Here is a 72,089-nt window from a genome sequence, read left to right on the forward strand (position 1 = left end):
TATCCAGAATTAAAATAACTTTGAAGAAGAGATGACTACATTGTCTACCCCTTGCTCTGTTTTCCCTAAAAATAAGCCTGGCTCAGATCACCATCTGACTCCTCATGAGTTGGTGACTGGATGCTGCATGAGAATACCCCTTGCTCGTCCCACTCAAATAGAAACTGGTGCCCATAGTGTAGCAAAACATTAGGGGATGAGATGCATGATTTTTTAACAAATATGACCGCTAATGTTCCCAACCTTTCCATTCCCTTGCCCTGCACTTCTCTTCAATGCACTTGCACAGCCGAATGCCACAAGGCCTAGTAGGACCATGACTGTATATGCATTTAATGTTGTTTTTTTTTGTTTTTGCAACTGTTATTATTTCCCCTGTTCCCTTCCCATCTAGCCTTGTGGTGCTTTGAAACACAATTCTGTTGTATAAAGCACCTTACAAATGCTCGATAAAAAACATATATATAAACTAATAAACAATCAGAGGGAGGGGACGAAGAAGATTGAAGAAGACAGCCAAACAATTGATCCTATTGACTTGCTAAAGCAACCTAGTTTGTACCGAGGGGACCAAGTGCTTGTAAAAAGCTTTGCACGCACTTGGAATAAGCCCTGTTTTGAGTGGCCGTACCTAGTAGAGGGGATCACTCCCCCCGCAGTGAACACTGAAGAAAGAAGAGCTTGGTTACACCTAAATAAAGTAAAACTTTACAAAGGAGAGACCCCAACCCCCCATGCACCTACTGATTGGGAAGCAAGAGAAGAAGCACCATGCATGCAGACTAGATTGGCTACCAAGAGCCAACAAAGAACGAACAGAGAAAAAACAACTTGAACTTTTAGCTATTCCCAAGTTTAAAGGGAAATAGAATGAACTTTGCAAAGTATCATCTAAACAATTCCAGTTATGCTAAAGAGACAATGGCCCTCATTACAACTCAGGCGTTAAGGGTTTAACGGCGCTGTCGGCGCCGTTAACTCTTAACGCCTGATTACAAGTGTCCCTTTGTGGGTTGGTGTTTAACGCCTGCTTTTAGCAGGCGTTAAAAATCCAACCCGCAAAGGGACTTTGGAGCTAATTACGGCACCGTAGTTTACGGTGCCGTAATTAGCGCCTTCCCCATTCCCATTATGCCCTATGGGGGCAAAAATGGGAATGGGGAAGGGCAAATGGTGAATGGGGAATTACCGCCCCACTCACCTTGGAATGGGCGGTAATTCCGCCATCCACCATGGCGGAATCGTAACCTTAGCGCATGGGCCATGGTGCTAATAGCACCATGGTCCTCCGCCAAGGTTATAATGAGGGCCAATGCGTTGAAAATAAAACACAGAGCTTGCACATGACCCTTTATGTTGCCTATAATGTTGCATACATTTTTGTATGCTGCTTTTGTATATATATATTTGTCGGTCTTACCCAGCTTTGGTGAGATGACAGGTTGATATTGTCACCTTTTGTGGAAATCCTAAAAACAGTTTTATAATTATTTGGTTCATCATTGCAATCATTTTACAGTTTCTATTATAAAAAGGTGTGATTTATAAAAGTGACAGCAATTGCACGTTGAATTAAAGAAAATGGGAATCTTTTTATATAAGATACACATTGCTAGCAAGAAGACCATTTAATGCACAGGATATAGTTTGGCACATGGATATTCTTGCAATACTTCTTGTAGTTACATTTTGCACAATGTGTTCTCTTTACTTTCTCATGCTTATAACATTTCGCCAAATTATGTTCAATAATACAGATGGAGTGTTTAGCAATGAGACATCTATTTGTTTCCCAACAAAAACACGAGTGACATTTTCCTTGATATTTTCAAACAAATTATCTGATTTAAGAGGGATACTGGAGAAGATCATGAGGGTAAACATTCATATCCTGATAATTCAGCTCATTTTAAAAATAACATGTGGTACCAGCGCATGAAGGAAGTGGATAAGAGAAAATCCAATGAGAGCTGCTATGTATGTTCTCTCATACCTTATGCCATAAGCGCAACCACAACATTCATTGCATGAGAAATACCTGTACATGATGCAAAGTGCTCAGCCATCTAGCAGCAAACATGACAAGAGGACAATTTGAAGGAAGATGGACAATCCTTTGATGGAGGTCGAGAAAGACATTCCCATATGAAGATGAATACATAAAAATGCAGAAAATGGAAAAAGACTAAGACTGGAAAAGCAGATTGCTTATGTACTCATTCAGTGGAATGACTGGATACCAGATAAGGATTGTTGACCAAAAGAGACTGGGTTGTGCAGATTCATGGGATATGCTAGGATTGCCAGGATGCTGAGATAGACCTCAACTATTAGTTAATGGATGGGTAACCAATAGTACAGGATGGGAAGACGGAATGTTAGCATGCAATGCACGCCTATTGATGTCAGCACCAGTACAGGTAGTGCAACTAGTGAACAATAGATGCCTAAAAGAATGGGCTAAGTATTCAAAATGATTAACATGGGTTGAGAATGAAGCAGGACCTGTATTCATATTGCCCATGAAGAATACAACATTGTGTTTCAGAAATAAGGGCCTGACCAAAGTTGAAGAAAACAAAGAATGCAAGCAAACACTTGTTGTTCCAGGAATTGATGTGGATGAACTGTCGTGCAAATGGACCACTATTTGGCCTCTGGATCCAAAGCTTATATGCAGCTCCTTAACCTCATCTGACAGAAAAGAAAGAGAACTATTTTTCAGCAAAATCAATAGAAGCCTATCACTATATTCCAGCTGAGCATAGATTGTTCAGTAGAACGGCAGCAATATTTACAGCCATATTCATTACAGGAATTCAGACTGCAGTGAATGCCAAGTGGTTACAAATAACCAGGTGGGAGTTATTACAATTATTTATGACAATAAAATGATTCACTGTGATTAGAGAATAATTGAGGGCCATCAGACACATGACCCTCCAGAACAGGTATGTCTTGGACTTGATTACAGCAATGGAAGGTGGTGTATGTGCCAAGATTGGGCCTTCTTGCTGTATGTACAAACCTGCCCATGATGAAGAAAATAGAACCATGACAAAGACAATAATTATGTTGTCAACCCTGCACACGAAAATGGAGGAAGAAGTGGATGAGACTGAAGATGAAGACTGGTTTTTGTTCTTGTTCTTGTGGATACCAACCCAGTCGGTGAATACTTTCAAGCTGCTTGGAACAATACTAGTGTTAGTATTGCTGGGATTCTGTCTTGTAAGAATAATCATAGAGCAGTGCAAGAAGACAGCAAAGAAAGCTTTTGGGATGAAGATAATGATAAATGTGAATACTGTACCTGATGAGCACACACAGACTAAAAGCATCTTTGTGAGCACCTGAAAGAAGGTCCTCTGGCACCCCCAGAGAACAAAGTTATCCCAAGGATCATAAGAACTTTGTGTGACTTTGGGTATTCTGTCAACCGACTGGGGAGTGTTGCCATATGACCTGGAGTGTGGATGAGCACTTAAAGAATGCAAGTGATCTGAGGGGGATGAGAAAGATATAGATTCAGAAGAAACCACAGTGTAACGAGAAAGTGAAGAGGATTGAGGAGGTATTTGAGCACTCAACCAGAGGGGGGAATATAGAGAAGTAGATGTATACATCAACCGTGCACCATTTTGGAAGAACTGCAAGAAAGCACTGTGCATGACACCTGGTATCATCCCAATGCTGCATCGAAGATATGAGGGATGTTATGTACTCGGACAACTGTATCAAATGTACCCTCATACTGAGGTGGTAGAAGGATGCCTGGAGACACCATTGAACATAGAACAGCTATAGGTGAAATTGGATGAGTGTAAAGTGACGTCATGAAGAAAAGAGACAAGGACACACTGAAACGATATGTAAATACTTATAGACTGAAGATGTGACTCAAGTAACAATGTGAACATTTATGCAAATATGAAGAAATCATATATACTGAGAAGATAAGTGAGAAGAGATGCAGTAGATGTACATATGCAGAAACACAAGACAGATGAGATATATAGAAGCTTGCTTCAGTAGAAAATCACAGGCATGATGAGAAGATGGATGTTGGTTTCGTATAATAGTCAGCTAAAAACCCCAATGAAAGAGATCAAAGCTGCAGAGCTGATAGGCACAGAAATACAAATTAATGTAAGAACAAAGAATGTTTGTTTGGTCAAGGATCAAGGATGCCGCAGCAAGAAGCAATTTCAAGGTACAAAAGCAGTCAAAGTGTATAAGCCATGTATATAAGACAAATTCCTTTTAGATTAGGTAACAGAGTAAACATTTGCCAAGTATTGAACAATCAAACATGCCGAAAGCATATGCAAAACAGAACAACCAAGTCTCCAGAGGCCAAGAGGAGTAATAGCACCTAGTATAATTGGTTTAAATAGCACTAAATAGAAGGACAGGGTGGACAGAATAATGGTCTCCTCACACGTGGTGCAACACCAGAAAACAAGGCCTATTCATTAAGCTCAAGACGAAGATAGCAATGTACCTTCACTCCCCTTAAAGTTCAGAGGAAGAGAACAGTCAGCAATCCAAATACAAAGACAAAGCCTTGGCTTAGGGCCTAACTGATGAGCGATAATAGGCTAATTGGCCAAGTGGGAAGTTGTCTGACGTTGTTACCCGCACCTGGGTTTCGTTTTGCTTACATGCTGCTAACGAGCCGAATGTCCAAGGTTGGGAAAGAATGCCAACCAATCTTAAGGGCCCATGCAGGGATGGACCATACATTGTTGCTGAAGCCAATCTGCTGTTGCTATCCTGCTATTATCTGTATTATACGTAGTTAGAGGTAGTTCAAGGCATGGCTTCTAGATAAGGGGAAGCCAATAATGTTAGTAGCACCTAAATAAGCTTTAGGGATTTACGTTCCTTCAACCAATCCCTCCTTTCGATAGGGTTTTACTGTTTGCCATGTATGATGACATCATAGCTGACTCACATTGAGGTATAAAGTTCTTGTGTAACCAAAATGTATTTGAGAGTGTGTGATCTGCAATCTGTTTGTTCACCAGGTTTTCCTACTTTATTGAGCTGATAATAAAGTAGTTTTCTGCCATATTGTTTGAGTCTGTCCGGTTATTCGGGTTTGAGATCGTTTATTGGTAATCCCATCTGGCACTTGGAATGCTCCAAGTGCTACTGCACACCCCTAAGCGAGCAAACACTTTTTTTCCATCAAAAACCTTTGTCAAACTTGAAAAGGGTGACAGATTATAATTTGAAAGCATATAGTAAGATTACTTTAATACTCACAACCAGACCAGGTTTTTTATGTTCCTGTCTAAATATGAAACCCAGCCTCACTAAACCATACAAGTTCCAACCAAATTGACAGAAACTTATGAACCAATAAAAGTGAACCCTCTCTCTGAATCAAAATAAAGTGAAGAATTTGAACGAGCAAGACATAGATCAAACGGGGGAGACTGAAACATATTCAGAGAACGTCACAATTGCCACTTTAGATACTCTATTGGGCAGGTTCATGGAACATCAAATCCAGGTGGAAGCAAGATTTCAGGAAGGATTGAACAGAATAGCTGCTACCTCCCAAAGATCTATAGTACCACAGGGCATATTACAACCCTATAGGGAGAGGGAATATTTGGGGATCTTTTTCTTAATTTAGCCCATCATTTAAACTGCAGCCCAGAACTAAAAGCTTGTTATTTGGCAACTTTGCTGAAAGGAGAAATTCAAAACTCCTATCATCTCTTAAACCCAGAAGGAACAACCCCTTTTGTTGAAATTAAAGAAGCTCTATTAAAGAAGGTAAGGCAGACTGAACATTTTTATAAACAAAAGCTTAGAGCCATTAAGCTGAATCCTGATTAAATTCCCATACAATTATCAGATCAGATTCAAAATATGTTATCTTTATAGTTTGGAAAGAAACCCTTAGAGGAAATCCTAGAAATCTTGACTGTAGCACAATTTATAAATTCAGTTCCCCCATATTTGCAAAGAGCCATATTACAACTGAACACACCTAATTTAGCCTTGGTCGTCGAGACAGCCCAACATTTTATGGAGGCTAATTACCATGTAAGAAATCTTAAAAAGTGCAAAGAGATGAAAAGGGAACCAAAAAGCACATATCACCCTCCTTATATAGTAAATAGGAATAAGAGCCAAGGAAATCCTCCCAAATTAATAATTAAAGAAAATACAGGTTGGGCCAGAAGAACTCATTTCTCTAAAGAAAAGAATGAATCTAAATTTAAGGTTACCTGAGGCCAAACAGCTACCATAGTATGATGCTTCTCCTGTGCTCAATCTGGTAATTTAGCTAGACAGTGTCCTTCAAACAAAAGAGAGGATCCTATGGAAATTGGTATATATGATGGGAGATGAATGGAAAGAAGAGGAGGATAGATGTGAAATGGAAAGCATTAATAATTAGTTTCTTGGTAATGAAAGCTTTAAGATACAAGATCGAGTTAAAGCTTTGATAAATTCAGGGAGTATACAGACCTCTATACGATCTCATTTAATTACTTTTAAAAATCATAGAAAGGTACATCCAATCAAAGTAACATGTGTACATGGGGATCAGGAAGTTTATCATAGAGCCCCAGTCAATATTGGAATTCAAGGAAAGACTACGATAAGAAACGTGGCTATCATTCAAGGTTTACCTTAGGGAATAATTATTGGAGCAGATTTTCCAAGTTTTGAAATATTACAAAAGAACGCAAATAGACCTTTGTTTTTTATCTTATTCCCCCAACATTCTTGAGTACAAGAGGAAAAATGCTCAGAGGATCCAGATTGGAATTGGGAAACACAGGAACCCTCTTGAATGTGGGGAAGGCTGATGGTTTGGAAGTAGGAAGGGAATCTGGACCGGGAGGTCAGATCTTTAGGGGAAGGATATGTGGTGAATCCAGCGGAGCGCCCACAGAATCCCTGCCTAAAGTGGCCTCCCAGGTGGCATGGGGAAGGCAACCGCTACCTGATTCTAACCCTGGCGGTAGTATTAGCCGGGTGGATCACCTTGGAGGAGAAGGCCACCAAGAGAATAGGAGTGCTTTGTTAGAAGATACATAGTATTCATCATCTTCGGAGGGTTAGATTTCCATGATGCCAGAATACCTAATGGCTTGTTATCAGAGTCAGACCCCCTTTCCTGAAGGTATCCAAAATGTTGGTCATTAAATCCTTTATGGTCATTAGAATCAGAACATCAATACCCTGCCTTCTGACAAATGTGCTCTTTCCTTTTGTTTAAACTGTGAAAACAAGAAACAGTCATTAATGTCTTTAAGACCTTTATCTAGAGGTATGTCTTGTAAGACATACCGAAATATATGATAAAAAGAAGTAGGAAAACCATGGCCGACTTCAAGTCCTATAATGTCATAGGTACTGGGACGAGAAAGAGGAGGTCAGAGGCACAAAACTGCAGTAGGTAGTCTAGTGTTCCTGACAACCTACACCTGAACAGGAATTTTGATTATTTAAATCCCCCTCAGGTGCAGGTGAAGGGAAGTTGTAGTAGTAGAGGAAAACATTATCAGTGGCCGTGTATGCAGCAAGGGCAGAGAGCCTAGGACGCTAAGACCATGGCTGTGTCATTGATGGTTAATGGTGCTGGGAGGGTTGTGAGAAGTAGAAGCCTGAGTTGCAGAGGTTGCACAGTTCAAAGCGCTGCTGTTGCAGATTACCCGTGGGAGAGAAGCTCTCTCCGCTTCATGTGCCTGGCTCTGGTGGCTGGTGAGTACCGAAAAGCTAAAGCAGCAATGTAGGCTCCAGTTCAGAGAGGCACGATACATGGGACGGCGACCGGGGCTGCCAAAAACTCGAGAAACCCGAAGAACAGAGAAGAAGTGGCAGTGGCAGCGGGGCACACAGGCATGCAGGCATGCAGGGAAAGACCAGTGAGTTGGCCTCTGAAAGGTGACCCCAGGGCACTCTGCTGTAAACTGCTAACCGCATATAAAGCTTTTGAAAACCAAACTAATGAAAGGAGGTTTTTGTGGTCCAAAACTTATGTAAAGAGGAAACGAGAAGAGAAACTGAATAACTATCATTACCCAAGTAAAGAGAGGACAATATTTAAGAAAGGTAATAATAACTTTTACCCAAGCAAAAAGGGAACAATATTGAATTCAAAGTGTAACCATCATTGACAAAGTAAAAAGGGGGCAATATTAAACCAAAACTGTAACCAACATTGCCAAAGTAAAGAGGAGCCAACATTTGAGTCCAATATAAACCAGCATTGCCCAAGCTAAAGAAAGGCCATTGAAAATAAAAGAGAAAACAGCTTTCTTAGAGAGAGAAACTTGAATGAAAGATATTACCAGACATTACCTGGTGTGATAGTGGAAACACAAAGATAGCAGGAAGGTGGCCCTGCTTGTAGAGAGTGCTATGGAGGAGAGGAACACAACCTGAATTGCATGTGATCAATCAGTGGAACAAACATCATCAATGGGTATTGTATCCTTAAGAAAGTAGCTGTGAATGTTACTATTATTGCAAGTCAAAGACTTTATTGATGTTTGAATACGACCACACTGCAGAATATTTGTATTAGTGTGTGTTTGTCTGTTTGTTTGTTTATTTTATTTGTTAAGCGCTCCAGACCCAGGGGTATATGGGCGCTCAAGAATATGGTTGCAGAATACAGGTAATACATTTAGGATAGTTATAAGGAGTTATACAATTTACAAAATACCGTTTTTATACAGTTACCCTTTTTTTGCATAGGAGATATACATTGGCAATAATATGTGCACAAGAATGATACAGAGGCTAGTGCCCCCAGACACAAGGTGGTGGTGAATGAGAGCTGGGAGGGGTCAGTGTGTAAGGTGTCCTGAGTCACCTGTGGTGGGGTTAGTTTTTATTCAGTAGCCAGGTGATAACCTTGGTTCTGAATGGTTGAAAGGTAGAGATGGATTTGATGTCCAGTGGAAGTGTATTCCACAGTTGGGTGGCTAGAACCAGGAAGCTGGTTCCGCTGGCTCGTTTTAGGGTGTATTTGGGCACCACCAGGCATAGTGTGTTGGTGGATCTGGTGATTCTGGTATTAGGTTTCAAGGTGAATTTATTGGTTAGATAAGGTGGGGCAAGGTGATTCAGGGCTTTGTAGGTGAGACATAAGGTTTTTAAGTCAAATTTGTGTTGGATGGAGAGCCATTTACACGATTTTCTGACAGCAGAAATATGTTCTCTCATGGGAATATTAAGAGCATCTCGGAGTGCGTTGTTTTGGAGGACCTGCAATGTGTTAATTATGGATTTGTTTGCGCCTGCATATAGGCCGTTGCAGTAGTCAAGTTTAGACTGTATGAGTGCTCTGGCTAATATGAGGCAGCTGCTAGTGGATAGTAGAGGTCTGAGGAGATTCTTCCTGGCAGGAGAGTACACCAGGAAAGGGATTGTTAGTGGTAGTCCTGGCAGGTTAGTGAACCAGAAAGAAGCCATTGAAGTACTACATTGTAGTGGAAGGTTGTTGTGCAAAGAAAGTGGAAAGGCCACTAATGTGTTTGATGAACTGTGGTAACACCATCCTGACGAAAATATTATTGTGTCATATTGTAATATTTATTGGAAGAGTGAAGACAAAACTTTATGTTGAAGTGTGTTGAACTTTGTTTGATTTTAAGACACTCACGATGCCAAGTGAAACCCTCCAAAAGTGAAGGAACTTTGTGCTGGAAACAGAACTTGGCTATTGAGAGAAACCTTTGTGTGCTACCTTTTGAAGTGGAACTTGATTATTGGAGTGAACTTTATTCATTGGAACGTTTATTTGGAAATTCTGCTTAGATCGTGGCTAAGGGTATCCGACCCGGGTTACAAGAAAATGTGGTTCTAATAATGATTTTGTTGTGTTTGAACAGCCATATGAATATCGGAAATGCTTTTATTCTATGTATAAGTGTGAGGGACAGATATTGTTGTGTATTAGTGTTTTCCTTTAGTCTTAGTTCCATAGGCAGAGAAACCCATGGTAGGTTAGGGAAGGCAAAGTGTTTATCACACCCTTTTAAGTTAGTAAAATGACTTCTTGGGTAAAACCTTCATCAAGTTGTCTGCCTCACATTTCTGACCCCTCACAGGGCCTTGGAAGCCTTCTCCTGATGCAATGTAGAAAATTGGATGCTGAAAATTGTAGTTGCAGATGGTTGCACAAGTTACTGAATTTTGTCTCATTGTATCTTCCCTCAAGAATCTCTCAAGTTCCAACCTGAAAGTCCCATGCAACAGGCGTGTACCCAGAAGCCGAATTAAGATGGAGGACACAATCTAGAGCATGGTGTGTCAGTTGACTACATCAAGGATTCTGCTAAAGGTACAGTACAGTGCAGCTGTGTACTTCAAAACAATTTATCTGAGGCCAAAAAGAGTTGTGAAAGTGGGTAATGGATACTTCATCTGAGGTTAGGGGATAGTAAAAGTTGGAGTATTCTGATGAGCACACAGATTTATGAGCAGAACGCAATTCACATCACTGTGCTACTATTAAAAGATGCCCATACAAATACTGGCTACCCACACCCTGTAAAGCGCTCCACTGCTCTTGGGCTAGGTCTGTGCTTTAAACAATAAAATAAAAAATAAAATACAGAAAGAATTGTCAGAATTGATGTTGACTGACATTGCGTTATGCAATGTAATTAAGGCAATCTCGATTTGAGGTACTGTATGATGAGCTTGATGGTATGATCAAAGCAAAGGAGAGTGCAGGAAAAGTGTGCACCAATCAGCGGTGCCTGGCAGCAGAAGAAAACAAAAAAGTATCTAGGCGAGTTAATGACACTGATACAAGTGGAAGTGGACAAAGGGTTAGGAAATAGGTGAGTTAGTTGCACATAGAAGAATATTTACACAATACTGGCAATAACATAGACAATATGGATATTTGGAGAATGCAGTTTTGTCTGGAATGTATCCTTGTTCTACATTATGCTTAAATTCTCCTTATCTATGGTTTGTTTCAGAACATCGTAATGGTTAATAGCCCTGCCTTATCTACCTAGGGTATTCCCGTGCCTGTCCCCGACTGACACATGTGGCAGCTGGCTTCAGAGTTGGCAGAGATCAAGAGTAAGTCTGCAATTCCTAGAAGTCAAGGGCACACACTAAAAGACCATCTAGATATGATGGTACAGAGCATGGGGGGCTGCAATCTCCTACACTTGTATTTAGCCCCACAACATGATAGGGGTGATGCTGACTGTAACTCTGTCCCCACATTAAGATCCCCTTCGTACCCTATCTCATCAGCAGACCACAGCTCACCCTTGCCCACCATGGTACCCCCACTTATTCCACAATGATTCCCAGATCAGGCTCGCCCACCTCCATGCCTCCCAAAGGACCTTTGCCTTCATCCACCATGCCATGTCTGATCCTGAAAACTCTCTGCCCCAACCAGCTCCTATGCATGATTTAATGGAAGAAGAATGGTGGTACGGTGTTGCTGGTCTTCCCCCTGAAAGTCATTTCAGTTGAGAATGACTGAATGATTAATGATAAGTTCAACCACTGCCCAGGTAATATGACATGGATACTGCTCAAACATTTGTTAACATTGAAGCATTATCAGCAATGGTACAAGTGGGTCAACTGGTACAAGTGGCTCAACTTTGATGGCATTGACAACAAGTCTGGCCTGCCTCTTCATCTGAGTAGAACTATCCTCACCGTTCTACTCACACGATTTAAAGGTTATCATTTGCAGCTGTGTAAGAACTGAATCATCAGTGGTGGCTCGTCCATTGTGGGCGATGAGGCGCCAACCTGCCAATACCATGGCCCATTACAGAGGAACCGAGCCAGTCCAATGTAAACTCTGAGCACTCACTGAAGGAGCATTGAGATGGAGGTGGTCCAGCTTCACTGCACATATGCGGGAGCCAAGAAGCATTTTATGCTTCCTGGTTCTAGTCGTATGCTGTGCAGGAGCTGGTGGGTCTTCATAGAAAGCAGTGCGAAGCTGAGCAGGGCAGCAGGTAAGTAAATAAAAAAATGTATTTGTGTGTGCGTATATTCAAGAATTTGTGTTTATAAGAGGGTGCAGGAATGAGAGTGTATAGAGCCTATGAATTCTGTACGGGTGTGCAGTATTCGTGAATGTGACAGTGGGCCTCATTACGACCCGGGCGGAAGACCATGGTGCTATTAGCACCATGGTCCATGCCGGTAAATTACCGACTCCGCCATGGAGAAAGGGGGAATTACCACCCCATTACAAGGTTGGCGGGGCGGTAATTCCCCCTTCCTCCATGGCCCTTGCCCATTCCCATTTTTGCCCCATAGGGCTCAATGGGAATGGGGAAGGCGCTAAGTACGGTGCCGCAAATTGCAGCACCGTAATTAGCACCAAGGTCCCTTTGCGGGTCCCTACTTTAACGGCTGGTGTTAAGGTCGGGTCCCGCAAAGGGACCTCGTAATTAGGCGCTAATAGGTTAACGGCGCCGCAGCCTTTTACGGCGCCGTTAACCCATTAACGCCTCGGTCGTAATGAGGCCCAGTGAATGAAGAATGAATGGTTTCTGAATGCTGATGCGTGTTTGTGAATATGGGAGTGAATGAAGAATGAATGTTGGATGGATTCTAGTGTGTGTGTGTGTGTGTGTGTGTGTGAATGTTGATGCGTGTATGCCGTGCCCTGGTAGGAGGATTCTGATTGGGGGAGGGGCTTGTGGCTGGGGAATGGACAACAGTGGTTACTGTGCCATGGCATGTGTTACTGGGCATCAAGTTACTGGGCATCAAGTTGATGCACAGTAAAAAAAAATGCCACGTAGAGGGGAAGGCAGTTTAAGGAGTGTTTCTAAGTGGTACTCAAATGTGTTGGTTCAGTCTGGACATATTGTACTGTGGTATGGCATTTTTCTATTGAGCATAGAGTTTTAAGGTAGCATGATTAATTAATCTATATGGTTTTAGCCCACCTTAGTGGGACCAGTCTTGATATTTTCTTTTGCTGGGACATGGCATTTTTTACTGAGTAGCAAAGGTGATTGCAAAATAATGTGTGTTCCTATATGGTACTGGCCCAATTGGTGGGTTCACCACGGACATGTTTCTTTTCTGTGGCATGGCATTTTTCTTTACTGGGAATCAAGGGGTAGGCCGTATGATGAGTGCTCCTAAATGATACTTCCCCACATTGGTGGTTTCAGTCTGGACAAATCTTCACTGTGGTATGGCATTTTTTACTCAGCATCAAGGGTAAAGCCAGCATGATGAGTATTGCTATGCGGTACTGGTCCACATTCATGGGTCCAGTCTGGACATATTTTATTTTACTATATGGAATTTTTTACTGGGCTTCAAGGTTGAAGTTAGTACACTGAGTATTATTATGAGATATTGGCCCACATTGGTGGGTCCAGTCTGGACATGTTCCTTTAATGGGGCATGCCATTTTACTTTGTGGGCATCAGTAATGAAGGCAACATAATGACTGTTCCTACATGGTAAAAGTCAACATTTGTGATCCACTCTGGAAATATTTATTTACTGTGGCATGGCATTTTTGACTGATCATCAAAGGTGATGAGAGCATGTGTCATCACTTCTGGTTAGTGGCTTCACTTTTGGTCTGTAACATCACTTCCTGTAGCCATCTTAGAAAAGTGACATCACTTTCTGCAGCTATCTTGGATTAATGTCATAAGTTCCTGTGGCCATCTTGGATCAATGACATCACTTCCTGTGCCCATCTTGGATCGGTGACATCGCTTCCTGCGGCCATCTTGGGCCAGCCCACTCCCCAGCTGAAGGCCACAAGAGATTCCTATTGGAAAACCAATCAGGAAGTAATCATCTCATTCCAGCAACAACAGGGACAAAATCAGGGAGACTAACCACTGATGGACTAGGCGATCAGGTGTCGAGAACGTGTGTCATCACTTCTGGTTTGTGGCTTCACTGTTTTATTGTAACATCACTTCCTTTGGCGATCCTGGATCTGTGACTCAAAATGGCCACCGGAAGTGATGTCACTGATCCAGAATTGCCACAGGAAGTGATGGCAATCATCCAAGATTTCCAGAGGAAGTGATGTCATCAATCCAAGATGGCCACAGGAAGTGATGCTACCCATCCAAGATGACCACAGGAAGTAATGTCACAGTCAGGAAGTGATGCCACAAACCAGAAGTTATGTCACACACTCTCGTCACCTGATCATGTAGTCAATCAGTGGTTGGTCTCTCTGATTTTATCATTGATGTTTCTGGGATGAGGCCATTTTATTCTTATTTGGTATTCCCATAGGAGTCTCTTATGGCATTTAGCTGGAGTTGGGCCGAATTAAGATGGAGTGAGTGAGTGGTTGTGTCCATGTACAAAGTTCATCTGATTTCCAAATCACCACCAGCAGCTTACCCCTGTGTGAAAATGCATACAAAATTGAATGATGCATATTTTTTATTAATGCTTTTTGATAGCCATTGTGTGAAAATATATGTCAGGTGCAAGAAGCATGTGAGCATTTTCCACTCTTAGAACCAAGAAATGCCTTTTTCCCCCTCTTCGCTTGTGTGAGAGGCTGACTTTTAGGGGCCATTTACTGTAACTGTATAGAGCAATGCAAAAACTGAACTGTCTTTTGACTCTTAAATTAGCAGCACCTCTATTGAGTCATGGCCCTCTCCCTGGTAAACAGTGAAATGTGAATATTACAATGTATTATTACACTTCATAGGCTATGCGCGATACTCCTTAGGTCATATCTCCAAATAATGTTTTTTTCGTGACTCATTTAAACCTCCCTAGATTTCTGATAAGCTCTGTGTATAATTAGAATCAATGATGTACAGTTTCTTCAGTGATGCACATTTGTTGATGCAGTAACATTTGGAAAATGAGGTATCAATACTATTTATTCATTGCATTTATTTCTTTTATTTGGGGAATCAACAGCAACATGTTAAATGAGATGACAGTGCAGGTACATGTACAGTACTCTAGATTCGCACCACCTGTTCTATAAACCTAAAGCACTAATCCATTGACATGTTTGTTGCTCCACCATTCTTCTCAAGCACGATGGGGAGGACCTTTGTGATGTGGTCTATAGTCCACAGGCTAGTATCAGATGTTGGTAGCATGAACCAAAACTCAGTGATCCTGGCATTTATGTCCACTTTACTCATGGGTTTAGGCACATGCTTCAGATACCCTTTGAGTTGAGGCCATACCATCTTGAGCAGGTTTAATTCCGGAGATTCGGGCAGAGTATTTGTGCAACTGCTGCTAAGTACGTGGGGCAAGGGTTAACCCGAAAGACCCATAGTTTGTATGTCTCTGCAGGGTATTGGCACTGTAAATAAAGCAAGAGTCCTCGCATTACAATGTTTCTTTTAAAAAGGCAGTGCCCACTATCCCCAAAAAATTATACAGGCCCTAGATCCTTCTTGGAGATTCTACCTCAAACATGTATCTTCACAGGATCCTTTGCCAAAGCATTACTGATGTAATGTCGTTTCCTCCTGAACGCCATTCGGTTAAACATTTTGAGGGCAACAGTATTCTTGTCTGTAAAAGGAGGCCCTCAATGACTACCCTGGTCAACACCAAGGCCTTAATGTGGGCAATCCACTTTTATTTGGTAACATCACAGATTATCAGGCAATTTGTGTGGCGAAAAAAACAAGCCCTTCTAGGTTCTGATCAATTTCACACTATTTGTATTTATTTCATTTATATAGCGTTTTAATCCAAAACGCTTTACAAGAGGAACCAACAATATACAGAAAGCATTATATAACAACTGAATTGAACCAGAAAGCAGTACAAAAAACAATTTACATTATGGAATGGGAAGAAGAGAAGGGAGGGGTTAAGGAGAGAGAGGAGATAGTGGGTGGGAAGAAAGGTGAGAGTAGAAGTATGAGAGGAGGCAGAGGGAGTAGGGAGAAGGAAGGAATAGAGGAGGGTGAGAAACATACAGTATATAGGGAAGGGGAGAGTGGAGAGAAAGGAGAGTGAAAGAGGGGGAGGGGAAGTAGGAAAGGAAAAGGAGGGGTTGGATAGAATACTAAAACAAGTAAGAGGAAGCAAAGGGTTTTAAGGAGGTGAATGAAAGAGATAGGATTTTAGGGAGGTACGAAAGTAAGTGAAGGAGGAAGTAGAGCCGATGGAAAGAGGAAGGTGGTTCCAGGTAAGGGGCAAGGAGTTGTAAAGAGCGGAAGCGAGAAGGGGCACAGGGTGGAGGTGGAGAGGAGAGTAGGTAGAGATTGGAAGAGAGGAGAGAACCAGAAGGAGTGTTGAAAGGGAGGAGGGCGGAAAGATGTGGGGGGGCAAGACCATGGAGGGATTTCAATACGTGACAGAGGAAATTGAAATTGAGCTGGGAATGAAATGGGAGCCAACCTAGGGAGGAGAGAGAAGAGGAGATGGAGTCATAGGGAGAGAGAAGGTAGAGGGAGCAAATGGCAGAGTGGTAGATAGACGTGAGTGGGGAGAGGTGAGAGGAGGGGAGTCCAAATAAAAGAGTAGAGCAGTAGAAGAGTCTAGAGAAGATGAGTGAGGAGATTAAAAGTTTGGTAGCGTGAAAGGTTAGGAAGGATCACCTTTTACGGATGTTGTAGAGGTGAAAGCAGCAAGATCTAGCAGTAAGAGAAATATGGTGAGAAAGGGACTGGAGGGGGTCAAGATAAAGAACAAGGTTACGCGCATGGGGAGAGAAGGAGAGGTTGGAGGGAGGAGAAGGAGGAGGGTGAGTGCATGCCGGAAAGAAAAGGACTTCCGTTTTATCGGTATTGAGAGTAAGGAAGTGAGAGGACATCCAAGATTTAATAGCAGAGAGGCAAGAAGAAAGCTTCTCATGGATGTCAGGAGAGAAGGAGGAGAAGGAGAGAAAGAGCTGGGTATTGTCCGCATAGAAATGATGTGAGACTCCGAAGGAGGAAATGATGGGAGCTAAGAAGGGGGTGTAGAGCGAAAAGAGAAAGGGGCCAAGGACAGAACTTTGGGGAACGCCATGGTTGAGGGGAAGGGTGGGAGAGGTGTAGCCGCCCCAGGAGACGGCAAAGGTACGGTTAGAGAGATAAGAAGAGAACCATAGAAGGACAGAGTCTTTGAGGCCAAATGAGGAGAGAAAATTAAGCAGAAGAGTATGATCAACAGTATCAAAAGCAGCAGAGAGGTCGAGAAGAATAGGAATAGAGGAGTGTTTGGTGTGGAAAGAGGAGAGAGTTGAGAACAGAGGTAAGGGCAGTTTCAGTGGAGTGTAGAGGCTGGAAACCAGATTGAGTGGCAGGCAGGAGAGAGTGGTTGGAGATGAAAGAAGAAAGTTGAGATTAGACAATGCGTTCCAGAAGTTTAGAGAGAAAGGGTAGGAGAGAGATGGGATGATAGTTGGAGGCAAGGTGGGGGTTAGCTGAAGGCTTTTTGAGTATAGGAATAATAGTTGCATGCTTGAAAGGAGCTGGAAAAGTAGAAGACATGAGGCAGGTATTGAAGAAAAAGGTGAGATAGGGTATGAGGAGGGGGTAGATTTTAGGAATGAGGGGGGTAGGAATGGGGTCAGAAGGAGAAGCCGTAGGATGAGTTTTGGAGAGTAGTAGGGTAACTACAGATTGAGTGACTGGAAGAAATGAAGACATGGAGGAGGGAGGAGAAGGAGGGGGCGGAGGAGGAGGAGTAGTGTAAGAAGGAGAGGACAGGATAGTTTGGCGAAGATTGAGTGCTTTGTTGGAGAAGAAGGAGGCAAGATCAGAAGCAGTAAGAGGAGAGGCGATAGAGGAATCAGGGGTAGAAGGAGAGAGGAGATGGGATAGGGTTTGAAAGATACCGCGAGGGTGAGAAGATTGATATTGGAGAAGGTCAGAGAAATAGGAGAGTTTGGTGGAGTTGAGGAACGAGTCATAGAGAGTATGATGGGAGAAGTATGCAGATTGGTTAGAGGGGGTGGGGTGTTTGAGCCATAGTCGTTCAAGGCGCCTGAGAAGGTGGCGCATGGAGGAGAGGTGATGAGACAGCCAAGGTTGTGCAGGTCGGCGAGAAGGGCGGATCAGGGAATTAGGGTAGAGAAGATCGAGAGTAGAAGTGAGGGAGGAGGAGAGGGTTGAAGAGGCTTCAGAGGAAGAGAGTGAAGAGAATAGGGAGGGGGGAGGGAAGAAGAGCAGGATGTGAGGAATAAAGAAGGGTTGAAGTTGCAAAGATCACGCTAGAAAAAGAGGATGGAGGATGGAGGGAGGAGGGGGGAGGGGCAGGGGGGAAGAGTGAAAATGAGAGCAGACCATGGTCATATAGATAGTTGGGTAGAGTAGATATAGGAGAAGCAGTAAAGGAGGAGTTAATGATGAAGTTAATAGTTGAGCCAGATTGATGAGTGGAAGGCATTGGGAGGGGGGAGAGAAGGTAGGAGTCAAGGATAGATAGGAGAGGAGAGGTAAGAGAGACAGAGGAGAGGTGGGGTTGAAGTCTCCAAGTACAAGTAAAGGAGCAGGGCTAGGGGTAATGAGGATAAGAAGATGATCAAAATCCTCAAAGAAGGACCCAACAGTTTCAGGGGGCAATAAATGATAAGGAAAGAAATAGAATGATGAGAATTTAAGTTTTATATATAAATTCAAAGGAGAGAAATGTAGGTAGAGAAGCAAGAGAGGGAGAGAAGGTAAAGTGAGGATGAAAAAGAAGGCCTAAGCCACCTCTGCGGCCAGAGGGACGAGGATCATGTTCACACGAGGAGGAGGAAGAGGTAAGAGAAGCAGAGACAGAGGTGTTGTGGGGAGGGATCCAGGTTTCACTGACATAGAGAAATTGGAGGTTGAGATGTAGAAAAAGATCAAAAACTGATGCGGTTTTGTTGCAGATCGATCTGATGTTCCAGAGGGCAACATCAAAGGCATTGGAAGTTTTAGTGATTTGAGGATAGTTGAGGTTGGGACGTAGGTTTGAGGTGTGTGGAGGAAGGGTAGAGTGCGAATGGTGGTGGGTAGGAGGGTGGTAAGAAGAGATGGCCATGATGATGATGAGAGGGATATTGAGAGCTGCCCTTATGGCATTATTTTTGATAGTTTGCAGTTTATTGAGGTTAGACTGGCTAGTTCCCAAGTAGAGGGCATGCAGTAGTCGATTTTGGACATGATAAGTGTTCTTGCAAGGGTAATGCAGTTATGTGGGTTCAGAAAAGGTCTGCAAGCGGTGATAAGTTTGTAAGTATATGCCGATGCCGACCTTACTGCATTTGTTTGTCTGTTCAGGGAGAGGGTAAGTTCCAGATAGACGCCTAGTGTTTTGGTGTCTTTCGAGACCTTGATGTTGTTGCCGTCAATGATGAAAGACTTGTAAGCTTGGTCTAATTTGTTGAGACATTGAGTTGATCCTAGTAGTAGGAGCTCTGTCTTGTCGTCGTTGAGGCATAGTTCGTGTTGCGCCATCCAGGCCTGAATGACCAGGTAGACATCATTCAAGGATTTGGTATCGGCTGTGTAATCACCAGTGATGGGAATGAGTATCTGGGTGTCATCCGCATAGTTGGTATAGGAGACACCCAGATAATAGAGCACATCAAATAGGGGTTTGGTGAACACGTTGTAAAGCGTGGGCGATACACATGAGCCTTGAGGGACACCGCAATGAATAGGAGATGGGTCTGCAAAGGCTATGGGTGAAAAGACCCGCATGGACCTATTGCTGAGGAAGGAGTGAATCCAGGCATTGGCAGAGTCTGAGAATTGAGCCGCTGGTTTAAGATGTTGGCAAAGTATTTGGTATATGACCAGATCGAATGCCGCGGAGAGGTCCAGGAAAAAGGAGTAATGCTAATTTGCCGTTGTCCTTTTGTGTCTCCATCTGAGTTTTCAGATCAAGCAGGGCTGTTTCCGTGCCATGTTTAGGGCGGAAGCCTGATTGTTTTAGCCCCAGGAGATTGTTTGATTCAAGATAGTCTTGGACCTGCAGTTATGCTGCACGATCAAGGATCTTGAGCAGGAACAGGACTGTGGTGATCGGTCTAAAGTTGGTTGGTATGTTGGGGTCGAGAGATGGTTTTTTAAGTAGTGGGATCACCCAGGCGTCCTTGAGGTTGTCAGGGACTATTCCAGTTTTGAAGGAGGCGTTTATGAAGGCAAAGGGGCTAGGTCGTGAGAGGCTTCCTTGATGATAGGCGCCTGGCAAGGGTCACCTTGACAGTTGGAGGGCTTGAGGTTGTTTATAATTCCTTCTACTTCAAGAGTAGTGAGCGGGGAGAAGGCGAACGGTTTATAGGTAGGGTTGGCTTGGCAGGTACTAAATATGGGGGTGGTCAGAGTTTGGTCTGGCTGTAGGGACTTTTGTTTGTCTCTGATTTTGGTTTGGTATCAATACCAGGGTGCAGGAGTGGATGCAGGGAACAGGGGGAAGGAAACCTGAGGTCAGTGTGAGGGGTGGGTAAATAGAGCAAACAAAATAGTCAAGAGTGAGTTGGAAGGAGGTTATATCACTGGCAAGAGCTATTGAGAAGGCAGTGGTCACAGCTTAGGGTCCGCAGTAGTATGACAAGGATGGACCATTATTGCTTTGAAAAAGTGGGAGATCAAGCAAAAAACTCACTGTGGGCACAAATCTGTCACAAACTACACATCCCAGCATGCACTGCATTAAGAGCAAACATTTAAATGTAGCCACATATATTGCAGAGCCTCAATTGATTGTTTTGCATTCTGCCAGGTTCTGAACCCAAAATATCCTTAACTGAAGTGAGATGAATAGAATCTGCCTGAGTGAGCAACTACCATGTGTTCACATCCCACAGAAAGTCCTGGGGAAATGTCCCAGGGTGTTCAGTGCCCCCATCTGCACAGCTTTATGCTGCCCGTGCAAAGTGCTGTCCAGGCTGCAACACGCTTCAAGCTAAAGCTCTATGCAAAAAATCCCAAAGAAAAGGTTCCTACGAACACAAGGGCTGTTCACATTTCCATTTCAGAGGGATGAGAGCAGTAGAAATGCACATTTCCTGCCTAATTCCTTCGACCAACAGAGATGCGACTATTAAATTAAATGAATACATACATACATGTAGCCGCTCGCCTGATTAAAACAGGTGGCATCGAGATGTGTAATTTCGGCTGTTATCCAGCGCCCACCTTGAACTGCAGCTTGGTGTTTGGTCAGCGATTGCCAATATGAACATGACAATCATGATACACTGCATACTGTGCTGTACAATGCAAGGCGAGAAAGAGCTGTGGCCAATACCCTATTGTATGGTGTGTGTAGCACAGTACACTTGTCCAACAAAACGTATGCATCGCGTGTCACGGATGCAAAAGCGTATCCTTATTGCGTGACAAACAAGTGGTCTCATTCAGGGTCAAGGTGGCTGTGAACGATCGGCTGAAATTATAAAGTCTCAATGGCACCAGCTGTAACTCTCCCAATATTCTTTATCCAAATGATAGAACACAGCAGATATTGAGATGCATTTTGGTTTTTCCTCAACACCTCTCAGAGATGAATGCTTCTTTATCGTCCCGTCCGGTCTAGCCCAATAGTGTTTGGATTCTCCCACCCTGTTACCTCACAAAGAGACTGCAGCGGGTACAGAATTCAGCTGCCCGAGTACTTCCGAAGGTCCCCTTCAGAGCTCACATGTCTACGGCTCTTCAGCATCTTCACTGGCTCCTGATCACCAAGCGGCTTCTTTTGAGGTCCTTATCTTTGGACCTACGTGCAGGGACGTCATTTAGGGTTTGCCAGGGGTCGCCACTTCGACCCCTGAGGTCTCCCTTGCGACCCCTGTGGTCTCCCTTGCTACCCCTACAAATGTTTTATTTTTAAACTTCTTTTGTTTTTTATTTAATTGAGGCTCCCGGGCTGTTGCCAGCAACATGTGGCTCTTTGTTTCTGGAGTGGCTGGTTATCTGATAGCTATAGCCGTTAAGGTAGCTCAGTGGGTTGAGCACTCGCTGTTGCAATGTGTGTGTGATCTACAGGTTTCAGGTTCGACTCCCTGCATGTCCAACTCAGCCTTTCATCCTGCTGAGGTTGATAAATGAGTACCAACACAGGTTGGGGGATATTAACGATACATATGGTGATCCTTTCTTGTATGAACTGTATATCACTTTACAGTGATATCGTAACCATATTGTTCCTACTGTAGAAACAATGCTATGTGATGCCACTTCCTGTTTTGTCAAGGAGTGAAAGTACGTGTTCCCCCACTTCCCGTGATGTCACATCGGGGTGGGGTCAAATGACATCACTTCCTGTGATGTCATCAGCGGCCAAGGGCCGTGTGGTTCCACTTCCGCTACCCCTGGCATTTTGGTGAAATTACGTATCTGCCTGCGTGCCAATTCATCCACACAGGTTTGCTTCTCCTTCACTTCCCTTGCAGCCATCTTTTTGCTTCAAGAAATGGGGCGGGTGTCCCTTTATCGTTAAGGCTGTGGTCCAATGAAATGGATCTTCTTTTGGAAATGCGAAAAATGGAATTTCCGAAGAATACTAGTCTAGCTTCCACTGCATTCGCAAGTCTGAGAAGAACACGTGTAAGGAAATATTTTAGACATTTTAAAAAAATGAAATGCGCCAAAAAAGGTTTTCAAACTGCCTCTTAAATATCGGAATGTTAGCCAATTAATTTAAAAATTATTGCTAAAACACACATGTCCTAATTTCCCCAAACGTTTCCCGCAGCGGTATGTTTTCCCAGTCTTTCCAGGAGGGTTTGAAGACAGGCCAGCAGACTGTGAAGCTATCATGACAGCGCCTGCCAAGCAACCTGCAAAAGCTATGGGGTTTCGACAAAATCATTTGTAAAATAGTGCAGCAAATTACACAAATGGCATCTACTTTTTCAAATTCTTCTTGGGTTGTAGATTCCCCTAAAACCTCACTGGGAAAGTCACGCCGACTAATTTCACTCGTTCTCCCTCCGCAATTCGTGGGGTTATTGGTATAAACCAGTTTGAACCCTCCCTCCACTCCTCCATTTGCGATGTTGCTGTTGGCACATTTTATTGCAAGTATTGTTTCATCTCACACCCTTGTGGTGCCCTCCTGAATGAACTGAGCTGAAATCGATAGTGTTTGGTATTGTTTCTCCTGAGTGTTAGATGGCAACAAGAAGCCCAGAAACACTGTTTTGAAGCAATGAGTTTTCAAAATGTTGTCAGTGCATGAGAGAGAATATTCATTTTAGGATAATGCAGGGCGAGTAGAAACCAGCGTGCTTTCCCTGGCTCTCTTGTTCCATTGTGGGGGCATGCACGCAAGCACGCGTACACCCTTGTCCTGGTTTTGGGACCGCTGCGTCAACGGTTTCTCTTTTCTAAATGACTTAATTCTTTCTACATTTCGGTATGTTTTTTCAGTCACTACATTGAAGGGCCATGAGCAAAATGTAGCACCCTTCTTCTGTTTTTGTTTTCGTGCTTCTAATTGAATGCCTCACACTCTAGCATATTAAGCAGAATCCCTTCTCAGAGAAAGACTACCACAAACAAACATGCTGGCAAGCCTCAAGCAGAAAACAAAATAATTGTTAATATTATGCTGCCATCTTGTGGTCACTGATGGATAGATATTTTTGGTTTTGTACTGGCAACCGCATTTAGACTTTAAAAGATACATTTTTTGGAGAGGGTAACCTGACTTTTTTCTAACCATGTTATCTACCAAATATAGTTTTCTTTAATTCCATACCCCAACATATACATGTAGACTACATCAAGCAACATGCTCAGTTTGGTACCCGATTTGGGTTGTCTCATCTCTAAATTCGCCACGTCGAGAAATATGTGTACCACCCTGTGAGTAATAATGACCTAATAAGTAACGTCTGCTACCGAGTGCTCTGGGGCCGCATTCCCCCCGGTGATACCAGTGGGGCGCATTGCATGGTGACTGAACATGCTGTCTAAACCATGAGCCGCACGAGTGGTGCCTGCTGCATTCTTCCAGGCAAGCTACAATTCATGACCTGTACTGAACAACATTGCCTGACAGTGGGCAAATCGATGTGTGGTGACTTCTGCACTCCCCCTGCCAAAACCGCTTTATGCACATAGTCCGTGGGAGAGACAAGTATCCATTGCATTGACATGTGGCTCAGACGTTTCATTTTACTAAAGAGCACACACCTCTATTTGTAGAGACCCTGCGCCTGGGTGCAAGAAAAAGAGCCCGCTAAACAGAACTGACCGATGACCCTTGATTACCTGGCCCCTTTCAGGAAAAGACAATTCTCCCTCACCCAGATCTGAGCACTGTAATATAGCATTAAGCACCTATTCCAAGAGCTGGAACAAGTGCTAATGGCCCCGGGACATTAACACCCGTTCCAGCCCTTGGAACGGGTGCTTAACACTATTGGGTTTTCAATCCAGAACCCCGGGGTGCTAAGAAAATTATATTTTCAGTCAATGTAGGGGACTTGGTGCGCGTTCCATTCATTTAATGAAAATACTGTCACAAGACGGCCACCATGGATGTGGAAGGCAAGGCTCCACACGGTGGCCAAAAGTGGCACAAGCAGTGTGGCAGCAGCGGTGGAGGGTCCGGCACCGCCAAAGAAAAGGGTTCGATGCCATTCCATACTTTTTTTTTGCAGCAAATTTTGCTGCCAATATTTTGCCACAAAAACTCCACGATTTTTTTGGGGAGGGGGGGTTACACCACCAAACCCCCCCTTTCCCAGCTATTTGCAACCTAGTCCCCACACCCCTACCCCTTCTATCCCTCTACACACACACACACGGTGTCTAGTGAAATGGTCGACAGACAAATTGTCGACACAATTTGGTCGACAGGTCAAATGGTCGAATTCTTTTTTAATTTATATATATTTTTTTAGGTTTAAAAGGGGTTGCGGGGGACCCCCCCAAAAAAAAACAATGTGAAAAAACAAAAAAAAAATGCGACCATTTGACCTGTCGACCTTTTGGTGTCGACCATTTGTCCTGTCGACCATTTATTTTCGACCAAATGACCTAGAACCCACACACACATATTGTCCGATTAGTTTTTGCAGCCAAAAACACTAGCAAAAGAACTCAGTGAAAAATTAACAGGCGATGAATGAACGTTGTACCGAAGAAAAGAGGTAAGCGGGGTGGCGAACAGAAACATAAAAGATAAGGGAGGGTGTGGGAAAGATGGAGGTACGGGCAGGCAAAGCAGCCTTCAGGTTCCATGAACACAGGCTGAGATTAGCAGTTTCAGGCCGTGATCCAAGGAACCTGATTGGCTGCTCCCCCTAACCCGCGTGCTAATTGTATTTATTGAATTACTGGAAAAAGAGGAAGAACGTTTCAATTGGAAATTATACACTTATTGAAAGATCAAATCTAAGGCGAATGTTGCTTTACAAGGGGTAGTAATGGCACAGTGCATTGGCATGTTCGCGGAAGTGGAGGGGAGCAAAAACAAAGCTAAGGACATACATTTGGGGCTACAAAGACAGACACCATAAACAATGTACGATACCTACCTATGGCCGTATCAAAATATACCATACGATAAGAATGAAAACAATGGAGGCGCGGTAGAGCACAAGCAGCGCGGTAGGGATGTTGTGGGTTTGGGTGAGGGAGTCAATTGGCAGATAGGGAAGTGGAGATAGCTATGATGTTTTTAAAGGGAGGTTACATGAACAGATATACAAGGTGAGGCCACAAATAGATTTCATAACTAGATGGAGAAATCTAACGCATTATTGGTCACACATGCAGAACCAGCTGGCATGAAGTTGATGTGCCAACATAGTTGTGAAGCGTGAGATGGATGCACAGTTTGTGGGTTGCAAAGTTGCAAAGTTCAAACATGTATTATGAAGGGTAATGGAGTAGAATGAGTGGTCCAGGAGAAGCCTGGCACAGTAGTCAAGTTGACTGAGGAGATTAGAGTTTTAGTGAATGGGTAGCTGAGGAGGGGCACATTTTTCCAACGTTAAGTAGGTTCAGCCTAGCCATGGTGGTAGCAAAAACTATGAACTGGTAAGGTGTTCATTCACTTTCAAAAGGAACCACAAGATTGCAGGCATTAAGGGTAGTTAAAGAAGTTTGGGGAAAGCAAAAGGTGGGGCAGGGAAGAAAGATGGGGTTTGCATGATGTGCCAGGAATTATTTGACTTCAGTCTTGGAGGAGTTCCACATTAATTAATGAAGAACCATCCAGTTCTGGATAGCCAGAAGGCAGAGAGAGAGAAACGTGAGACTGCTGCAAAAGGTGAAAAGGATAAGAAGAGTTCAGTGCTTTCAGCAAATCGATGGTAGGAGAGGTCAGAGGAGGAGATGAGTTTACTGAGTGAGGAGCTGTAGTGGTTGAGTGGAAATGGGCCGAGTGCAGAACCTGCGGGAACTCCCATTGGGAAGTGGGTGCCCCTGGAGATATCAAATTAGCGGTTGGGAAGACAGGACACAATAGAGGCAAGTTCATTTTATTGGATATCGAGGTTAACAAGGGTAGTCGGAAGTTTGGAGAATCAGTTCAGTGCTGTTTCAGTGGAATGATGCCACAGGCCCCAGTTTGGAAGGTTCACAGAGCTTGTTAGTTTATCTAGGTATTGACCAGGTTAAAGGACACCCGTCAAAAGACTTTTCAGTAGATCAGTGATGGGAGACTGGGCAATAGTTGCCTGGTTCCGTTGATGGATTTCTGAGGATGAGTGGTACAGTGACTGTCTTGAATGCAGCCAGAGGGTGCCACCTTTGAGTGTGAGGTTGAACATGAAGCAGAGGTAGCTTAATAAAGCAATATGCCCCGAGTGGTGGGGGCATTACCGACTCAGGTAATGCCCCGGGGCACATAGTTATAGGCCCGAGCGCAGCAAGGGCCTTAACGAAAGCCCCGGGGCATTACCAGAGTCGGTAATGCCCCCGACGCGAGTGGCATACAGCTATTAGTACCTCAGCCTGCAAAAACTGCGCGACCGGGGCACTAAAAGCTTTTATTTTTGTCCCGAAAAGCTGCAGCATTTCGGAGAAAAAAAAAAGAAGACAAAGATAATGGCCCCCAGGAAAAGGAAAACGGAGTCCGTTTTCCGTTTCCATGGCGGCCATCGGGAGCGAACATGCTGGAAACAGAAGTGTTTCCAGCGCGTCCGCTCCCGAAAAAAAAAGAAGGTCGGTGTGGTTGGGAGGGCGGAAGGGAGGGGAAGGGGAAAAAAATGAAGAAAAAAAAATAATAAATAAACATACCTGGGTCCCCGGCGGGGACGATGGAAGCCTCCAGCCATGTGGAGGCTCGGAGCGGGGATGTCCTCGCTCCGAGTGTCCACATGGCAGGAGGCTTCCATCGTCCCCCACCGGGGACCAAGGGATAGAAGGTAAGTGGGGTGGGGAGGGCAGGGAGGAGGGAGGGAAGGGAAAGAAAAAAAAAAAGCTTACCTGAGTCCCCGGCGGCGGTCGAAGGCAGCCTCTCAGTCATGGGAAGCCCGGAGTGGGGATGGCCCGCTTCGAGCCTCCTCATTGGCTGAGGGGCTGCCACGCCCCCCGCCGAGGACAAGGCAGCTAGAATCCCGGCAGAGAATCAAAGGATTCTTGGCCGGGTAAGGACCCGGCGAGAGCCAATCAGAATGCGTGTTGCATTCTGCTTGACGCTCGCCAGGAACTAATAGATGCTAGAACCTTAATAGTTTGGCGACTAAAAAGACCTACAAGGGCATAACGTGGAATAGCTTTCAGAGAATGGGTGTAAAGGCAGCAGGAGAGTTGGAAGGGGAGCTGAGGGAGGCGGTAGTAAGGGTAGTGGGGGAATGAAAGGAAGTTGGGACAGAGTAAATGTAGTTAAGGGCGTCTCAGATCATTGGAATCTTAGTTGATAAGTAGAGGGCAATGTCGCAGGCAGACAGAAAAGAGGGAATAGATCAACATTTCACTGTGTTGTTCTTACCAGCTGCTGAGCCTGCCTCTGTGTGTGGATGCCTTTTTGGGTTTCACGGATGGTGGTTGTTGGGGGGGGGCAGGGACATGTCCCCCCCTTTGCTTAGCTTTTAACTGGGATTTTATTTGTTTCATTATGTCAAATGGGTGACACAATTCGTGAACAGGTCTTTTGGGGTTCTGGTAATGTACCCCTATCCGTTAGGGTCACCACAAACATTGAATAATCCAACATATCATTTAAATACAAATCTAGTGCTCTGTATCCTGGAGGTGCCTTTGGATGCGTATCCGCTCGCATGAAGGTAAGTATCTCATTGAAAAGAACGGCAGATATGGACTGACTCAGCAGGATATGTTCTGAAGTTGCAGCATCCCCAGTGTTAATCATAGGTATAAAGTTACAGACAGAGCTCTATTGTGTAGGCCTGTCTTCGTGATAGGTATGAACGAGTTCACCAGTGGCAGTGTTGATCTTGGATGCTTCCATCACAATTTCTTTTTTTTTTTATTGTATATTGGTTTAAAAAACCTTTACACATTTTTTCAATATCAAAACATATAAAAATACTTTATCATTTTACACAAAAACAATCACACTTATTATTATATCCATACATAAAAGATAATTTCAAACATAAAAAACAATTTTAACATTAAAATATCGCACAGGCAATTCTTGAATTCCTCTGATTCAATTAGGATTTGTTATAATTCAATTTCAATTACTGACATGCACTTGGCACAACCCTAAGTTTCCTACCTAGATGTATTTATTTCATATCACAACTATCATAACTCTTTTTAAGTCGCTTTACAGACATTTGTCAAAAACGCTATGACCCTTAACTTCAGTTTGATATTATGTCCATGAAGCATTTCGTACCATACTTGATCTCTAAATACATAGGAAGTGTCATGTACAAAATCCGAAAAGTAAGCAAGTCTTTCTTTCATCAACATTGGGCAGCCCAATAACAAATGCGACAGTGTTTCTGGAAAATCCTTGTTCCTACAAAATCTACAGACCTTCATGGTCGCGGGAATCAACTTCCTTATCACTCTAATCTCATTAGTATTCATCACATTAAAGCGGAATCTCATAATACTCTGACGTAGTTTACGTGAAGGACATTTAACGAGATATAGTTCCGGCACTGGGAACCATTTCCATGCTGAAAAGACTTCAGCATACAATTTTGAATTCATTGTTGCCGCATTATTCGCCACCCAATCAAATGCTTTAATCAATGTTTTAGTTTTGGTCGGTCTCTCCAAAAGGAATTTCATAGTGACACCAATATTGCTTAGAGTGTTTTCCACCTCCATTTTCAGGTTCAACATGTATTTCCCTGTGTCATTACAGCATACTTGATACAGAGAGTTATGCTTAGATAAGACACACTTTTGATATAGTATCGCTTTTTTACAATCCATACAGCATTTTAAGGAGTTCATGCCAAACTCATATCTTATTAATTCAAACGGTACACATTTTGGCAGAAAGAATAATAGCTTTTTCCAGATTTTGGATTCAATAGTTTTTAACTGCAATACTTCTTTCTCAGGATAGAATTCTAGACCATATGTCAATCTTGGAATCACCTTCATCAGCTAGAAGTCCCTGCACGCACTCATTGAAAATTTACCATACTTACTTTCGATTACTCTTATTTGTTTCGCAGCATCAAAAGATTTGAGTTCCAGACATTTCTTTACAAAACTATAGGACATATTGCTTGCAAAAGAATAGCCTAAATACTTAAATACTTTCTGTGATCGAATCGCTGTGCCTTCTACAAACCATACAGGATTAACACAGTTCTTATTAGTATCACCCAGATTAATCACAACTGTTTTCTGAGCATTAACTTTCAATTTCAAATCTCTGATAAAGCTGACAAAAGCTTCTATAAGCCTTTGCAGCCCAATTTTAGTTTTATCGAAGAGCATGAAGTCATCCGCATAAGCCACCCACTTGATTGCAATTCCTCCCACCTTGGGAGCTAGCAAGCCTGAGGAATCCAATCTAGCATTTTCTCCCGAAACATACAGGTTAAATAAAATTGCTGCCAGGGCGCATCCCTGTTTCAACCGATTCCTGGAAAAAATGTCCTTAGACATCAAGCCTTCTGAGTTAAGTCGCACCTTTAGAATGGTGTTTGAGTACAGATGAATGAGCATAGAAATCAGCCCCCCATCTATGTTTAGTGTTACCAGTCTTTGCCATAAAAGCGGCCTGTCCACCATATCAAAGGCTGCCGAGAGATCCATTGACGCAGCATAAATAGGTACATTCCCTGTTTTCGATGTTTGATTCTGCAGAATATTTAACTAGTAAACTCCCGGCATCAGTACCCAGTCCTTTCCGAAATCCGATCTGACGGACATCAAGAATATCTTTGTCCTCTATCCATTTTAGCAAATTTTCAAGAATTATCGCAGAAAATATCTTTGTCTCAATATTTATAAGGGATATAGGTCTGTAATTTTTTGGATTCTTGCAATTGCCTTTTTTATATATTAATATTACATATGATACTTTCCACGATTCTGGCATGGATTACATCTTTAAAAACCATATGTAGTAATTTTGCCCACAAAAGTTTGTTGTCCTTAATCAGAGCCATTGATAAATTATTGGGTCCCGGAGTACAGGAGGCTTTCATTTTCTTAATTATTGATAGTATTTTTCCCACAAATACATCAAGAATCCAATTGTATTGTACCTGTCCTATCGCAAAGTCATCACTATTAGAACGTGCATATAATTTCTCGAAGTGTTCGCACCAGACATTTTCACTAATAGGATTTGCATTTAATTGAATTTGTGCACTCTCCATACTATTAATCAGAGCCCAATAGTTTCTCGAGTTAGATTCCCTCATAGCTTTAAGCATGGTTTTGCCATCCTTCTGTAATAAACAGGCATAATGATGGATCCTCCAATTCCTGTAAGCCTGTCTCCTCACTCTACACAGATTCTTGAGTTCCGCTTCAGGCATCATCTGTTTTTTTAAGGTATGCAGGTCCCTATTTAGCCTAGTTCTTTGCAGCTTAGTTTCAAGATAAAATGTGTGTTTATTACTTTTTTTCTGAGAGGCTCCCCCCGATCGTGGATACTCAAGCTTAGCTAGCGTTGACCCCAATAGCTCACCAAATTTATCAACCGAGTATAGCTTCTTTTTCTCCTCTAAAGCAGTATTCTCGAAATCAAGCAACATTAGCATGTTGAATTGGGATGTTTTTCTATTCCACTTTATTCTGGATCCTCTAGTATTTACCACCATTTGAGCACAATATTCATTGTTGGAATTGGTTTGTTTCCTTACATTCATGTTCATGGATAACATAGCATGATCGTTTGCAGGATTTGTTTCCACAAGCATATTTGCCTCATTTCCAATTAGGTGCTCACTTGCAAAAATATAATCAAAAGTAGAAGATATGCCTCGAGCTTTCCATGTGGGTTTATCATTATATAACCGTATCAAGTCCCAAGATTTTGCAAAACTACGCCATAAAGCCCCTCTGTACAGTTTGTTATCTATACACGTACCTTTATTACTAGGTCCAGGCTCCATGCATTCTCACTACTTGTTAGGGTACAGTCCGTATTCATATCGCCTGCCAAGATTGTTAAATCCTCTGGGGTAGATATCATCCATTCTTCTAACGCTAAATTCAGATCGCAAATCAATTTTTCAAGCATGGTAACATCATTGTCTGCATCATTCCAATAAACATTGATAATCATCAAATGGACAATATCCTTCACAGTTGCTATTCTGAAAGTAGCAACAATACAGGACGCATGCAAGTATAACTCGTTTACCAGTGGAATATCTTTGTTGTTACGATATGCAAGGGCCAAGCCACCCTTGGGCCGCCCTCTTGGTCCTTTCGTACCAAACAGACCAAGGACAACAAAGCCGTTCCATAACAGCGGTCCACAAGCCCAAGTTTCCTGCATTAAAACAAAATCAAATTTCTCTAAGGACTTACAGACAATTTTGTTTTGGACCAAATGCGTATGTCCTCTGGAATTCCAGGACACCAATTCATAGGAATTATCGGCGCTAAAGTGATTTACGCATACATTTTAGTTGTTCCAAAGATTCCTTAAGTGAAACCGCCATTGATCTCCACTCTTTCATTTCACTCAGTGTTAGGTTATCCCCACCTACTTGATTCATGTCCCGTTGATTCTCTCTTAAGCTATTGTTTCGAGATAAGTGATCCTCATTTCTCATTGAAAATGATCACTATGATCCACAAATTCATACATATCGAAACCCCTCTTCTGCAGAGCCCCAGCTTCCTTCAGAATCATAGCACGCACGATTGGGTAGGTAATCACCAATCGTACAAAATCCATCCTAAATGGGTGGATATAGTCCACTAGTTGGATGTCACAGGATGATATGAGGGCTAGCTCTTGTATGTCACAAAATAGACTCAGAATGTATGGTCTGTTTAGGATTGGGGAATAACCATCCTCAAACACATAGTATAAAATCAAGCTTGGTTCATTAGGCCAGTGCGGCTTCCTGAGTTTTTCATTAGGGTTACTAAACTGTTTATTCCCTTTCACATAACTCTCGTATGAAAGCTCTTGAGATCTGCGGGCATACGAGGTATCCTGAGGTGCCTCACGATCTCTCACAATATCACCAAATTGAATGTTATCACTAGCCTGGGTTCGTATTTTGCATTTAGGCCAGAGCTTTTGCCGGGATCGCAGTGATTATTATCGTTCGGCATGATGTTTCCAATAGTTGTGGTTTCTGTAGTAGGCGTCCTCCCTAAATTATTCATCAATATTTCCTTTATTAATGTTCTTACATGTTCATCAGTCAAAGGACGGTCTCCATCACGAGAATCATCCTTATTGAGTGATGAATGATCTTTGTTGGTAATCGATTGTGGTATATTGGGCATTTCAGTACGGACAGGGTTATTACACAAAGAGTCAATATTAGCTTGCACCTCATTACTCGTACATGCCTGTGCTTTGTCTATGACTACTTTATTTGTACCGTCAGTACATCTCTTTTCATTTATAACTTCTTGTGCAGAGCCCGAGGACTCCACATGTATTTGGTTCGCCTTTCTGATACTCTCATTGTCCACATAGGTCTTTTGAACCCCATTCCCATCTCTAGGAGGTATCATTATTCTCATCGGAGCATCAGGGTTCTTAAATAAATCAAAAATGTTGAGCATCCCCAGCTCAATATTTTTTATGTTGGTATCAATTCTATTGGTAACAATTTTGTTTTTCATGGCATCTGAAAGTTTATTTACAGCATCGGAGTATCCGGTCACATTTATTTCTTTAACTGTACCGTCATACCCTGTCACATTTGGTTCAATTCCAATGCTGTTATACGGTACAGGCTTAACAGTTTGCACCTCAGACCCAGCCTTAGACTGTGGTGTATCCTTTTTCTCTACGATCATCACTTCTGGGTCGCGTATGTTAATGTCTCTTAGGAACTTTAAAGATGATGCGTTCAATGCCTTTTGAGCACGCACCTGTTTTTGCCTATTTTTTTTCATTATTTTTTTAGATAACTTAATGTTAAATATTTCTGCGACCTTGATCGGTCCATTAGCTACAGTTGGAATTTGTAAGTCTTCCACATGGCTATTGGTAATCACGGTGTTGGTTACATCAATAATACTGTGGTCCTTAACTTCCATCTCGCTCCTAGGTATAAGCAATTGCTGATCACCAGGTACTAGTAGCCCATTATCTGCGGTAGCAATTAGCTTATTAGGGATACACTCACCTGTTGGTACATACATCTTTGCCATATTTTCAGCTAACATTTCAGGAAATGCTATCATGGCTAGCAAAATTTCTTTCAAAACACAGGTCTGCGATTTTACTTCTTTTAATATGTTACCTTGTATATCCTCAGTTCCCTCAATATTCCAAGGCATACCAATCCTCCTGATTTCACTCATCACCTTAGCTGGATTCAGCAAATTGCATCTTGAATTAGAACATTGTGTGGATGATTCAAGATGCTCAGATAATCCTAACATAGTTATTTCACCTGAGGCAAAAATAGGCGGTGTGTCCATAGGAGATACAGCAATCTGGCTTTGTGTTTCTTCAATAGGATCATTCCCACCCGTTTCCCTCTCAACTCCTCCTTCCAATCTCGGTCCCTCATTGAATAGAGACTGCGAGGAGGCAGAGATATCATCTTCTTGCCTTTCCAACATAATTTTTGCAGATTCATTTTGCGCACATACAATCAAGTCCTCATCAGAATCAGAGGATACTGGGAGTGCTAGCGCATCAGCATGTGCTATGCTCATTCGTCGAGTTTTAATGTTAGTCGCCATTGCTGCGTAACGTTTACCACCAGCAAGCTTTCTTTTCATTACTCAAATCACTCAAATTAAGCAAAAGAATTTCCACCCTTTAGGATGCACAACCAAAACAGCTTATTATGCCTAGAATAGCACTTCCCAGGGCCAGATCGCTCAATAACAATACAGGCTAAGCACTTAGCATGCCTAAGTGCCTTGTTCAAAAGAAGGGCTCAAAGGGGTCTAACCACACCTTAGTTTTTAGTCTGCGCACTGAGCAACGCAACAAACAGCCAACAGCCGTACTTTTTCGTACTTTCGTGTGCGCGCGCGTGTGCGCTACACACGCAGATTTTGAAAGTGAAGGGGGCGGAGTCAAAGGCGGGCTTTTGCCGCAATGGCCCAATCAGTATAGGCTGAAAATAAGTGAAAGGGGCAACGTTAGGTGTATACGAGAAAGGGTTGATTGAGAACCAAACGTGATTAAACCGAGTCAACAATAAACAGGATTGCAATGAATGTTATTACACCGAGTCAATGATAATATTTACATCAGTTAAATGGGAAGTCAGGCTGCTTCCGTGTTCATGAAGGGGACGTCCGCTCGGCGTTACTCTCACCGCACGGCAATGAAAATCCTTTCAAGTCTGGGACGGCAGGCAAGTCCATGGTAGTGCTTCCAGCCAACAGCCGTACTTTTTCATACTTTATTGTGTGCGCGCGCGTGTGCGCTACACACGCAGATTTTGAAAGTGAAGGGGGCGCAGTCAGAGGCGGGCTTTTGCCGCAATGGCCCAATCAGTATAGGCTGAAAATAAGTGAAAGGGGCAGCGTTAGGTGTATACGAGAAAGGGTTGATTGAGAACCAAACGTGATTATACCGAGTCAACAATAAACAGGATTGCAATGAACGTGATTACACCGAGTCAATGACAATATTTACATCAGTCAAATGGGAAGTCAGGCAGCTTCCGTGTTCATGAAGGGGACGTCCGCTCGGCGTTACTCTCACCGCACGGCAATGAAAATCCTTTCAAGTCTGGGACGGCAGGCAAGTCCAAGGTAGTGCTTCCAGCCAACAGCTGTACTTTTTTGTACTTTGGTGTGCGCGCGCGTGTGCGCTACACACGCAGATTTTGAAAGTGAAGGGGGCGGAGTCAGAAGCGGGTTTTTGCCGCAATGGCCCAATCAGTATAGGATCAGTCAAATGGGAAGTCAGGCAGCTTCCGTGTTCATGAAGGGGACGTCCGCTCGGCGTTACTCTCACCGCATGGCAATGAAAATCCTTTCAAGTCTGGGACGGCAGTCAAATCGAAGGTAGTGCTTCCAGCCAACAGCCATACTTTTTCGTACTTTCTTGTGACAATGAGGTGCGCCGACAAGAAGGCTGCTGAAGAAGGGACATTACCAGAGGCAGGACCTACGTTTGTAGCTGAGGGACAGCGTCTACATGCCGTTCACTGCAGAACGGGTTCTGTTACCAGCAAATGCAGCCCTGTTACCATGTGCAGAGACCAGGCAAGAGTATGAACTCCTATTAACCTTTGGTTTTGAAGTGATAGGCCATGGGCGATATCCATTACCGGCACAAAAGGACTCCAGTGATCTTGCTTCAATGTGACTGATCCAGACAGCGATCTAGCCGCAGGACTCCCTTACCCAGAGAATTGAAGCATCTCACAGGGGCACATCGGTGACCCATCCCTGATGAGACCTATTAGAGCTAAAGAGTAGGTAAATCAGTGGGGGAAAAACCAACAGTACACGGTCTCTTACAATATTTACTGGCCGATTCATGGAATAATTAGCGCGGCGCAAGTGGCCAAAAACGTGCGATTCGCAGTGGAATAGCGAAAATCGCAGTGCAAGTGCAAAAATCGCACGAAAAGCAGTGCACATTGATTCATGGAAGGCCGTGCGCGAGAAAACCATCGGATGTGCGCTAAAAAAGTGCGCGGCGCACGTTGTCGCACAGGCCATCTAACGGCGTGCGCCAGGTCACAGCGAAAATCGCACAGGCCACAGCGAAAATCGCACATAGCGCGGCGCACACAACAAAAGTAGGCGGAACACGGGGCGTAACACTCGGAATGGGGAACAACTTGCCAAAATGTGGGCGTCACGGGGGAAGTACAGGGTGCAAGTGCGCGGAACGCCCACACGCTCGCCTACAACACGTATTCATGGAATGGAATAGGGAAAAAAAGCGCACGGTCAAACCAGCGCACAGGCACAAACACGGCCGCCACAAGAAAGCAGGCGGTAGCGTCTCAGCGCCTGTAATAAATGTGCGCCAAAAGGTGCACCAACAAATAGCACCTATATACAGCCATGATGAATGTCCTATACTGTGGCCCTCCAGGACAAATGACGTGCAAAGGGGTACCCACAAACACGGACACCCGCTGACTGAAAAATAACGTGTGCGTGTATTCCGGGGGGCGCGGGAACTTTCACACGCGATTTGGCTGGGTACGTGGATCTCAGGAGTGCGCGGGAAGTCCCACACGCGATTTGGCTGGGTACGTGGATCTCAGGGGTGCGCGGGAAGTTTCACACGCGATTTGGCGGGGTACATGCGCGGGAATTCACACATGCGACTTGGCTGGGTATGTGGATCTCAGGGGTGCGCGGGAAGTCTCACACGCGATTTGGCAGGGTACGTGGATTTCAGGGGTGCGCGGGAAGTTACACACGCGATTTGGCCGGGTACGTGCGCGGGAATTCACACACGGGATTTGGCTGGGTACGTGGATCTCAGGGGTGCGCGGGAAGTCTCACACGCGATTTGGCAGGGTACGTGGATTTCAGGGGTGCGCGGGAAGTTCCACACATGATTTGGCCGGGTACGTGCGCGGGAATTCACACACGGGATTTGGCTGGGTATGTGGATCTCAGGGGTGCGCGGGAAGTCTCACACGCGATTTGGCTGGGTACGTGGATCTCAGGGGTCCGCGGGAAGTCCCACACGCGATTTGGCTGGGTACGTGGATCTCAGGGGTGTGCGGGAAGTCTCACACGCGATTTGGCAGGGTACGTGGATTTCAGGGGTGCGTGGGAAGTTCCACACGCGATTTGGCCGGGTACGTGCGCGGGAATTTACACACGCAATTTGGCTGGGTACGTGGATCTTAGGGGTGCGCGGGAAGTCCCACACACGATTTGGCTGGGTACGTGGATCTCAGGGGTGCGCGGGAAGTCTCACACGAAATTTGGCAGGGTACGTGGATTTCAGGGGTGCGCGGGAAGTCCCACACGCGATTTGGCTGGGTACATGGATCTCAGGGGTGCGCGGGAAGTCTCACACGCGATTTGGCAGGGTAAATGGATTTCAGGGGTGCGTGGGAAGTTCCACACGCGATTTGGCCGGGTACATGCGCGGGAATTTACACAAGTGATTTGGCTGGGTATGTGGATCTCAGGGGTGTGCGGGAAGTCTCACACGCGATTTGGCAGGGTACGTGCGCGGGAATTCACACACGCGACTTGGCTGGGTACGTGGCTCTCAGGGGTGCGCGGGAAGTCCCACACGCGATTTGGCAGGGTACATGGATTTCAGGGGTGCGCGGGAAGTTACACACGCAATTTGGCCGGGTACGTGCACGGGAATTTACACACACGATTGGGCTGGGTACGTGGATCACAGGGGTGCGCGGGAAGTCTCACACGCGATTTGGCTGGGTACGTGTATTTCAGGGGCACGCAGAAAATTCTACACGCGATTTGGCTGTGTGCTCCCAGGTATTCCCTGTACACCATCCACGGCCCCTGCAGGCAGCCGACACCACAGGGGACTACCCTGCACACCTGCTCATGTCACCCAGCACCCCCACCCCCAAGCAGTGCAGGGGCAGCCTCCACCAGGCCCCCACTCATGGCCCCTATCACCCCCACCCCCCAGCAGTGCAGGGGCAGCCTCCACCAGGCCCCCACCCATGTCTCCCACCACCCCCACCCCCCAGCCACCATGGGCATCCCCCACCAGGCCCCCACTCATGTCCCCCTGCACCCCCACCCCCCAGCATCCATGAGCATCCCCCACCAGGCCCCCACTCATGTCTCCCACCCACCCCCACCCCCCAGCCACCATGGGCAGCCCCCACCAGGCCCCCACTCATGTCTCCCACCACCCCCACCCCCCAGCAGTGTGGGGCACCCTCCACCAGGCCACCACCCATGTCTCCCAACACCCCCACTCCCCCAGCCACCATGGGCAGCCCCCACTCATGTCTCCCACCACCCCCACCCCCCAGCAGTGCAGGGGCAGCACCACCAGGCCCCCACTCATGTCCAACTCATGTCTCCCACCACCCCCACCCCCCCAGCCACCATGGGCATCCCCCACCAGGCCCCCACTCATGCCCCACTACACCCCCACCCCCCAGCATCCAGGGGCACCCTCCACCAGGCCCCCACTCATGGCCCCTATCACCCCCACCCCCCAGCAGTGCAGGGGCAGCCTCCACCAGGCCCCCACTCATGTCTCCCGCCACCCCCACCCCCCAGCCACCATGGGCAGCCCCCACCAGGCCCCCACTCATGTCCCCCTGCACCCCCACCCCCCAGCAGTCCAGGGGCAGCACCACCAGGCCCCCACTCATGTCCAACTCATGTCTCCCACCACCCCCACGACCCCAGCCACCATGGGCATCCCCCACCAGGCCCCCACTCATGTCCCCCTGCACCACCACCCCCCAGCATCCAGGGGCACCCTCCACCAGGCCCCCACTCATGGCCCCTATCACCCCCACCCCCCAGCAGTGCAGGGGCAGCCCCCACCAGGCCCCCACTCATGTCTCCCACCACCCCCACCCCCCAGCCACCATGGGCAGCCGCCACCAGGCCCCCACTCATGTCTCCCACCACCCCCACCCCCCCAGCAGTGTGGGGCACCCTCCACCAGGCCACCACCCATGTCTCCCACCCCCCCCACCCCCCCCAGCAGTGTGGGGCACCGTCCACCAGGCCACCACCCATGTCTCCCACCACCCCCACCCCCCCAGCCACCATGGGCAGCCCCCACTCATGTCTCCCACCACCCCCACCCCCCAGCCACCATGGGCATCCCCCACCAGGCCCCCACTCATGTCTCCCACCAACCCCACCCCCAGCCACCATTGGCATCCCCCACCAGGCCCCCACTCATGTCTCCCACCACCCCCACCCCCCAGCCACCATGGGCAGCCCCCAACAGGCCCCCACTCATGTCCCCTTGCACCCCCACCCCCCCAGCAGTGCAGGAGTACCCTCCACCAGGCCCCCACTCATGTCCCCTGCACCCCCACCCCCCAGCATCCAGGGGCACCCTCCACCAGGCCCCCACTCATGTCTCCCACCACCCCCACCCCCCAGCCACCATGGGCAGCCCATACCAGGCCCCCACTCATGTCCCCCTGCACCCCCACCCCCCAGCAGTGCAGGGGCACCCTCCACCAGGCCCCCACTCATGTCCCCCTACCACCCAACCCCCCAGCATCCAGGGGCACCCTCCACCAGGCCCCCACTCATGTCTTCCAGCACCCCCACCCCCCAGCCACCATGGGCAGCCCCCACCAGGCCCCCACTCATGTCTCCCACCCCCCCCCACCCCCCCAGCAGTGTGGGGCACCCTCCACCAGGCCACCACCCATGTCTCCCACCACCCCCACCCCCCCAGCAGTGTGGGGCACCGTCCACCAGGCCACCACCGATGTCTCCCACCACCCCCACCCCCCCAGCCACCATGGGCAGCCCCCACTCATGTCTCCCATCACCCCCACCCCCAGCCACCATGGGCATCCCCCACCAGGCCCCCACTCATGTCTCCCACCACCCCCACCCCCAGCCACCATGGGCATCCCCCACCAGGCCCCCACTCATGTCTCCCACCACCCCCACCCCCCAGCCACCATGGGCAGCCCCCACCAGGCCCCCACTCATGTCCCCCTGCACCCCCACCCCCCCAGCAGTGCAGGGGCACCCTCCACCAGGCCCCCACTCATGTCCCCTGCACCCCCACCCCCCAGCATCCAGGGGCACCCTCCACCAGGCCCCCACTCATGTCTCCCACCACCCCCACCCCCCAGCCACCATGGGCAGCCCCCACCAGGCCCCCACTCATGTCCCCCTGCACCCCCACCCCCCAGCAGTGCAGGGGCAGCACCACCAGGCCCCCACTCATGTCCAACTCATGTCTCCCACCACCCCCACCCCCCCAGCCACCATGGGCATCCCCCACCAGGCCCCCACTCATGTCCCCCTGCACCCCCACCCCCCAGCATCCAGGGGCAACCTCCACCAGGCCCCACCCATGGCCCCTATCACCCCCACCCCCCCCCAGCAGTGTGGGGCACCCTCCACCAGGCCACCACCCTTGTCTCCCACCACCCCCACCCCCCCGAGCAGTGTGGGGCACCCTCCACCAGGCCACCACCCATGTCGCCCACCCCCCCACCCCCCCCAGCAGTGTGGGGCACCCTCCACCAGGCCACCACCCATGTCTCCCACCACCCCCACCCCCCCAGCCACCATGGGCTGCCCCCACTCATGTCTCCCACCACCCCCACCCCCCAGCCACCATGGGCATCCCCCACCAGGCCCCCACTCATGTCTCCCACCACCCCCACCCCCCAGCCACCATGGGCATCCCCCACCAGGCCCCTACTCATGTCTCCCACCACCCCCATCCCCCAGCCACCATGGGCAGCCCCCACCAGGCCCCCACTCATGTCCCACTGCACCCCCACCCCCCCAGCAGTGCAGGGGCACCCTCCACCAGGCCCCCACTCATGTCCCCCTGCACCCCCACCCCCCAGCATCCAGGGGCACCCTCCACCAGGCCCCCACTCATGTCTCCCACCACCCCCACCCCCCAGCCACCATGGGCAGCCCCCACCAGGCCCCCACTCATGTCCCCCGGCACCCCCACCGCCCAGCAGTGCAGGGGCAGCACCACCAGGCCCCCACTCATGTCCAACTCATGTCTCCCACCACCCCCACCCCCCCAGCCACCATGGGCATCCCCCACCAGGCCCCCACTCATGTCCTCCTGCACCCCCACCCCCCAGCATCCAGGGGCACCCTCCACCAGGCCCCCACTCATGGCCCCTATCACCCCCACCCCACCAGCAGTGTGGGGCACCCTCCACCAGGCCACCACCCATGTCTCCCACCACCCCAACCCCCCCAGCAGTGTGGGGCACCCTCCACCAGGCCACCACCCATGTCTCCCACCACCCCCACCCCCCCAGCCACCATGGGCAGCCCCCACTCATGTCTCCCACAACCCCCACCCCCCAGCCACCCTGGGCATCCGCCACCAGGCCCCCACTCATGTCTCCCACCACCCCCACCCCCCAGCCACCCTGGGCATCCGCCACCAGGCCCCCACTCATGTCTCCCACCACCCCCACCCGCCAGCCACCATGGGCAGCCCCCACCAGGCCCCCACTCATGTCCCCCTGCACCCCCACCCCCCCAGCAGTGCAGGGGCACCCTCCACCAGGCTCCCACTCATGTCCCCCTGCACCCCCACCCCCCAGCATCCAGGGGCACCCTCCACCAGGCCCCCACTCATGTCTCCCACCACCCCCCAGCCACCATGGGCAGCCCCCACCAGGCCCCCACTCATGTCCCCCTGCACCCCCACCCCCCAGCAGTGCAGGGGCAGCACCACCAGGCCCCCACTCATGTCCAACTCATGTCTCCCACCACCCCCACCCCCCCAGCCACCATGGGCATCCCCCACCAGGCCCCCACTCATGTCCCCCTGCACCCCCACCCCCCAGCATCCAGGGGCAACCTCCACCAGGCCCCACCCATGGCCCCTATCACCCCCACCCCCCCAGCAGTGTGGGGCACCCTCCACCAGGCCACCACCCATGTCTCCCACCACCCCCACCCCCGAGCAGTGTGGGGCACCCTCCACCAGGCCACCACCCATGTCTCCCACCCCCCCACCCCCCCCAGCAGTGTGGGGCACCCTCCACCAGGCCACCACCCATGTCTACCACCACCCCCACCCCCCCAGCCACCATGGGCAGCCCCCACTCATGTCTCCCACCACCCCCACCCCCCAGCCACCATGGGCATCCCCCACCAGGCCCCCACTCATGTCTCCCACCACCCCCACCCCCCAGCCACCATGGGCATCCCCCACCAGGCCCCCACTCATGTCTCCCACCACCCCCACCCCCCAGCCACCATGGGCAGCCCCCACCAGGCCCCCACTCATGTCCCACTGCACCCCCACCCCCCCAGCAGTGTAGGGGCACCCTCCACCAGGCCCCCACTCATGTCCCCCTGCACCCCCACCCCCCAGCATCCAGGGGCACCCTCCACCAGGCCCCCACTCATGTCTCCCACCACCCCTACCCCCCAGCCACCATGGGCGGCCCCCACCAGGCCCCCACTCATGTCCCCCTGCACCCCCACCCCCCAGCAGTGCAGGGGCAGCACCACCAGGCCCCCACTCATGTCCAACTCATGTCTCCCACCACCCCCCACCCCCCCAGCCACCATGGGCATCCCCCACCAGGCCCCCACTCATGTCCTCCTGCACCCCCACCCCCCAGCATCCAGGGGCACCCTCCACCAGGCCCCCACTCATGGCCCCTATCACCCCCACCCCACCAGCAGTGTGGGGCACCCTCCACCAGGCCACCACCCATGTCTCCCACCACCACCACCCCCCCCAGCAGTGTGGGGCACCCTCCACCAGGCCACCACCCATGTCTCCCACCACCCCCACCCCCCCAGCCACCATGGGCAGCCCCCACTCATGTCTCCCACCACCCCCACCCCCCAGCCATCATGGACATCCCCCACCAGGCCCCCACTCATGTCTCCCACCACCCCCACCCCCCAGCCACCCTGGGCATCCCCCACCAGGCCCCCACTCATGTCTCCCACCACCCCCACCCCCCAGCCACCATGGGCAGCCCCCACCAGGCCCCCACTCATGTCCCCCTGCACCCCCACCCCCCCAGCAGTGCAGGGGCACCCTCCACCAGGCCCCCACTCATGTCCCCCTGCACCCCCACCCCCCAGCATCCAGGGGCACCCTCCACCAGGCCCCCACTCATGTCTCCCACCACCCCCACCCCCCAGCCACCATGGGCAGCCCCCACCAGGCCACCACTCATGTCCCCCTGCACCCCCACCCCCCAGCAGTGCAGGGGCAGCACCACCAGGCCCCCACTCATGTCTAACTCATGTCTCCCACCACCCCCACCCCCCCAGCCACCATGGGCATCCCCCACCAGGCCCCCACTCATGTCCCCCTGCACCCCCACCCCACAGCATCCAGGGGCACCCTCCACCAGGCCCCCACTCATGGCCCCATTACCCCCACCCCCCCCAGGCAGTGTGGGGCACCCTCCACCAGGCCACCACCCATGTCTCCCTACACCCCCACCCCCCAGCAGTGTGGGGCACCCTCCACCAGGCCACCACCCATGTCTCCCACCACCCCCACCCCCCCAGCAGTGTGGGGCATCCTCCACCAGGCCACCACCCATGTCTCCCACCACCCCCACCCCCCCAGCCACCATGGGCAGCCCCCACTCGTGTCTCCCACCACCCCCACCCCCCAGCCACCATGGGCATCCCCCACAAGGCCCCCACTCATGTCTCCCACCACCCCCACCCCCCAGCCACCATGGGCATCCCCCACCAGGCCCCCACTCATATCTCCCACCACCCCCACCCCCCAGCCACCATGGGCAGCCCCCACCAGGCCCCCACTCATGTCCCCCTGCACCCCCAACCCCCTCAGTGCAGGGGCACCCTCCACCAGGCCCCCACTCATGTCCCCCTGCACCCCCACCCCCCAACATCCAGGGGCACCCTCTACCAGGCCCCCACTCATGTCTCCCACCACCCCCACCCCACAGCCACCATGGGCAGCCCCCACCAGGCCCCCACTCATGTCACCCTGCACCCCCACCCCCCAGCAGTGCAGGGGCAGCACCACCAGGTCCCCACTCATGTCCAACTCATGTCTCCCACCACCCTCACCCCCCCAGCCACCATGGGCATCCCCCACCAGGCCCCCACTCATGTCCCCCTCACCCCCACCCCCCAGCATCCAGGGGCGCCCTCCACCAGGTCCCCACTCATGGCCCCTATCACCCCCATCCCCCAGCAGTGCAGGGGCAGCCTCCACCAGGCCCCCACTCATGTCTCCCACCACCCCCACCCCCCATCCACCATGGGCAGCCCCCACCATCCCCTCACTCATGTCTCCCACCACCCCCACCCCCCCAGCAGTGTGGGGCACCCTCCACCAGGCCACCACCCATGTCTCCCACCACCCCCACCCCCCCCCAGCCACCATGGGCAGCCCCCACCAGGCCCCCACTCATGTCACCCTGCACCCCCACCCCCCAGCAGTGCAGTGGCAGCACCACCAGGCCCCCACTCATGTCCAACTCATGTCTCCCACCACCCCCACCCCCCAGCCACCATGGGCAGCCCCCACCAGGCCCCCATTCATGTCCCCCTGCACCCCACCCCCCAGCATCCAGGGGCACCCTCTACCAGGCCCCCACTCATGTCTCCCACCACCCCCACCCCCCAGCCACCATGGGCAGCCTCCACCAGGCCCCCACTCATGTCCCCCTGCACTCCCACCCCCAGCAGTGCAGGGGCAGCACCACCAGGCCCCCACTCATGTCCAACTCATGTCTCCCACCACCCCCACCCCCCCAGCCACCATGGGCATCCCCCACCAGGCCCCCACTCATGTCCCCCTGCACCCCCACCCCCCAGCAACCAGGGGCACCCTCCACCAGGCCCCCTCTCATGGCCCCTATCACCCCCACCCCCCAGCAGTGCAGGGGCAGCCTCCACTAGGCCCCCACTCATGTCTCCCACCACCCCCACCCCCCAGCCACCATGGGCATCCCCCACCAGGCCCCCACTCATGTCTCCCACCATCCCCACCCCCCAGCCACCATGGGCAGCCCCCACCAGGCCCCCACTCATGTCCCCCTGCACCCCCACCCCCCCAGCAGTGCAGGGGCACCCTCCACCAGGCCCACACTCATGTCCCCCTGCACCCCCACCCCCCCAGCAGTGCAGGGGCACCCTCCACCAGGCCCCCACTCATGTCCCCCTGCACCCCCACCCCCCAGCATCCAGGGCCACCCTCCACCAGGCCCCCACTCATGGCCCCTATCAGCCCCACCCCCCAGCAGTGCAGGGGCAGCCTCCACCAGGCCCCCACCCATGTCTACCACCACCCCCACCCCCCAGCCACCATGGGCATCCCCCACCAGGCCCCCACTCATGTCCCCCTGCACCCCCACCCCCCAGCATCCAGGGGCACCCTCCACCAGGCCCCCTCTCATGGCCCCTATCACCCCCACCCCCCAGCAGTGCAGGGGCAGCCTCCACCAGGCCCCCACTCATGTCTCCCACCACCCCCACCCCCCAGCCACCATGGGCATCCCCCACCAGTCCCCCACTCATGTCTCCCACCACCCCCACCCCCCAGCCACCATGGGCAGCCCCCACCAGGCCCCCACTCATGTCCCCCTGCACCCCCACCCCCCCAGCAGTGCAGGGGCACCCTCCACCAGGCCCCCACTCATGTCCCCCTGCACCCCCACCCCCCAGCATCCAGGGGCACCCTCCACCAGGCCCCCACTCATGGCCCCTATCACCCCCACCCCCAGCAGTGCAGGGGCAGCCTCCACCAGGCCCCCACTCATGTCTCCCACCCCCCCCACCCCCCAGCAGTGCAGGGGCAGCACCACCAGGCCCCCACTCATGTCCAACTCATGTCTCCCACCACCCCCACCCCCCAGCGACCATGGGCATCCCCCACCAGGCCCCCACTCATGTCCCCCTGCTCCCCCACCCCCCAGCATCCAGGGGCACCCTCCACCAGGCCCCCACTCATGGCCCCTATCACCCCCACCCCCCAGCAGTGCAGGGGCAGCCTCCACCAGGCCCCCACTCATGTCTCCCACCGCCCCCACCCCACAGCCACCATGGGCAGCCCCCACCAGGCCCCCACTCATGTCCCCCTGCACCCCCACCCCCCAGCAGTGCAGGGGCAGCACCACCAGGCCCCCACTCATGTCCAACTCATGTCTCCCACCACCCCCACCCCCCCAGCCACCATGGGCATCCCCCACCAGGCCCCCACTCATGCCCCCCTGCACCCCCACCCCCCTGCATCCAGGGGCACCCTCCACCAGGCCCCCACTCATGGCCCCTATCACCCCCACCCCCAGCAGTGTAGGGGCAGCCTCCACCAGGCCCCCACTCATGTCCCCTTGCACCCCCACCCCCAGCAGTGCAGGGGCAGCACCACCAGGCCCCCACTCATGTCCAACTCATGTCTCCCACCACCCCCACCCCCCCAGCCACCATGGGCATCCCCCACCAGGCCCCCACTCATGTCCCCCTGCACCCCCACCCCCCAGCATCCAGGGGCACCCTCCACCAGGCCCCCTCTCATGGCCCCTATCACCCCCACCCCCCAGCAGTGCAGGGGCAGCCTCCACCAGGCCCCCACTCATGTCTCCCACCACCCCCACCCCCCAGCCACCATGGGCAGCCCCCACCAGGCCACCACTCATGTCCCCCTGCACCCCCACCCCCCAGCAGTGCAGGGGCAGCACCACCAGGCCCCCACTCATGTCCAACTCATGTCTCCCACCACCCCCACCCCCCAGCCACCATGGGCATCCCCCACCAGGCCCCCACTCATGTCCCCCTGCACCCCCACCCCACAGCATCCAGGGGCACCCTCCACCAGGCCCCCACTCATGGCCCCATTACCCCAACCCCCCCCAGGCAGTGTGGGGCACCCTCCACCAGGCCACCACCCATGTCTCCCACCACCCCCACCCCCCAGCAGTGTGGGGCACCCTCCACCAGGCCACCACCCATGTCTCCCACCACCCCCACCCCCCCAGCAGTGTGGGGCATCCTCCACCAGGCCACCACCCATGTCTCCCACCACCCCCACCCCCCCAGCCACCATGGGCAGCCCCCACTCGTGTCTCCCACCACCCCCACCCCCCAGCCACCATGGGCATCCCCCACAAGGCCCTCACTCATGTCTCCCACCACCCCCACCCCCCAGCCACCATGGGCATCCCCCACCAGGCCCCCACTCATATCTCCCACCACCCCCACCCCCAGCCACCATGGGCAGCCTCCAACAGGCCCCCACTCATGTCCCCCTGCACCCCCAACCCCCTCAGTGCAGGGGCACCCTCCACCAGGCCCCCACTCATGTCCCCCTGCACCCCCACCCCCCAGCATCTAGGGGCACCCTCTACCAGGCCCCCACTCATGTCTCCCACCACCCCCACCCCCCAGCCACCATGGGCAGCCCCCACCAGGCCCCCACTCATGTCACCCTGCACCCCCACCCCCCAGCAGTGCAGGGGCAGCACCACCAGGTCCCCACTCATGTCCAACTCATGTCTCCCACCACCCCCACCCCCCCAGCCACCATGGGCATCCCCCACCAGGCCCCCACTCATGTCCCCCTGCACCCCCACCCCCCAGCATCCAGGGGCGCCCTCCACCAGGCCCCCACTCATGGCCCCTATCACCCCCACCCCCCAGCAGTGCAGGGGCAGCCTCCACCAGGCCCCCACTCATGTCTCCCACCACCCCCACCCCCCATCCACCATGGGCAGCCCCCACCATCCCCCCACTCATGTCTCCCACCACCCCCACCCCCCCAGCAGTGTGGGGCTCCCTCCACCAGGCCACCACCCATGTCTCCCACCACCCCCACCACCCCAGCCACCATGGGCAGCCCCCACCAGGCCCCCACTCATGTCACCCTGCACCCCCACCCCCCAGCAGTGCAGTGGCAGCACCACCAGGCCCCCACTCATGTCCAACTCATGTCTCCCACCACCCCCACCCCCCAGCCACCATGGGCAGCCCCCACCAGGCCCCCACTCATGTCCCCCTGCACCCCCACCCACCAGCATCCAGGGGCACCCTCTACCAGGCCCCCACTCATGTCTCCCACCACCCCCACCCCCCAGCCACCATGGGCAGCCTCCACCAGGCCCCCACTCATGTCCCCCTGCACCCCCACCCCCAGCAGTGCAGGGGCAGCACCACCAGGCCCCCACTCATGTCCAACTCATGTCTCCCACCACCCCCACCCCCCCAGCCACCATGGGCATCCCCACCAGGCCCCCACTCATGTCCCCCTGCACCCCCACCCCCCAGCATCCAGGGGCACCCTCCACCAGGCCCCCTCCATGGCCCCTATCACCCCCACCCCCCAGCAGTGCAGGGGCAGCCTCCACCAGGCCCCCACTCATGTCTCCCACCACCCCCACCCCCCAGCCACCATGGGCATCCCCCACCAGGCCCCCACTCATGTCTCCCACCATCCCCACCCCCCAGCCACCATGGGCAGCCCCCACCAGGCCCCCACTCATGTCCCCCTGCACCCTGTTAGGCGGAAACCTGTGCAGTTCCCTCTGGGACCACTGCAAAAGATTTAGGACTACAGGTGTTGCGATGAACCCGCTTGGTAGCAGTCTGTACCACACAGATCCAATTGGTAGCTGTGGCTGAGCAGTCAGACTTCTCTCAAGAAAAGTTGGTCAGTATAGGGAGTATACAAGATAGGGTAATTCTTCGCAGCAAAACGAGTAAACACGCAACCAGGCTTTAGTATAAAGATAGTAAGTTATTTATTAATAACAGAATGTCTACGAAAAATACTAAAGTGAACCACGGCAAACAAATCAAAATACAATTACTCTGCAGAATGGAATAAAGCTCAACCCCCCGAAACACAATATCGACAACTCTAGGTTCTACGGCACCACTTATTTTCAGACAGAGGTGTATACCTAAACCCAGAGGACACTCGAATATTTTTAGTGAGGAAGTGAGAGGAGAGAAAGGCAGGTAATGAAGTCAACACGGTTCGTACTGAAGCGGGTAAAAATGCAAGGCAAGAAAGCATTAATCACACTAGATCATACAGTTCGGCGGCCAGGCCCACTCGGTGAGAGGCAAGGCACGATGTCCTGGAAAGTCTCTACGGGTGATGCACTCAAGTCTTGGTTAGCAAATTGTTTAGCGACAGGTTGAACCAGTTCAGAACAAAGAGTGAATAAAGCTTGGAGGCAACCCAACGGAACGGAGAGGAATCAGATACCTCACCCGAACCGATCGAAAAGGGAAGCCAGGCGGTTACGGTACCTTGTGGGGGAAGACAGCTCCGACGGGGGCAGTTGTTCCTGGTGGTGGATGCACGACGGGTCTTGGCCAAGAGAAGAGATGCTCTCGTCGTCGAAGAGAAGATGTCCGGTGCACCACCAGGGAAGAAACCAGCCGCGGAGTGCTTCGTCACAAGGCACCACCTTTCGATCACGATGCAGGAGTAGTGGCTATCCGGTTGCCAGGTGCTCTGCACGGGCAATTCGACCACTGCGTCCTGGGCGATCAAAAAGCGCAAAGAAGAAGAAGACTGGTTGTTCCCACCAGCCAGGGAAAGAGCCTCTCCGGCAGGGAGATCTCTTCTGTCGTCGGGAGATTGTGAGACGATTCCGCAGGGCTCCACCGGAGGTTTTGTCGTGCAGGTCGGCTCAGCGTTACCCTCGTCGGATTCTTTAGGTCCAGTGGCGACTTCCTGAAGATCCAGTCCCAAAGGCCCTGCTTTTATGCAGATGTCCCCCATTCATTCAGCCTAGCTTGTCAATCAACACATGCTAAGTGGTGAGCGGGAAGGCTCACCACCTGGGCCAATCACTCCAGAGTGCGACCTGAGTTGGCAAGGCAACTCGGTCCAGGGTGTCTAAACCCCCTCCCACACCCCTGAGGTAACCCAGACAGAATGGCGCCACCTTCGCGGGTCTCTGTCCAGAGGCCCGCCAAAAGTGGAACAAAGGGCTCAACCTTTGGTTTAGGAGTCACAGAGAAAAACACAGACGCCATTTTACAACCCGAATTCTGGCAGAAAATACCACTCGATAAACTTATTTAAGATAAGTGAATCGGTGGTACGTTGGAGATTAACGAAAAACAGTATCAATCTTCAACAATGGGACGAATCCCATAGGGTTATGCTCGGGGCCGAACATAACAAGTAGTTTCCACTGCCACCAGCCAAAACTCGACGAGGGGGGACGGGACAGTGCCCCCTCGAGTAACAGATCCAGGAGTAATCGTATTACCCCTACTAGCACGTCCACAATAAGATGGTTGGTACTAGTTCTGTTAGTAAATTTAGGTCTAGTAAAGCCAATGGTGACTTTACATGCCCGGGGAGACAGTAGTCAGTCCCCGGGTATGGAGTCTATGGTGGGGGGACCTGCTAGGGCGCCCCCGTGTCACGACACGTAGGGTGCAGAGTGACACACATAGAAAAACTTATGAGACCCTATGGAGTAAAAGACCCCATAGCCCATCGAACACATTGACACCTCAAAGGAATTCCACACATACATGTCCAAGAGTGAGAGGAAAAGGGTCACACTCTTGGCAGGATGGAAAAAACAAACCCCGGAAATCCAGCAAAGCTGCTGGGGGACTCACTAAGTTAGGAAATTCAGCCTAAACAGAGAATTCTCCCTAACACTCGCCCCCCCCAGACTAAGGGACAGGAGGATTTAATCCACTCCTGGATGAATCTCATACCTCTAGTCGATGATATACATCCTAGAGAGACCATCAGCATTTTGGTGGTGACACCCTGACCTGTGCTCAATGGTGAAATCGAACCCTTGCAGGCAGATCGACCATCTCAGTAGTTTTGGGTTTTCCCCTTTCATTTGCATTAACCATCTCAAGGGTTGGTGGTCAGTCTGAATAACAAAAGTAGAACCATACAAGTACGGCCTAAACTTCTTCAGAGCCCACACGATAGCAAAGCATTCTCTTTCGATTGTTGCCCACCTTGTTTCAGGATCCTTCAGCTTACGGCTGATGTAGCAAACGGGGTGCTCCCTACCTTTCCCATCCAGTTGACTGAGTACGGCACCTATCCCTACATTGGAAGCGTCTGTCTGCACAATGAAGTGTTGGCGGTAATCAGGAGCTCTGAGTACTGGGGCTTGGCAAAGAGCCTTTTTCAGGTTTTCAAACGCCTGATTGCACTCCTCGTTCCATTTAACCTTTTTAGGGAATTTGGGCGAGGAGATGACATTCAGTGGAGAAGCTATGGTCCCATAGTTCTCTATGAAATTCCTGTAATACCCGGTGAGGCCTAGGAAGGCTCTCACCTGAGTCTGAGTAGTCGGTGTTGTCCAATTTTGCACAGCTTCAATCTTACTGAGCAAAGGCCTTATTTCTCCACCGCCTACCTCATGCCCAAGGTAGACTACCTTACTCTGTCCAATTTGGCATTTACTCGCCTTTATGGTCAGATTGGCTCGTCCAAGAGCCTGCAAAACATCTCTCAGGTGGGTTACATGTTCGTCCCAGGAATTGCTGAACACTGCTATGTCATCCAAGTATGCCATGCAGAAGTCCTCCATCCCGGTTAGAACCTGGTTTACCATCCGTTGAAACGTAGCAGGTGCATTTTTTAGTCCGAAAGGCATCACCGTAAACTGGTATAAACCAACGGGGGTAGAAAATGCAGTTTTCTCCTTGGCATGGTTGGTCAGGGCTATTTGCCAATAGCCTGACGTCAAGTCAAATGTGCTGAGGAACTTGGCGGCGCCAAGTTTATCCACCAACTCATCTGTTCTTGGCAAAGGATGGGCATCAGTCGTGGTGACTGCGTTAAGAGCTCTATAATCCACGCAGAATCTAAGTTCTTTAGATCCGGCCTTTGGTACTAACACAACTGGGCTAGACCAGGGACTAGTAGAGGGCTCTATTACCCCGAGATCAAGCATCTTGCTGACCTCACCTTTGATGTGGGTTCTTACGTTTTCTGACATGCGATATCCTCTGCTTTTGACAGGCAGACAGTCACCAGTGAGTATCTCGTGTTGGCCCCAAGGGGTCAAGCCTGGTGAGAGCGAGAACAGGGAGGCAAACTGATTCAACATAGACTTGCACTCTTCTTGTTGCTCGGGTGTCAGATTGGAGGAGAGATTTACTCCTTCAATTTTTTCATCTAACGGTAAGCCTCTGAGGAGATCTGGAAGAGCTTCACTCTCTTCTTCTTCCTCGACCGATGCTAGAAGCAACGCTCCTACGTCAGGTCGTGAGACATACGCTTTAAGTCGGTTGGTGTGAAAGACTGTCGGAGCCTCCTTGGGGTTGCCCAAGTCCACCAGATAGTTAACCTCACCGAGCTTACCCACTACTCGGTAGGGTCCCATCCATTTATCTTGCAAGGCCCTCTGCCTTGTGGGGATCATAACAAGAACAAGCTGGTTTTGAGCGAACTCAACCATGTTAGCCTTTTGATCGTGCCAGTGCTTGACCAATGCTTGTCCAGCTTTCAAGTTATCGCTTGCTTCTGTCATCAGGTGCGACATTCTCCTCCGGAGACCTATCACGTAGTCAGTCACTCTGACTGGCTTGGGGGAAGGAGCACTCTCCAACCCCTCCTTAATCAGGGCCAATGGACCTCTGACGGGATGACCATAGAGCAGTTCGAAGGGAGAGTAGCCTACTCCCTCCTGAGGGACTTCTCTATAAGCAAAAAGAAGGCATGGCAATAGAAGGTCCCACTTACGCTTAAGGGGTTCTTCTAGAGCACCTATCATGCTCTTCATGGTTCGGTTGAACCGTTCTACCAACCCATTGGTTTGTGGGTGGTAAGCCGTTGAGAACTTGTAAGTTACTCCGCAGGTTTTCCACATGGCTTTCATGTAGTGGGACATAAAATTTGACCCCATGTCAGAGAGAACTTCCTTAGGAAATCCGACCCTAGTAAAAATACCAAGGAGGGCCTTAGCCACAGCCGGAGCTGTAACAGTCCTCATAGGAATTGCCTCAGGATACCTAGTAGCATGGTCTACTACAACAAGTATAAACCTGTTGCCTGAGGAGGTTGGAGGATCAAGGGGACCAACGATATCAATCCCTACTCTCTCAAATGGGACTCCCACAACGGGAAGAGGCACTAACGGTGCCACATTCTTGGACCCAACCTTACCAGAGATCTGGCAGGTATGGCAGCTTCTGCAGTGCTTTTCTACTTCGGCCCCCATTTTTGGCCAATAGAAGTAGAGTGAGAGCCTTTCCTTAGTCTTCTTGAAACTCAAGTGACCAGCCAAAGGATTCTCGTGGGCTAACTGCAAGAACTGTGGTCTGTTCTCTTGGGGTACTACAAGGCGTTTGTAGTCTCCAGGTGCAGACTCGGTCGGTTCACTATAGAAGAGGCCATCTTCCCAGTGCAACCTATGTTTCCCAGGCTCTTGCCCTTCAGCCTGAGTTTCTGCCTGACGGCGAAGACCTTCCAGAGTTGGACATTCTCTCTGTCCCTTACTGAAGTCTGCCCTGCTGGGTCCACCTTCTGCCAGTAACGACTGCAGCTCAGGATGGTCAACAGGATCCAGATCTCCAATGAGTTCCGGGCCTTCCATTAGCTCTTCTTCAGAGTCTAATTCTACCATACAGGGTTGTACTTCCCCCTCAGCCTCAGCTGGAGGTGGAGTTACGGGTGTGACATTGGACAACCGCGGGGAAGTCCATGTCGGCTGCATCGGAATGTGGGCTGTTGGTTTCGGTTTAGAAGTTTTAGGTTTCCCTTTGACTTCTGTGTTCCTAGAGACAGCGGCCGCCATTTCCAATGGAGCAGGAGTGATTTCTTTCTTCATCATCTCCCCGAGAGTACCGCGCAGGGTCCTCTCTCTTGCAGGTCTGGTTAGCTCCTGTAACCGTTTACTAGGAGGTCTGGGAGTATGCGATACAACTCCGAGAGTTTTCAAATCGTTACCCAACAGTACGCGTCCTGGTACCTCACTCTGTATGCTGACAGGTATCTTTACAGTCATGTCGTTACACTGGATGAGAACTGGTAATTGGGGAAGCATCTGCACAGGCCCTCCAGCTAACTTGGTGAGGCGTTTGGGTGCCTTAGCAACATCCTCAGCCTGAAAAAACGATTTATCCACCACAGTTATGCTGGCCCCAGTGTCCCTAATGGCAGGCGTCTCCTGACCATTCACCTGGACACTGTCCTTATAATACTCTTTAGTATTATCGGGGATAGAATTATAGACGTCTAAATTCTGTTGTTCCCACAACCCCAGAGATACTAAAGAAACGCTGGCTGAGACTCCAATGGGTTCGTCAGCTAGCAGTAGAAAGTTTCCACTTGCCATTTGGACTTCCTCCTCTGGAGCGAAGGCTAAGGAGACAAGCTGGACCCCTGAAGGTTTACCCTTACATCTGGGATCTCCTTTCACGTGATCAGTCGAGCCACAAACAAAGCATTTCCCGAATGCTTTCTGGAATGGTGGCTTGTTCTGACCTCCTTCCGGTTTGGCACCAGAAGGCACACTATTCTGCTGTGGTTTTCCCGGTGGCTTACCCTTCTGGTTTTGTTTGGGGCCCTCTTTGGAATGTGAGTTATTCGAATTCTCCTTTGAGTCTTTTTTAGGCTGTTTTCCCTCGTCCTTTTTTGAGTTACCCCAGAATCCTTGTGAGTAGCCCTGTTGGCAACCCACAAGTCAGCAGCCTTAGCTAGAGCCCTGGAATCTAATTCCTTCGAATCAGCCAAGTGCTGTCTGAGCTCAGGAGAACAGGCATCATAAATCGACTCCAACATAAAAAGATTTCGCATACCCTCGTAAGTGTCAACTTTGTAACCCTTAATCCATCCCTCTAAGTTTTTCAACCCTTCACTCACCCAGGTAGCCCAAGGGGTACCATCATGCTTTTTGAGGGTTCTAAACCTCTTAAGATACTGGGAAGGGGTCTTCCCGAATCTAGCTATCAAAGCTAGTTTCACACTTTCGTAATCCGTCTTATCCACCTCCCCCAATTCCATTACCACATCAGTCGCAACAGGAGGAAGCCTAGAGAACAACCAGGGAAGCAACGCATTCCCGGTGATGTCCTGGAGCCCATGATTGTATTCAAACAGTTTCAACCAATCCAACACATCCAATCTCGGTTTGTACATACCTACTAATTCCTTCGGCATCCGGGGTCTTTTGGGACTGGAGCTCCTAGAGGAACCAGAGGAGAGAGAAGCATTTTCCATAGACAACTTTTTCATTTGTAACTCATGATTAAGCTCTATTTCCCTGAGTCTTAACTCAGCTTGTTTCTGCTCAGCCTGGGCATTCATTCGTCTGAACTCGAGCTCTTGGTTTCGTTCAGATTGAGCCAAGAACCGTTTATATTCTAATTCGAGCTTCATTTTTTCAAGTTCAAAATAAGCAGGGTTACTTGTGGGACCTGGTATTGGCCCCGTAGGCACAGTTGGTAAGGCAGGTAGAGGAACAGGTGAGACAGTTTCGTTAGCCTCGCCGTCCTCGTCAGCCTCTTCATCGCTATCATCAGAATTACGATTCAGATCAACACCATTACTGTTATCTACAGTTGCTGGAGAGTTTGGTTCCTCTGAACCAGTACCCAGACTTTGGTTCGCCAGCAATCTGTCTATCAGTTCTAACTTCTTGCCTTTTACAGGAAGATTCTCTTGTCTACAGAGAGCTCGCAGACTCTCAGTATTTTTATCCGACAAAGACTCTTGGCTGTACATTTCCATTGTAGACATGTTTTTTTGAAAGTTGCTTTTGTAACGTTTTGTGGTTAGTCGTCCTACAGCGTCGAAAAACACTCTAAACTGTATACTCGATACTAATCCCACCGCTGTACACCAGTGTTAGGCGGAAACCTGTGCAGTTCCCTCTGGGACCACTGCAAAAGATTTAGGACTACAGGTGTTGCGATGAACCCGCTTGGTAGCAGTCTGTACCACACAGATCCAATTGGTAGCTGTGGCTGAGCAGTCAGACTTCTCTCAAGAAAAGTTGGTCAGTATAGGGAGTATACAAGATAGGGTAATTCTTCGCAGCAAAACGAGTAAACACGCAACCAGGCTTTAGTATAAAGATAGTAAGTTATTTATTAATAACAGAATGTCTACGAAAAATACTAAAGTGAACCACGGCAAACAAATCAAAATACAATTACTCTGCAGAATGGAATAAAGCTCAACCCCCCGAAACACAATATCGACAACTCTAGGTTCTACGGCACCACTTATTTTCAGACAGAGGTGTATACCTAAACCCAGAGGACACTCGAATATTTTTAGTGAGGAAGTGAGAGGAGAGAAAGGCAGGTAATGAAGTCAACACGGTTCGTACTGAAGCGGGTAAAAATGCAAGGCAAGAAAGCATTAATCACACTAGATCATACAGTTCGGCGGCCAGGCCCACTCGGTGAGAGGCAAGGCACGATGTCCTGGAAAGTCTCTACGGGTGATGCACTCAAGTCTTGGTTAGCAAATTGTTTAGCGACAGGTTGAACCAGTTCAGAACAAAGAGTGAATAAAGCTTGGAGGCAACCCAACGGAACGGAGAGGAATCAGATACCTCACCCGAACCGATCGAAAAGGGAAGCCAGGCGGTTACGGTACCTTGTGGGGGAAGACAGCTCCGACGGGGGCAGTTGTTCCTGGTGGTGGATGCACGACGGGTCTTGGCCAAGAGAAGAGATGCTCTCGTCGTCGAAGAGAAGATGTCCGGTGCACCACCAGGGAAGAAACCAGCCGCGGAGTGCTTCGTCACAAGGCACCACCTTTCGATCACGATGCAGGAGTAGTGGCTATCCGGTTGCCGGGTGCTCTGCACGGGCAATTCGACCACTGCGTCCTGGGCGATCAAAAAGCGCAAAGAAGAAGAAGACTGGTTGTTCCCACCAGCCAGGGAAAGAGCCTCTCCGGCAGGGAGATCTCTTCTGTCGTCGGGAGATTGTGAGACGATTCCGCAGGGCTCCACCGGAGGTTTTGTCGTGCAGGTCGGCTCAGCGTTACCCTCGTCGGATTCTTTAGGTCCAGTGGCGACTTCCTGAAGATCCAGTCCCAAAGGCCCTGCTTTTATGCAGACGTCCCCCATTCATTCAGCCTAGCTTGTCAATCAACACATGCTAAGTGGTGAGCGGGAAGGCTCACCACCTGGGCCAATCACTCCAGAGTGCGACCTGAGTTGGCAAGGCAACTCGGTCCAGGGTGTCTAAACCCCCTCCCACACCCCTGAGGTAACCCAGACAGAATGGCGCCACCTTCGCGGGTCTCTGTCCAGAGGCCCGCCAAAAGTGGAACAAAGGGCTCAACCTTTGGTTTAGGAGTCACAGAGAAAAACACAGACGCCATTTTACAACCCGAGTTCTGGCAGAAAATACCACTCGATAAACTTATTTAAGATAAGTGAATCGGTGGTACGTTGGAGATTAACGAAAAACAGTATCAATCTTCAACAATGGGACGAATCCCATAGGGTTATGCTCGGGGCCGAACATAACAAGTAGTTTCCACTGCCACCAGCCAAAACTCGACGAGGGGGGACGGGACAGTGCCCCCTCGAGTAACAGATCCAGGAGTAATCGTATTACCCCTACTAGCACGTCCACAATAAGATGGTTGGTACTAGTTCTGTTAGTAAATTTAGGTCTAGTAAAGCCAATGGTGACTTTACATGCCCGGGGAGACAGTAGTCAGTCCCCGGGTATGGAGTCTATGGTGGGGGGACCTGCTAGGGCGCCCCCGTGTCACGACACGTAGGGTGCAGAGTGACACACATAGAAAAACTTATGAGACCCTATGGAGTAAAAGACCCCATAGCCCATCGAACACATTGACACCTCAAAGGAATTCCACACATACATGTCCAAGAGTGAGAGGAAAAGGGTCACACTCTTGGCAGGATGGAAAAAACAAACCCCGGAAATCCAGCAAAGCTGCTGGGGGACTCACTAGGTTAGGAAATTCAGCCTAAACAGAGAATTCTCCCTAACACTCGCCCCCCCCAGACTAAGGGACAGGAGGATTTAATCCACTCCTGGATGAATCTCATACCTCTAGTCGATGATATACATCCTAGAGAGACCATCAGCATTTTGGTGGTGACACCCTGACCTGTGCTCAATGGTGAAATCGAACCCTTGCAGGCAGATCGACCATCTCAGTAGTTTTGGGTTTTCCCCTTTCATTTGCATTAACCATCTCAAGGGTTGGTGGTCAGTCTGAATAACAAAAGTAGAACCATACAAGTACGGCCTAAACTTCTTCAGAGCCCACACGATAGCAAAGCATTCTCTTTCGATTGTTGCCCACCTTGTTTCAGGATCCTTCAGCTTACGGCTGATGTAGCAAACGGGGTGCTCCCTACCTTTCCCATCCAGTTGACTGAGTACGGCACCTATCCCTACATTGGAAGCGTCTGTCTGCACAATGAAGTGTTGGCGGTAATCAGGAGCTCTGAGTACTGGGGCTTGGCAAAGAGCCTTTTTCAGGTTTTCAAACGCCTGATTGCACTCCTCGTTCCATTTAACCTTTTTAGGGAATTTGGGCGAGGAGATGACATTCAGTGGAGAAGCTATGGTCCCATAGTTCTCTATGAAATTCCTGTAATACCCGGTGAGGCCTAGGAAGGCTCTCACCTGAGTCTGAGTAGTCAGTGTTGTCCAATTTTGCACAGCTTCAATCTTACTGAGCAAAGGCCTTATTTCTCCACCGCCTACCTCATGCCCAAGGTAGACTACCTTACTCTGTCCAATTTGGCATTTACTCGCCTTTATGGTCAGATTGGCTCGTCCAAGAGCCTGCAAAACATCTCTCAGGTGGGTTACATGTTCGTCCCAGGAATTGCTGAACACTGCTATGTCATCCAAGTATGCCATGCAGAAGTCCTCCATCCCGGTTAGAACCTGGTTTACCATCCGTTGAAACGTAGCAGGTGCATTTTTTAGTCCGAAAGGCATCACCGTAAACTGGTATAAACCAACGGGGGTAGAAAATGCAGTTTTCTCCTTGGCATGGTTGGTCAGGGCTATTTGCCAATAGCCTGACGTCAAGTCAAATGTGCTGAGGAACTTGGCGGCGCCAAGTTTATCCACCAACTCATCTGTTCTTGGCAAAGGATGGGCATCAGTCGTGGTGACTGCGTTAAGAGCTCTATAATCCACGCAGAATCTAAGTTCTTTAGATCCGGCCTTTGGTACTAACACAACTGGGCTAGACCAGGGACTAGTAGAGGGCTCTATTACCCCGAGATCAAGCATCTTGCTGACCTCACCTTTGATGTGGGTTCTTACGTTTTCTGACATGCGATATCCTCTGCTTTTGACAGGCAGACAGTCACCAGTGAGTATCTCGTGTTGGCCCCAAGGGGTCAAGCCTGGTGAGAGCGAGAACAGGGAGGCAAACTGATTCAACATAGACTTGCACTCTTCTTGTTGCTCGGGTGTCAGATTGGAGGAGAGATTTACTCCTTCAATTTTTTCATCTAACGGTAAGCCTCTGAGGAGATCTGGAAGAGCTTCACTCTCTTCTTCTTCCTCGACCGATGCTAGAAGCAACGCTCCTACGTCAGGTCGTGAGACATACGCTTTAAGTCGGTTGGTGTGAAAGACTGTCGGAGCCTCCTTGGGGTTGCCCAAGTCCACCAGATAGTTAACCTCACCGAGCTTACCCACTACTCGGTAGGGTCCCATCCATTTATCTTGCAAGGCCCTCTGCCTTGTGGGGATCATAACAAGAACAAGCTGGTTTTGAGCGAACTCAACCATGTTAGCCTTTTGATCGTGCCAGTGCTTGACCAATGCTTGTCCAGCTTTCAAGTTATCGCTTGCTTCTGTCATCAGGTGCGACATTCTCCTCCGGAGACCTATCACGTAGTCAGTCACTCTGACTGGCTTGGGGGAAGGAGCACTCTCCAACCCCTCCTTAATCAGGGCCAATGGACCTCTGACGGGATGACCATAGAGCAGTTCGAAGGGAGAGTAGCCTACTCCCTCCTGAGGGACTTCTCTATAAGCAAAAAGAAGGCATGGCAATAGAAGGTCCCACTTACGCTTAAGGGGTTCTTCTAGAGCACCTATCATGCTCTTCATGGTTCGGTTGAACCGTTCTACCAACCCATTGGTTTGTGGGTGGTAAGCCGTTGAGAACTTGTAAGTTACTCCGCAGGTTTTCCACATGGCTTTCATGTAGTGGGACATAAAATTTGACCCCCTGTCAGAGAGAACTTCCTTAGGAAATCCGACCCTAGTAAAAATACCAAGGAGGGCCTTAGCCACAGCCGGAGCTGTAACAGTCCTCATAGGAATTGCCTCAGGATACCTAGTAGCATGGTCTACTACAACAAGTATAAACCTGTTGCCTGAGGAGGTTGGAGGATCAAGGGGACCAACGATATCAATCCCTACTCTCTCAAATGGGACTCCCACAACGGGAAGAGGCACTAACGGTGCCACATTCTTGGACCCAACCTTACCAGAGATCTGGCAGGTATGGCAGCTTCTGCAGTGCTTTTCTACTTCGGCCCCCATTTTTGGCCAATAGAAGTAGAGTGAGAGCCTTTCCTTAGTCTTCTTGAAACTCAAGTGACCAGCCAAAGGAATCTTGTGGGCTAACTGCAAGAACTGTGGTCTGTTCTCTTGGGGTACTACAAGGCGTTTGTAGTCTCCAGGTGCAGACTCGGTCGGTTCACTATAGAAGAGGCCATCTTCCCAGTGCAACCTATGTTTCCCAGGCTCTTGCCCTTCAGCCTGAGTTTCTGCCTGACGGCGAAGACCTTCCAGAGTTGGACATTCTCTCTGTCCCTTACTGAAGTCTGCCCTGCTGGGTCCACCTTCTGCCAGTAACGACTGCAGCTCAGGATGGTCAACAGGATCCAGATCTCCAATGAGTTCCGGGCCTTCCATTAGCTCTTCTTCAGAGTCTAATTCTACCATACAGGGTTGTACTTCCCCCTCAGCCTCAGCTGGAGGTGGAGTTACGGGTGTGACATTGGACAACCGCGGGGAAGTCCGTGTCGGCTGCATCGGAATGTGGGCTGTTGGTTTCGGTTTAGAAGTTTTAGGTTTCCCTTTGACTTCTGTGTTCCTAGAGACAGCGGCCGCCATTTCCAATGGAGCAGGAGTGATTTCTTTCTTCATCATCTCCCCGAGAGTACCGCGCAGGGTCCTCTCTCTTGCAGGTCTGGTTAGCTCCTGTAACCGTTTACTAGGAGGTCTGGGAGTATGCGATACAACTCCGAGAGTTTTCAAATCGTTACCCAACAGTACGCGTCCTGGTACCTCACTCTGTATGCTGACAGGTATCTTTACAGTCATGTCGTTACACTGGATGAGAACTGGTAATTGGGGAAGCATCTGCACAGGCCCTCCAGCTAACTTGGTGAGGCGTTTGGGTGCCTTAGCAACATCCTCAGCCTGAAAAAACGATTTATCCACCACAGTTATGCTGGCCCCAGTGTCCATAATGGCAGGCGTCTCCTGACCATTCACCTGGACACTGTCCTTATAATACTCTTTAGTATTATCGGGGATAGAATTATAGACGTCTAAATTCTGTTGTTCCCACAACCCCAGAGATACTAAAGAAACGCTGGCTGAGACTCCAATGGGTTCGTCAGCTAGCAGTAGAAAGTTTCCACTTGCCATTTGGACTTCCTCCTCTGGAGCGAAGGCTAAGGAGACAAGCTGGACCCCTGAAGGTTTACCCTTACATCTGGGATCTCCTTTCACGTGATCAGTCGAGCCACAAACAAAGCATTTCCCGAATGCTTTCTGGAATGGTGGCTTGTTCTGACCTCCTTCCGGTTTGGCACCAGAAGGCACACTATTCTGCTGTGGTTTTCCCGGTGGCTTACCCTTCTGGTTTTGTTTGGGGCCCTCTTTGGAATGTGAGTTATTCGAATTCTCCTTTGAGTCTTTTTTAGGCTGTTTTCCCTCGTCCTTTTTCTGAGTTACCCCAGAATCCTTGTGAGTAGCCCTGTTGGCAACCCACAAGTCAGCAGCCTTAGCTAGAGCCCTGGAATCTAATTCCTTCGAATCAGCCAAGTGCTGTCTGAGCTCAGGAGAACAGGCATCATAAATCGACTCCAACATAAAAAGATTTCGCATACCCTCGTAAGTGTCAACTTTGTAACCCTTAATCCATCCCTCTAAGTTTTTCAACCCTTCACTCACCCAGGTAGCCCAAGGGGTACCATCATGCTTTTTGAGGGTTCTAAACCTCTTAAGATACTGGGAAGGGGTCTTCCCGAATCTAGCTATCAAAGCTAGTTTCACACTTTCGTAATCCGTCTTATCCACCTCCCCCAATTCCATTACCACATCAGTCGCAACAGGAGGAAGCCTAGAGAACAACCAGGGAAGCAACGCATTCCCGGTGATGTCCTGGAGCCCATGATTGTATTCAAACAGTTTCAACCAATCCAACACATCCAATCTCGGTTCGTACATACCTACTAATTCCTTCGGCATCCGGGGTCTTTTGGGACTGGAGCTCCTAGAGGAACCAGAGGAGAGAGAAGCATTTTCCATAGACAACTTTTTCATTTGTAACTCATGATTAAGCTCTATTTCCCTGAGTCTTAACTCAGCTTGTTTCTGCTCAGCCTGGGCATTCATTCGTCTGAACTCGAGCTCTTGGTTTCGTTCAGATTGAGCCAAGAACCGTTTATATTCTAATTCGAGCTTCATTTTTTCAAGTTCAAAATAAGCAGGGTTACTTGTGGGACCTGGTATTGGCCCCGTAGGCACAGTTGGTAAGGCAGGTAGAGGAACAGGTGAGACAGTTTCGTTAGCCTCGCCGTCCTCGTCAGCCTCTTCATCGCTATCATCAGAATTACGATTCAGATCAACACCATTACTGTTATCTACAGTTGCTGGAGAGTTTGGTTCCTCTGAACCAGTACCCAGACTTTGGTTCGCCAGCAATCTGTCTATCAGTTCTAACTTCTTGCCTTTTACAGGAAGATTCTCTTGTCTACAGAGAGCTCGCAGACTCTCAGTATTTTTATCCGACAAAGACTCTTGGCTGTACATTTCCATTGTAGACATGTTTTTTTGAAAGTTGCTTTTGTAACGTTTTGTGGTTAGTCGTCCTACAGCGTCGAAAAACACTCTAAACTGTATACTCGATACTAATCCCACCGCTGTACACCAGTGTTAGGCGGAAACCTGTGCAGTTCCCTCTGGGACCACTGCAAAAGATTTAGGACTACAGGTGTTGCGATGAACCCGCTTGGTAGCAGTCTGTACCACACAGATCCAATTGGTAGCTGTGGCTGAGCAGTCAGACTTCTCTCAAGAAAAGTTGGTCAGTATAGGGAGTATACAAGATAGGGTAATTCTTCGCAGCAAAACGAGTAAACACGCAACCAGGCTTTAGTATAAAGATAGTAAGTTATTTATTAATAACAGAATGTCTACGAAAAATACTAAAGTGAACCACGGCAAACAAATCAAAATACAATTACTCTGCAGAATGGAATAAAGCTCAACCCCCCGAAACACAATATCGACAACTCTAGGTTCTACGGCACCACTTATTTTCAGACAGAGGTGTATACCTAAACCCAGAGGACACTCGAATATTTTTAGTGAGGAAGTGAGAGGAGAGAAAGGCAGGTAATGAAGTCAACACGGTTCGTACTGAAGCGGGTAAAAATGCAAGGCAAGAAAGCATTAATCACACTAGATCATACAGTTCGGCGGCCAGGCCCACTCGGTGAGAGGCAAGGCACGATGTCCTGGAAAGTCTCTACGGGTGATGCACTCAAGTCTTGGTTAGCAAATTGTTTAGCGACAGGTTGAACCAGTTCAGAACAAAGAGTGAATAAAGCTTGGAGGCAACCCAACGGAACGGAGAGGAATCAGATACCTCACCCGAACCGATCGAAAAGGGAAGCCAGGCGGTTACGGTACCTTGTGGGGGAAGACAGCTCCGACGGGGGCAGTTGTTCCTGGTGGTGGATGCACGACGGGTCTTGGCCAAGAGAAGAGATGCTCTCGTCGTCGAAGAGAAGATGTCCGGTGCACCACCAGGGAAGAAACCAGCCGCGGAGTGCTTCGTCACAAGGCACCACCTTTCGATCACGATGCAGGAGTAGTGGCTATCCGGTTGCCGGGTGCTCTGCACGGGCAATTCGACCACTGCGTCCTGGGCGATCAAAAAGCGCAAAGAAGAAGAAGACTGGTTGTTCCCACCAGCCAGGGAAAGAGCCTCTCCGGCAGGGAGATCTCTTCTGTCGTCGGGAGATTGTGAGACGATTCCGCAGGGCTCCACCGGAGGTTTTGTCGTGCAGGTCGGCTCAGCGTTACCCTCGTCGGATTCTTTAGGTCCAGTGGCGACTTCCTGAAGATCCAGTCCCAAAGGCCCTGCTTTTATGCAGACGTCCCCCATTCATTCAGCCTAGCTTGTCAATCAACACATGCTAAGTGGTGAGCGGGAAGGCTCACCACCTGGGCCAATCACTCCAGAGTGCGACCTGAGTTGGCAAGGCAACTCGGTCCAGGGTGTCTAAACCCCCTCCCACACCCCTGAGGTAACCCAGACAGAATGGCGCCACCTTCGCGGGTCTCTGTCCAGAGGCCCGCCAAAAGTGGAACAAAGGGCTCAACCTTTGGTTTAGGAGTCACAGAGAAAAACACAGACGCCATTTTACAACCCGAGTTCTGGCAGAAAATACCACTCGATAAACTTATTTAAGATAAGTGAATCGGTGGTACGTTGGAGATTAACGAAAAACAGTATCAATCTTCAACAATGGGACGAATCCCATAGGGTTATGCTCGGGGCCGAACATAACAAGTAGTTTCCACTGCCACCAGCCAAAACTCGACGAGGGGGGACGGGACAGTGCCCCCTCGAGTAACAGATCCAGGAGTAATCGTATTACCCCTACTAGCACGTCCACAATAAGATGGTTGCTACTAGTTCTGTTAGTAAATTTAGGTCTAGTAAAGCCAATGGTGACTTTACATGCCCGGGGAGACAGTAGTCAGTCCCCGGGTATGGAGTCTATGGTGGGGGGACCTGCTAGGGCGCCCCCGTGTCACGACACGTAGGGTGCAGAGTGACACACATAGAAAAACTTATGAGACCCTATGGAGTAAAAGACCCCATAGCCCATCGAACACATTGACACCTCAAAGGAATTCCACACATACATGTCCAAGAGTGAGAGGAAAAGGGTCACACTCTTGGCAGGATGGAAAAAACAAACCCCGGAAATCCAGCAAAGCTGCTGGGGGACTCACTAGGTTAGGAAATTCAGCCTAAACAGAGAATTCTCCCTAACACTCGCCCCCCCCAGACTAAGGGACAGGAGGATTTAATCCACTCCTGGATGAATCTCATACCTCTAGTCGATGATATACATCCTAGAGAGACCATCAGCATTTTGGTGGTGACACCCTGACCTGTGCTCAATGGTGAAATCGAACCCTTGCAGGCAGATCGACCATCTCAGTAGTTTTGGGTTTTCCCCTTTCATTTGCATTAACCATCTCAAGGGTTGGTGGTCAGTCTGAATAACAAAAGTAGAACCATACAAGTACGGCCTAAACTTCTTCAGAGCCCACACGATAGCAAAGCATTCTCTTTCGATTGTTGCCCACCTTGTTTCAGGATCCTTCAGCTTACGGCTGATGTAGCAAACGGGGTGCTCCCTACCTTTCCCATCCAGTTGACTGAGTACGGCACCTATCCCTACATTGGAAGCGTCTGTCTGCACAATGAAGTGTTGGCGGTAATCAGGAGCTCTGAGTACTGGGGCTTGGCAAAGAGCCTTTTTCAGGTTTTCAAACGCCTGATTGCACTCCTCGTTCCATTTAACCTTTTTAGGGAATTTGGGCGAGGAGATGACATTCAGTGGAGAAGCTATGGTCCCATAGTTCTCTATGAAATTCCTGTAATACCCGGTGAGGCCTAGGAAGGCTCTCACCTGAGTCTGAGTAGTCGGTGTTGTCCAATTTTGCACAGCTTCAATCTTACTGAGCAAAGGCCTTATTTCTCCACCGCCTACCTCATGCCCAAGGTAGACTACCTTACTCTGTCCAATTTGGCATTTACTCGTCTTTATGGTCAGATTGGCTCGTCCAAGAGCCTGCAAAACATCTCTCAGGTGGGTTACATGTTCGTCCCAGGAATTGCTGAACACTGCTATGTCATCCAAGTATGCCATGCAGAAGTCCTCCATCCCGGTTAGAACCTGGTTTACCATCCGTTGAAACGTAGCAGGTGCATTTTTTAGTCCGAAAGGCATCACCGTAAACTGGTATAAACCAACGGGGGTAGAAAATGCAGTTTTCTCCTTGGCATGGTTGGTCAGGGCTATTTGCCAATAGCCTGACGTCAAGTCAAATGTGCTGAGGAACTTGGCGGCGCCAAGTTTATCCACCAACTCATCTGTTCTTGGCAAAGGATGGGCATCAGTCGTGGTGACTGCGTTAAGAGCTCTATAATCCACGCAGAATCTAAGTTCTTTAGATCCGGCCTTTGGTACTAACACAACTGGGCTAGACCAGGGACTAGTAGAGGGCTCTATTACCCCGAGATCAAGCATCTTGCTGACCTCACCTTTGATGTGGGTTCTTACGTTTTCTGACATGCGATATCCTCTGCTTTTGACAGGCAGACAGTCACCAGTGAGTATCTCGTGTTGGCCCCAAGGGGTCAAGCCTGGTGAGAGCGAGAACAGGGAGGCAAACTGATTCAACATAGACTTGCACTCTTCTTGTTGCTCGGGTGTCAGATTGGAGGAGAGATTTACTCCTTCAATTTTTTCATCTAACGGTAAGCCTCTGAGGAGATCTGGAAGAGCTTCACTCTCTTCTTCTTCCTCGACCGATGCTAGAAGCAACGCTCCTACGTCAGGTCGTGAGACATACGCTTTAAGTCGGTTGGTGTGAAAGACTGTCGGAGCCTCCTTGGGGTTGCCCAAGTCCACCAGATAGTTAACCTCACCGAGCTTACCCACTACTCGGTAGGGTCCCATCCATTTATCTTGCAAGGCCCTCTGCCTTATGGGGATCATAACAAGAACAAGCTGGTTTTGAGCGAACTCAACCATGTTAGCCTTTTGATCGTGCCAGTGCTTGACCAATGCTTGTCCAGCTTTCAAGTTATCGCTTGCTTCTGTCATCAGGTGCGACATTCTCCTCCGGAGACCTATCACGTAGTCAGTCACTCTGACTGGCTTGGGGGAAGGAGCACTCTCCAACCCCTCCTTAATCAGGGCCAATGGACCTCTGACGGGATGACCATAGAGCAGTTCGAAGGGAGAGTAGCCTACTCCCTCCTGAGGGACTTCTCTATAAGCAAAAAGAAGGCATGGCAATAGAAGGTCCCACTTACGCTTAAGGGGTTCTTCTAGAGCACCTATCATGCTCTTCATGGTTCGGTTGAACCGTTCTACCAACCCATTGGTTTGTGGGTGGTAAGCCGTTGAGAACTTGTAAGTTACTCCGCAGGTTTTCCACATGGCTTTCATGTAGTGGGACATAAAATTTGACCCCCTGTCAGAGAGAACTTCCTTAGGAAATCCGACCCTAGTAAAAATACCAAGGAGGGCCTTAGCCACAGCCGGAGCTGTAACAGTCCTCATAGGAATTGCCTCAGGATACCTAGTAGCATGGTCTACTACAACAAGTATAAACCTGTTGCCTGAGGAGGTTGGAGGATCAAGGGGACCAACGATATCAATCCCTACTCTCTCAAATGGGACTCCCACAACGGGAAGAGGCACTAACGGTGCCACATTCTTGGACCCAACCTTACCAGAGATCTGGCAGGTATGGCAGCTTCTGCAGTGCTTTTCTACTTCGGCCCCCATTTTTGGCCAATAGAAGTAGAGTGAGAGCCTTTCCTTAGTCTTCTTGAAACTCAAGTGACCAGCCAAAGGAATCTCGTGGGCTAACTGCAAGAACTGTGGTCTGTTCTCTTGGGGTACTACAAGGCGTTTGTAGTCTCCAGGTGCAGACTCGGTCGGTTCACTATAGAAGAGGCCATCTTCCCAGTGCAACCTATGTTTCCCAGGCTCTTGCCCTTCAGCCTGAGTTTCTGCCTGACGGCGAAGACCTTCCAGAGTTGGACATTCTCTCTGTCCCTTACTGAAGTCTGCCCTGCTGGGTCCACCTTCTGCCAGTAACGACTGCAGCTCAGGATGGTCAACAGGATCCAGATCTCCAATGAGTTCCGGGCCTTCCATTAGCTCTTCTTCAGAGTCTAATTCTACCATACAGGGTTGTACTTCCCCCTCAGCCTCAGCTGGAGGTGGAGTTACGGGTGTGACATTGGACAACCGCGGGGAAGTCCGTGTCGGCTGCATCGGAATGTGGGCTGTTGGTTTCGGTTTAGAAGTTTTAGGTTTCCCTTTGACTTCTGTGTTCCTAGAGACAGCGGCCGCCATTTCCAATGGAGCAGGAGTGATTTCTTTCTTCATCATCTCCCCGAGAGTACCGCGCAGGGTCCTCTCTCTTGCAGGTCTGGTTAGCTCCTGTAACCGTTTACTAGGAGGTCTGGGAGTATGCGATACAACTCCGAGAGTTTTCAAATCGTTACCCAACAGTACGCGTCCTGGTACCTCACTCTGTATGCTGACAGGTATCTTTACAGTCATGTCGTTACACTGGATGAGAACTGGTAATTGGGGAAGCATCTGCACAGGCCCTCCAGCTAACTTGGTGAGGCGTTTGGGTGCCTTAGCAACATCCTCAGCCTGAAAAAACGATTTATCCACCACAGTTATGCTGGCCCCAGTGTCCCTAATGGCAGGCGTCTCCTGACCATTCACCTGGACACTGTCCTTATAATACTCTTTAGTATTATCGGGGATAGAATTATAGACGTCTAAATTCTGTTGTTCCCACAACCCCAGAGATACTAAAGAAACGCTGGCTGAGACTCCAATGGGTTCGTCAGCTAGCAGTAGAAAGTTTCCACTTGCCATTTGGACTTCCTCCTCTGGAGCGAAGGCTAAGGAGACAAGCTGGACCCCTGAAGGTTTACCCTTACATCTGGGATCTCCTTTCACGTGATCAGTCGAGCCACAAACAAAGCATTTCCCGAATGCTTTCTGGAATGGTGGCTTGTTCTGACCTCCTTCCGGTTTGGCACCAGAAGGCACACTATTCTGCTGTGGTTTTCCCGGTGGCTTACCCTTCTGGTTTTGTTTGGGGCCCTCTTTGGAATGTGAGTTATTCGAATTCTCCTTTGAGTCTTTTTTAGGCTGTTTTCCCTCGTCCTTTTTCTGAGTTACCCCAGAATCCTTGTGAGTAGCCCTGTTGGCAACCCACAAGTCAGCAGCCTTAGCTAGAGCCCTGGAATCTAATTCCTTCGAATCAGCCAAGTGCTGTCTGAGCTCAGGAGAACAGGCATCATAAATCGACTCCAACATAAAAAGATTTCGCATACCCTCGTAAGTGTCAACTTTGTAACCCTTAATCCATCCCTCTAAGTTTTTCAACCCTTCACTCACCCAGGTAGCCCAAGGGGTACCATCATGCTTTTTGAGGGTTCTAAACCTCTTAAGATACTGGGAAGGGGTCTTCCCGAATCTAGCTATCAAAGCTAGTTTCACACTTTCGTAATCCGTCTTATCCACCTCCCCCAATTCCATTACCACATCAGTCGCAACAGGAGGAAGCCTAGAGAACAACCAGGGAAGCAACGCATTCCCGGTGATGTCCTGGAGCCCATGATTGTATTCAAACAGTTTCAACCAATCCAACACATCCAATCTCGGTTCGTACATACCTACTAATTCCTTCGGCATCCGGGGTCTTTTGGGACTGGAGCTCCTAGAGGAACCAGAGGAGAGAGAAGCATTTTCCATAGACAACTTTTTCATTTGTAACTCATGATTAAGCTCTATTTCCCTGAGTCTTAACTCAGCTTGTTTCTGCTCAGCCTGGGCATTCATTCGTCTGAACTCGAGCTCTTGGTTTCGTTCAGATTGAGCCAAGAACCGTTTATATTCTAATTCGAGCTTCATTTTTTCAAGTTCAAAATAAGCAGGGTTACTTGTGGGACCTGGTATTGGCCCCGTAGGCACAGTTGGTAAGGCAGGTAGAGGAACAGGTGAGACAGTTTCGTTAGCCTCGCCGTCCTCGTCAGCCTCTTCATCGCTATCATCAGAATTACGATTCAGATCAACACCATTACTGTTATCTACAGTTGCTGGAGAGTTTGGTTCCTCTGAACCAGTACCCAGACTTTGGTTCGCCAGCAATCTGTCTATCAGTTCTAACTTCTTGCCTTTTACAGGAAGATTCTCTTGTCTACAGAGAGCTCGCAGACTCTCAGTATTTTTATCCGACAAAGACTCTTGGCTGTACATTTCCATTGTAGACATGTTTTTTTGAAAGTTGCTTTTGTAACGTTTTGTGGTTAGTCGTCCTACAGCGTCGAAAAACACTCTAAACTGTATACTCGATACTAATCCCACCGCTGTACACCAGTGTTAGGCGGAAACCTGTGCAGTTCCCTCTGGGACCACTGCAAAAGATTTAGGACTACAGGTGTTGCGATGAACCCGCTTGGTAGCAGTCTGTACCACACAGATCCAATTGGTAGCTGTGGCTGAGCAGTCAGACTTCTCTCAAGAAAAGTTGGTCAGTATAGGGAGTATACAAGATAGGGTAATTCTTCGCAGCAAAACGAGTAAACACGCAACCAGGCTTTAGTATAAAGATAGTAAGTTATTTATTAATAACAGAATGTCTACGAAAAATACTAAAGTGAACCACGGCAAACAAATCAAAATACAATTACTCTGCAGAATGGAATAAAGCTCAACCCCCCGAAACACAATATCGACAACTCTAGGTTCTACGGCACCACTTATTTTCAGACAGAGGTGTATACCTAAACCCAGAGGACACTCGAATATTTTTAGTGAGGAAGTGAGAGGAGAGAAAGGCAGGTAATGAAGTCAACACGGTTCGTACTGAAGCGGGTAAAAATGCAAGGCAAGAAAGCATTAATCACACTAGATCATACAGTTCGGCGGCCAGGCCCACTCGGTGAGAGGCAAGGCACGATGTCCTGGAAAGTCTCTACGGGTGATGCACTCAAGTCTTGGTTAGCAAATTGTTTAGCGACAGGTTGAACCAGTTCAGAACAAAGAGTGAATAAAGCTTGGAGGCAACCCAACGGAACGGAGAGGAATCAGATACCTCACCCGAACCGATCGAAAAGGGAAGCCAGGCGGTTACGGTACCTTGTGGGGGAAGACAGCTCCGACGGGGGCAGTTGTTCCTGGTGGTGGATGCACGACGGGTCTTGGCCAAGAGAAGAGATGCTCTCGTCGTCGAAGAGAAGATGTCCGGTGCACCACCAGGGAAGAAACCAGCCGCGGAGTGCTTCGTCACAAGGCACCACCTTTCGATCACGATGCAGGAGTAGTGGCTATCCGGTTGCCGGGTGCTCTGCACGGGCAATTCGACCACTGCGTCCTGGGCGATCAAAAAGCGCAAAGAAGAAGAAGACTGGTTGTTCCCACCAGCCAGGGAAAGAGCCTCTCCGGCAGGGAGATCTCTTCTGTCGTCGGGAGATTGTGAGACGATTCCGCAGGGCTCCACCGGAGGTTTTGTCGTGCAGGTCGGCTCAGCGTTACCCTCGTCGGATTCTTTAGGTCCAGTGGCGACTTCCTGAAGATCCAGTCCCAAAGGCCCTGCTTTTATGCAGACGTCCCCCATTCATTCAGCCTAGCTTGTCAATCAACACATGCTAAGTGGTGAGCGGGAAGGCTCACCACCTGGGCCAATCACTCCAGAGTGCGACCTGAGTTGGCAAGGCAACTCGGTCCAGGGTGTCTAAACCCCCTCCCACACCCCTGAGGTAACCCAGACAGAATGGCGCCACCTTCGCGGGTCTCTGTCCAGAGGCCCACCAAAAGTGGAACAAAGGGCTCAACCTTTGGTTTAGGAGTCACAGAGAAAAACACAGACGCCATTTTACAACCCGAGTTCTGGCAGAAAATACCACACGATAAACTTATTTAAGATAAGTGAATCGGTGGTACGTTGGAGTTTAACGAAAAACAGTATCAATCTTCAACAATGGGACGAATCCCATAGGGTTATGCTCGGGGCCGAACA

Source organism: Ambystoma mexicanum, chromosome 5p, assembly GCF_040938575.1.
Source record: "Ambystoma mexicanum isolate Mex_15411 chromosome 5p, UKY_AmexF1_1, whole genome shotgun sequence".
Lineage (NCBI taxonomy): Eukaryota > Metazoa > Chordata > Amphibia > Caudata > Ambystomatidae > Ambystoma > Ambystoma mexicanum.